The 61,169-nt window shown below is 46.2% G+C and overlaps 2 protein-coding genes across 7 annotated transcripts in view; one reads left to right on the forward strand and one right to left on the reverse strand.

The window, feature by feature from the left end:
- Nucleotides 1-22,724, reverse strand: part of capn3a (calpain 3a, (p94)) — a 45,835-nt gene extending 23,111 nt beyond the window's left edge. For 2 of the 6 annotated variants that reach the window (XM_031787653.1, XM_031787648.1), the window contains exons 1-8: nucleotides 22,269-22,722; nucleotides 18,600-18,669; nucleotides 9,460-9,578; nucleotides 8,821-8,954; nucleotides 5,796-5,964; nucleotides 5,178-5,261; nucleotides 4,601-4,686; nucleotides 2,231-2,308 (exon numbers count right to left, since the gene is read on the reverse strand). In XM_031787653.1, the coding sequence (XP_031643513.1) occupies nucleotides 2,231-2,308; nucleotides 4,601-4,686; nucleotides 5,178-5,261; nucleotides 5,796-5,964; nucleotides 8,821-8,954; nucleotides 9,460-9,578; nucleotides 18,600-18,669; nucleotides 22,269-22,520 (992 nt within the window). In that variant the 5' untranslated portion in view covers nucleotides 22,521-22,722. Of the gene's footprint in view, nucleotides 1-2,230; nucleotides 2,309-4,600; nucleotides 4,687-5,177; nucleotides 5,262-5,795; nucleotides 5,965-8,820; nucleotides 8,955-9,459; nucleotides 9,579-18,599; nucleotides 18,670-22,268 lie in introns of all 6 variants that reach the window. The other 4 variants (XM_031787652.1, XM_031787651.1, XM_031787650.1 and 1 more) reach the window with 4 other exon arrangements.
- A 15,794-nt stretch (nucleotides 22,725-38,518) lies between these two features.
- On the forward strand, nucleotides 38,519-60,609 carry LOC109883636 (transmembrane protein 87A). Its single transcript, XM_031787654.1, has 19 exons — nucleotides 38,519-38,738; nucleotides 39,459-39,516; nucleotides 39,956-40,053; nucleotides 40,315-40,431; nucleotides 41,067-41,114; nucleotides 42,557-42,613; nucleotides 43,897-44,047; nucleotides 44,502-44,563; nucleotides 48,389-48,572; nucleotides 48,754-48,853; nucleotides 50,786-50,879; nucleotides 51,404-51,584; nucleotides 51,776-51,834; nucleotides 53,124-53,227; nucleotides 54,157-54,233; nucleotides 55,190-55,260; nucleotides 56,486-56,538; nucleotides 60,129-60,159; nucleotides 60,295-60,609. Exons 1-19 carry the CDS (start codon nucleotides 38,634-38,636, stop codon nucleotides 60,334-60,336), a joined length of 1,692 nt encoding a protein of 563 aa, XP_031643514.1. The 5' UTR covers nucleotides 38,519-38,633; the 3' UTR covers nucleotides 60,337-60,609.
- Nucleotides 60,610-61,169: the final 560 nt, after the last annotated feature.

The raw sequence follows: 61,169 nt of genomic DNA on the forward strand, positions 1-61,169 counted from the left end.
CTTCACCGTAGGGAAGGTGCCAGGTTTCATCCAGACATGACGCTTGGCATTCAAACCTGAGTTCAATCTTGGTTTCATCAGACCAGAAAATCATGTTTCTCATGGTCTGAGAGGACTTTAGGTGCCTTTTGGCAAAGCGGGCTGTCATTTGCCTTTCACTGAGGAGTGGCTTCTGTCTGGCCACTCTACCATAAAGGCCTGATTGTTGGAGTGCTGCAGAGATGGTTGTCCTTCTGGAAGGTTCTTTCATCTCCACAGAGGAACTTTGGTGCTCTGTCAGAGCGACCATCAGGTTCTTGGTCACCTCACTTACCAAGGCCCTTCTCCCCCGATTACTCTGTTTGGCCGGGCAGCCAGCTCCGGGAAGAGTCTTGGTGGTTCCAAACTTCTTCCATTTAAGAATGATGGAGGCCACTGTGTTATTGGGACCTTCAATGCTGCAGACATTTTTTGTTACCCTTCCTCAGATCTGTGCCTCGACACAATCCTGTCTCTGAGCTCTACGAACAATTCCTTCAACCTCATGGCTTGGTTTTTGCTCTGAAATACACTGTCAACTGTGGGATCTTATGTAGACAGGTGTGTGCCTTTCCAAATCACGTTCAATCAATTGAATGTACCACAGGTGGACTCCAATCAAGTTGTAGAAACATCTCAAGGATGACCAATGGACACACGATGCACCTGAGCTCAATTTCCAGTCTCATAGCAAGGGGTCTGAATACTAAATAAATAAGATATTTCTTATTTTAAAATTTGTAATACATTCTTTAAATAAACTGTTTCTGCTTCGTCATTATTTTATTATTTATGGGGTTTTGTATAAAGACGAGGAAAACAATTCACGGGATCTGAATACTTGCATATACAATTTTAAATATTACATGACATTACACTTCATAACACTTTTCACAACACACAGGCCACTACTCTACTACCACATATCTACAATACAGCATCCATGTGTAGAGTGCATGTCTTATTATGTGCATCGTGTGTATGTTATCATGTGTGGGTATGTACAAGGTAGAAGGTAGAAACTAGGGCCTGTAGGACCTGCCTTGTTGATAGTGTTAAGAAGGCAGAGCAGCGCTTTATTATGGACAGACTTCTCCCCATCTTAGCTACTGTTGTATCAACATGTTTTGACCATTATAGTTTACAATCCAGGGTTACTCCAAGCACTTCAGTCACCTTAACTTCCTCAATTTCCACATTATTTAGTACAAGATTTAGTTGAGGTTTAGGGTTTAGTGAATGAAATATTTAGGAGTAACTTGTTCCTTTTTTAAACTAACTGCAGCTCTTTGTTAAGTGTTGCAGTCATTTCAGTCGCTGTAGTAGCTAACGTGTATCATGTTGAATCATCGGCATACATAGATACACTGGCTTTACTCGTTAGTAAAGATTTTAAAAAGTAAGGGCCTTAGACAGCTGCCCTGGGGAATTCCTGAAAAAGTAAGGGACCTAGACAGCTGCCCTGGGGAATTCCTGATTCTACCAGGATTTTGTTGGAGTTCTGTCCTTGAGCTATCCTTGTCTATTGATATTCTGTATTATGTCATTCTGTATTATGTTTCATGTTTTGTGTTGACCCCAGAAAGAGTAGCTGCTGCTTTCGCAACAGCTAATTGGGATCCTAATCAAATACCAAATACCATTAAATACCTCTGTGTTCTGATAGACAGGTAACGCTTTATCAACAATATAGAAGGGGGTGTAAAGCCAAAGCACATACGTTCAGAAGACTATGATTGACAGAGGAGAGGGAGACAGAGGAGAGGGAGACAGAGGAGAGGGAGACAGAGGAGTGGGAGACAGAGGAGTGGGAGACAAAGGAGTGGGAGACAAAGGAGTGGGAGAGGGAGACAGAGGAGAGGGAGACAGTAGGATGGGGACAGAGGAGTGGGAGAGGGAGACAGAAGAGAGAGAGAGACAGGGGAGAGAGAGACATAGGGAGAGGGAGACAGAGGAGTAGGAGACAGAGGAGAGGGAGAGTCAAGAATTGGCATGCTCTACTCAATCATTTGTCATCAAACAGTCTGTACATTTAGCTGTTCTTCAGCAGCAGAAGAACTGTAAAACTGAAACACATTTTCAGTGAGTGTGGGCTTTCCTTTTCCAGTCGAGACAGACGAGAGGACACAAAACGTCGTTAGAGACAACAACAAGTGTACATTTTCAAGAAGCAAACTAGAAGAACATTGTTGAAGAGAGGTACAATACTCACCAGAACTCCCCGTCCTCAGCACTCTGATGCTGGAGCTGGTCCTTCTCTCCCTTAGACAGAGACACCCACTCCTTAGAGCTGTGGACGGGGAGGCAACAACATCAACAACAACAGACAAACTCAATAGTATGATACATGGACCTGGGAATATACAGCTGTAGGATCTTAATTTGATCACTCCGTTGTCGCAGAGATTTTTCCTGGGCTGCAGGAAATTCAAAAGGAGCCTTAAGATTGCCATAAATTCACAGAAAAGCCGCAGGTCTCTTTATCAGTCATGTAATCCTTTGGATTACTCAAAACGAGTACTGTAATCTGAATACTTGTCACGCCCTGACCTTAGAGAGCCTGTTTATTTCTCTATTTGGTTAGGTCAGGCTGTGATTTGGGTGGGCATTCTAGTTTTTCTATTTCTTTGTTGGCCGGGTATGGTTCCCAATCAGAGGCAGCTGTCTATCGTTGTCTCTGATTGGGAATCATACTTAGGCAGCCCTTTTTCCCACCTGAGTTTGTGGGATCTTGTTTTTGCACAGTAGCTGTAGAGCCATGCAGAACTTTACGTTTGTTTATCATTGGTTGTTTTTTGGGGGGTGTTCATTCTAAATAAAGAAGATGTACACTGTGGTCTCATTCCGACGACGGGCGTAACAATACTTTGGGATTATTGTCCCTTCTAACAACCAGACATAGTTTTAAAAATGTTTTAAAAATGTGCACCTGATAAAGCATTATTTAATTTAGCAACATTACTACTTTCAAATTAGGGACTATTGTGAGAGCATATGTCACGTTCTGACCTTAGAGAGAGAGAGAGAGACATGCTCAACATGAGTGTCACGTCCTGACCTTAGTTCCTTTTCTATGTCTCTATTTTAGTCTGGTCAGGGTGTGAGTTGGGGTGGGCACTCTATGTTTATGTTCTATGTTTTCTATTTCTATGTGTTTGGCCTGGTATGGTTCCCAATCAGAGGCAGCTGGCAATCGTTGTCTCTGATTGAGAACCATACTTAGGTAGCCTGTGTTCCCACTATGAGTTGTGGGTAGTTGTTTTCTGTTTGGTATCTGTGCCAGACAGAACTGTTTCGGTTTCGTTCGTTCACGTTGTTGGTTTTTGTATTTTTCAGAGTTCTATTAAAATATTATGAACACGTACCACGCTGCACCTTGGTCCTCACCTTCTTCCACCTACGACAACCGTTACAGCATAAATACTCTATCATTCATCCTATAGTTCTAATTTTATCGTGTATGTGTGAGAGCATAAATACTCTTATCATTCACCCCACCCACCCACTCTGCTCACAACGTTGACATCAGCAAACCGCTTACCCACACAATGCCACATGCTGTCTGCCATCTGCCCGGTACAGTTGAAACCGCGATTGCTCCGTGAAGAGCACACTTCTCAAGCGTGCCAGTGGCCATCGAAGGTTGAGCATTTGCCCACTCACCCGGGTGAGGATGACGAGCACTCAGATGAGCTTCCCTGAGACGGTTTCTGACAGTTTGTGCAAACCACTGCACAAGTGAAGAAGCCGGATGTGGAGGTCCTGAGCTGGCGTGGTTAAACGTGATCTGCGTTTGTGAGGCCAAATTTTCTAAAACGATGTTGGAGGCGGCTTATGGTAGAGTCATTCCTACAGTCAACATGCCAATTGCACGCTCCCTCAAAATTTGAGACATGTGTGGCATGGTGTTGTGTTGACAAAACTGCACATTTTAGAGTGGCCTTTTATTGTCCCCAGCACAAGGTGCACCTGTGTAATGATCATGCTGTTTAATCAGCTTCTTGATATGCCACACCTGTCAGGTGGATGGATTATCTTGGCGAAGGAGAAATGCTCACTAAAAGGGATGTAAACAAATTTGTGCCCAAAAATTGAGATTAATAAGCTTTTGGTGTGTATGGAACATTTCTGGGATCTTTTATTTCAGCTCATGAAACACGGGACCAACACTTCGTTGCGTTTTATATTTTTGTTCAGTGTAAATCCTCCTGTTGCAGTCAAATTAAGATCCTACACATGTACAATAATTGAGCAGTATTGTATAAATTACATTCCAATACCTACTCTAGACTGATTGGCTGGCTGATTGGTTGCCTGATTGGCTGATTGGTTGACTAGGTACTTAGAAGGATGAGGCAATGTATTGGGAATGTTAGCATGTACATCGGAACACAAGCTGTGTCTATCACTGGTGCCAGTTCAACCAATCAGTCAACCAACCAAACAGTCAACCAACCAATCAGTCAACCAATCAATCAACCAACCAATCAGCCAATCAGTCCAACCAATCAGTCCAACCAATCAGCCAATCAGTCCAACCAACCAATCAGCCAATCAGTCCAACCAATCAGGTTTGTCTTACTTGTCACTCCAGGGCCCGTTCCACTCCACCTGACCCCAGGGGTTCCTGAGGCGCACCAGACGCACCTTAGACGCTTTGTGCTGGGACTGCTTACACAGAGGAGAAACACACACCCCGGTCCATGTAACAATGGCAACAACCACTGGCCCAGTCAGTCAGCTTCCAAAAGGCCTACAGTCATCTAACCACAGCTCTGTATCTCATGGTCTATCTATCTAATGTAGTGTATCTCATGGTCTATCTAATAATGTAGTGTATCTCATGGTCTATCTAATAATGTAGTGTATCTCATGGTCTATCTATCTAATAATGTAGTATCTCATGGTCTATCTATCTAATGTAGTGTATCTCATGATCTATCTATCTATCTATCTATCTATCTATCTATCTATCTATCTATCTATCTATCTATCTATCTATCTATCTATCTATCTATCTATCTATCTATCTATCTATCTATCTATCTATCTATCTATCTAATAATGTGTGTATCTCATGGCCTATCTAATAATGTCATCCAATAACTCACGATACTTGGCGTAAAGTGAATCTATATGTTTCTATAGTTGTATCTCACCTCCTCAACGGCAGTCACAGAGTAGGCGTGGCCCTTCACAAGGCCAGTCACAGTGCGCGTCTCAAATCGAGCAGGAACCAGGGACTGGAGAATGGAATGAACAACAAGACAGGATCACAATTCCGGATCGTCAACGGCGACATGAGGAACAGCACTGATTGGATACAGTTGGTTAAACCAATGGAAGGGGACAGTTTTGAAATTGCACGTGATCATCGACGAGTTCCAACACTCAGTACATTTAGTTAAACCTATGGAATAGCTATTATTTTCTTGGCGGGGGGGGGGGGGGGGGGGGTGTTTCCAATCCTCTTGTAATTCTACATGATTTAATGGACAGGACAATGAGTAGAGGAAGCAGGAAAGACAGAAGAAGATATTGTGTTAAAAACAGGTAAAGGGATGGATTTGTACCCACACCGATACTGAGGGTGGCGGCACTAATTGCGGGCAAGACCTCCACAGACAGTCCATATAGCTTTTTTATTTACTGAAATGGCTACTAGGTCTGTTCTGAATCGTAACTAAAGAGCGAGGCTTCCTGACGAGCTGCTGTATTTACTCTTCCATTACGGGTTCATGAGGTCAGGGGTCACGCTACTAAGGTCAGAGACTCACGTCGATAGAGCAACCCATCATAGAGCCTCTCTCCAGGGCCTTCTTCATGATCTTGTACAGCTCCTTGGGCGCCTCCTTCATCTCATAGAACTCTGTCACGCCCCCGGTGAAGTCTTCCATGGCCTCCGTAGTGTTACCGCCCTTCAGGGCCTCGTAGGAACCGTGAAGCCTGGGGAGGAGGGGGGATGGGAGAGTGAGGGTTAGGGTCGTAGTGTTACCGCCCTTCAGGGCCTCGTAGGAACCGTGAAGCCTGGGGAGGAGGGGGGATGGGAGAGTGAGGGTTAGGGTCATAGTGTTACCGCCCTTCAGCCTGGGGAGGAGGGGGGATGGGAGAGTGAGGGTTAGGGTCATAGTGTTACCGCCCTTCAGCCTGGGGAGGAGGGGGGATGGGAGAGTGAGGGTTAGGGTCATAGTGTTACCGCCCTTCAGCCTGGGGAGGAGGGGGGATGGGAGAGTGAGGGTTAGGGTCATAGTGTTACCGCCCTTCAGCCTGGGGAGGAGGGGGGATGGGAGAGTGAGGGTTAGGGTCATAGTGTTACCGCCCTTCAGCCTGGGGAGGGGGATGGGAGAGTGAGGGTTAGGGTCATAGTGTTACCGCCCTTCAGCCTGGGGAGGAGGGGGGATGGGAGAGTGAGGGTTAGGGTCATAGTGTTACCGCCCTTCAGCCTGGGGAGGAGGGGGGATGGGAGAGTGAGGGTTAGGGTCATAGTGTTACCGCCCTTCAGCCTGGGGAGGAGGGGGGATGGGAGAGTGAGGGTTAGGGTCATAGTGTTACCGCCCTTCAGCCTGGGGAGGGGGATGGGAGAGTGAGGGTTAGGGTCGTAGTGTTGCCGCCCTTCAGGGCCTCGTAGGAACCGTGAAGCCTGGGGAGGAGGGGGGATGGGAGAGTGAGGATTAGGGTCGTAGTGTTACCGCCCTTCAGGGCCTCATAGGAACCGTGCAGCCTGGGGAGGGGGGTGGGAGAGTGAGGGTTAGGGTCGTAGTGTTACCGCCCTTCAGGGCCTCATAGGAACCGTGCAGCCTGGGGGATGGGAGGGTGAGACAGGGTGAGGGTTAGAGGTAGGTCAGGGGGTGAGAGGGTGGGGAGAGGGTCAGGGGGGAGACAGAGTGAAGGAGTGGGGAGAGGGTCATGGGGTGTTGATGATATGTTACCAACATTTAGAACAGGCATATAGCCTAGTGAAAATTGCATTCATTGACTTCAGTAGCACTTCAGTAGCACGAAAACTGGTGAATGTGGGTGTCACCTCTCTACTGGCGGTAAACTGGTGAATGTGAGTGTTATCTCACTACTGGCGACAAACTGGTGAATGTGGGTGTCACCTCTCTACTGGCGATAAACTGGTGAATGTGGGTGTCACCTCTCTACTGGCGATAAACTGGTGAATGTGGGTGTCACCTCTCTACTGGCGATAAACTGGTGAATTTGGGTGTGAAGTTCAACTCCGCCATCTCTATATCTAGAACAGTTGATACGGGAGGCCCTCAAGGTTGCGTACTTTCACCGATACTGTACACAAACGATTATCAAGCCTCTGACGCAGCCCACAAGTTTTTAACAAAATATACAGATGACACCGCTGTTGTGGGTTTCCTCCACCCAGACCAAGCCTCTCCAAGGTTTCAGGGCCTCATAGGAACCGTAACCAAGCCTCTCCAAGGTTTCAGGGCCTCATAGGAACCGTGACCAAGCCTCTCCAAGGTTTCAGGACTTCATAGGAACCATAACCAAGCCTCTCCAAGGTTTCAGGGCCTCATAGGAACCGTGACCAAGCCTCTCCAAGGTTTCAGGGCCTCATAGGAACCGTGACCAAGCCTCTCCAAGATTTCAGGACCTCATAGGAACCGTGACCAAGCCTCTCCAAGGTTTCAGGGCCTTATAGGAACCGTAACCAAGCCTCTCCAAGGTTTCAGGGCCTCATAGGAACCGTGACCAAGCCTGATGGGAGGGTGAGGGTTAGGGTCGTAGTGTTACCGCCCTTCAGGGCCTCATAGGAACCGTGACCAAGCCTCTCCAAGGTTCCAGGGCCTCATAGGAACCGTGACCAAGCCTCTCCAAGGTTTCAGGGCCTCATAGGAACCGTGACCAAGCCTCTCCAAGGTTTCAGGGCCTCATAGGAACCGTGACCAAGCCTCTCCAAGATTTCAGGGCCTCATAGGAACCGTAACCAAGCCTCTCCAAGGTTTCAGGGCCTCATAGGAACTGTGACCAAGCCTCTCCAAGGTTTCAGGACCTCATAGGAACCGTGACCAAGCCTCTCCAAGGTTTCAGGGCCTCATAGGAACCGTGACCAAGCCTCTCCAAGGTTTCAGGGCCTCATAGGAAACGTGACCAAGCCTCTCCAAAGTAGCCATCGCCTCCAGTGGAGGTCATGGGATAGAGGATTGTGCCCTTTCTGTGGATAAAGTTGTGTGAGTCAACTGTAGGGGTGCCCGCGTTGCTGGGCATTGGAAGTGTCTGGTGGGAGAGAGGCAGGTTGAGGTGGCTAGAATCAGAGTAGTGCAGAAGGTGTCATGCTGAGGCAGTGAAGAAAGTAGTCTATATCTAGCGTATAGACTTCTATAGTATATAGATTTAATTTCCCTTATACATAGGGGTATATAGGGGTACATTTTGTCAAATATTTTTTTAACCTTTATTTTACTAGGCAAGTCAGTTAAGAACAAATTCTTATTTTCAATGACGGCCTAGAAACAGTGGGTTAACTGCCTGTTCAGGGGCAGAACGACAGATTTGTACCTTGTCAGCTCGGGGATTTTAACTTGCAACCTTCCGGTCACTAGTCCAACGCTCTAACCACTAAGCTACCCTGCCGCCCCACATACTTGGCATAGAGTTAGGGGTACGTATTTGGCATAGAGTTAGGGGTACGTATTTGGCATAGAGTTAGGGGTACGTACTTGGCATAGAGTTAGGGGTACGTACTTGGCATAGGGTTAGGGGTACGTACTTGGCATAGAGTTAGGGGTACGTACTTGGCATAGAGTTAGGGGTCGTATTTGACATAGAGCTAGGGGTACATACTTGGCGTAGGCCTTCTCCAGCAGGGCGCTCCAGAACTCGTTCCTCTCAGCAGACTTGGTGAACACCAGCTGGTTGTTGAAGGTGGGGATGCGGTCGTCAATGACAACGTCAACCCAGTCGCCATAGCGCCAGAACTTGGTGGAGGAAAAGATGTGCCATGCAGGAAAAGACACGGTTGAAGACATTTGACAGGAGTTGATAATGTATAATGGGATAATGTATAATGGGATAATGTATAATGTGATAATGTATAATGTGATAATGTATAATGCGATAATGTATAATGGGATAATGTATAATGTGATAATGTATCATGTGATAATGTATAATGTGATAATGTGATAATGTGATAATGTATAATGTGATAATGTGATAATGTGATAATGTATAATGTGATAATGTATTGCAATCAGGGTCTGTTGATTTCAGTTCAATTCAGTCAAGCAAACCCGGAATGCCTATCCCACTTTTGAGGAAATTCAATTTCAGTGTACTTCCTGAACTCACTGACTTGAAATGGAATTGAGCCCTTCCCTGATTACAATACAACATAGAAATAGACAGTCTACGGTATGTAAAATGTGTTATTGTTTCTAGTTATCTAATAATGAGGGTTGTTTTGATTGGTGAGTTTCTGACCTGGAAGTGGAAGATTCCTCCATATCCCTCGGAGTAGCTCTGATCCTGAGGAACGACCCGGTAGAGAAGCTTCTCATTCAGAGTCAGACAGGCTATAGCAGCCAGCAGCCAGCAGTCACCTTTGGAAACACGCAGGGAGACACACACCAATAACATAGTTGTGCATTTGTACAACAACAACACTGTGATGTGAATCTAAAAATACCGATACAATATTTTCAGCCAGCAGTCACACACACACACACACAACAAAATACAAAAATACACACACATCATCATCATCACGCACTTACACACAATGATCACAGTCAATGAACACAGTCAAGAACACAGTCAATGATTCTTGTAAAATGTACACAACGTGTAAAATCATTGTTCTCTGAAGCCATTACAATTGATTGGAGTTAAGGGACGAGAGCTGTCATTTTTTCCCCTTATTGTTTGACTACTGAGTAGTGGCCATCATCCCATTGGTTGTCAGCAGCCATCATCCCATTGGTTGTCAGTGGCCATCATCCCATTGGTTGTCAGCGGCCATCATCCCATTGGTTGTCAGTGGCCATCATCATCCCATTGGTTGTCAGTGGCCATCATCATCCCATTGGTTGTCAGCGGCCATCATCCCATTGGTTGTCAGTGGCCATCATCCCATTTGTTGTCAGTGGCCATCATCTCATTGGTTGTCAGTGGCCATCATCCCATTGGTTGTCAGTGGCCATCATCCCATTTGTTGTCAGTGGCCACATCCCATTGGTTGTCAGTGGCCACATCCCATTGGTTGTCAGTGGCCATCATCCCATTGGTTGTCAGTGGCCATCATCCCATTGGTTGTCAGTGGCCATCATCCCATTTGTTGTCAGTGGCCACATCCCATTGGTTGTCAGTGGCCAAAATCCCATTGGTTGTCAGCGGCCATCATCCCATTGGTTGTCAGTGGCCATCATCCCATCGGTTGTCAGTGGCCATCATCATCCCATTGGTTGGCAGTGGCCATCATCCCATTGGTTGTCAGTGGCCAAAATCCCATTGGTTGCCAGTGGCCATCATCCCATTGGTTGTCAGTGGCCATCATCCCATTGGTTGTCAGTGGCCATCATCCCATTGGTTGTCAGTGGCCATCATCCCATTTGTTGTCAGTGGCCACATCCCATTGGTTGTCAGTGGCCAAAATCCCATTGGTTGTCAGCGGCCATCATCCCATTGGTTGTCAGTGGCCATCATCCCATCGGTTGTCAGTGGCCATCATCATCCCATTGGTTGGCAGTGGCCACATCCCATTGGTTGTCAGTGGCCAAAATCCAATTGGTTGCCAGTGGCCATTATCCCATTGGTTGTCAGTGGCCATCATCCCATTGGTTGTCAGTGGCCATCATCATCCCATTGGTTGTCAGTGGCCATCATCATCCCACTGGTTGTCAGTGGCCATCATCCCATTGGTTGTCAGCGGCCATCATCCCATTGGTTGTCAGTGGCCATCATCCCATTTGTTGTCAGTGGCCATCATCCCATTGGTTGTCAGTGGCCATCATCCCATTGGTTGTCAGTGGCCATCATCCCATTGGTTGTCAGTGGCCATCATCCCATTGGTTGTCAGTGGCCATCATCCCATTTGTTGTCAGTGGCCACATCCCATTGGTTGTCAGTGGCCATCATCCCATTGGTTGTCAGTGGCCATCATCCCATTGGTTGTCAGTGGCCATCATCCCATTGGTTGTCAGTGGCCATCATCCCATTTGTTGTCAGTGGCCACATCCCATTGGTTGTCAGTGGCCAAAATCCCATTGGTTGTCAGCGGCCATCATCCCATTGGTTGTCAGTGGCCATCATCCCATCGGTTGTCAGTGGCCATCATCATCCCATTGGTTGTCAGTGGCCAAAATCCCATTGGTTGCCAGTGGCCATCATCCCATTGGTTGTCAGCGGCCATCATCCCATTGGTTGTCAGTGGCCATCATCCCATTTGTTGTCAGTGGCCATCATCTCATTGGTTGTCAGTGGCCATCATCCCATTGGTTGTCAGTGGCCATCATCCCATTTGTTGTCAGTGGCCACATCCCATTGGTTGTCAGTGGCCATCATCCCATTGGTTGTCAGTGGCCATCATCCCATTGGTTGTCAGTGGCCATCATCCCATTGGTTGTCAGTGGCCATCATCCCATTTGTTGTCAGTGGCCACATCCCATTGGTTGTCAGTGGCCAAAATCCCATTGGTTGTCAGCGGCCATCATCCCATTGGTTGTCAGTGGCCATCATCCCATCGGTTGTCAGTGGCCATCATCATCCCATTGGTTGGCAGTGGCCATCATCCCATTGGTTGTCAGTGGCCAAAATCCCATTGGTTGCCAGTGGCCATCATCCCATTGGTTGTCAGTGGCCATCATCCCATTGGTTGTCAGTGGCCATCATCCCATTGGTTGTCAGTGGCCATCATCCCATTTGTTGTCAGTGGCCACATCCCATTGGTTGTCAGTGGCCAAAATCCCATTGGTTGTCAGCGGCCATCATCCCATTGGTTGTCAGTGGCCATCATCCCATCGGTTGTCAGTGGCCATCATCATCCCATTGGTTGGCAGTGGCCATCATCCCATTGGTTGTCAGTGGCCATCATCCCATTGGTTGTCAGTGGCCATCATCCCATTTGTTGTCAGTGGCCACATCCCATTGGTTGTCAGTGGCCATCATCCCATTGGTTGTCAGTGGCCATCATCCCATTGGTTGTCAGTGGCCATCATCCCATTGGTTGTCAGTGGCCATCATCCCATTTGTTGTCAGTGGCCACATCCCATTGGTTGTCAGTGGCCAAAATCCCATTGGTTGTCAGCGGCCATCATCCCATTGGTTGTCAGTGGCCATCATCCCATTGGTTGTCAGTGGCCACATCCCATTGGTTGTCAGCGGCCAAAATCCCATTGGTTGTCAGCGGCCATCATCCCATTGGTTGTCAGTGGCCATCATCCCATTGGTTGTCAGTGGCCATCATCCCATTGGTTGTCAGTGGCCATCATCCCATTGGTTGTCAGTGGCCATTATCCCATTGGTTGTCAGTGGCCATCATCCCATTGGTTGTCAGTGGCCAAAATCCCATTGGTTGTCAGTGGCCATCATCCCATTGGTTGTCAGTGGCCATCATTCCATTGGTTGTCAGTGGCCATCATCCCATTGGTTGTCAGTGGCCATCATCCCATTGGTTGTCAGTGGCCATTATCCCATTGGTTGTCAGTGGCCATCATCCCATTGGTTGTCAGTGGCCAAAATCCCATTGGTTGTCAGCGGCCATCATCCCATTGGTTGTCAGTGGCCATCATCCCATTGGTTGTCAGTGGCCATCATCCCATTGGTTGTCAGTGGCCATCATCCCATTGGTTGTCAGTGGCCATCATCCCATCGGTTGTCAGTGGCCATCATCCCATTGGTTGTCTCCAGATGTGACTTGATATCTGAATAATACTAATGCAATATTTCCTCTGATATCTTTGTGTTGTTGAGGAAAAGTCTCCCTCCTGACCTCAGTGTTTGCTGGTTGTCCCTCAGTGTTTGCTGGTTGTCCCTCAGTGTTTGCTGGCTGTCCCTCAGTGTTAGCTGGCTGTCCCTCAGTGTTTGCTGGTTGTCCCTCAGTGTTTTCTGGTTGTCCCTCAGTGTTTGCTGGTTGTCCCTCAGTGTTTGCTGGTTGTCCCTCAGTGTTTGCTGGTTGTCCCTCAGTGTTTGCTGGTTGTCCCTCAGTGTTTTCTGGTTGTCCCTCCGTGTTTTCTGGTTGTCCCTCAGTGTTTTCTGGTTGTCCCTCAGTGTTTTCTGGTTGTCCCTCAGTGTTTTCTGGTTGTCCCTCAGTGTTTTCTGGTTGTCCCTCAGTGGTTGTCCCTCAGTGTTTTCTGGTTGTCCCTCAGTGTTTTCTGGTTGTCCCTCAGTGTTTGCTGGCTGTCCCTCAGTGTTTTCTGGCTGTCCCTCAGTGGCTGTCCCTCAGTGTTTTCTGGCTGTCCCTCCACCCCGGTGTGGAGGATGTGCCCAGTCAGGGAGTTAACTGTTGAACAATGTCAGTTTTGAGCATTTAGAATATTTTGGTCCCAGCCTGCATAGATCTTTGTTCCCCAGGATGGACGAACAGCTCAACAATGAGAAGTGCTGCTAGCTGGAATCTCTTCCATAGAGCCAGTACAATATAGAGAGGCCACTGGTAGAGAGGTGGAGAGGCCCCTGGTAGAGAGGTGGAGAGGCCCCTGGTAGAGAGGTGGAGAGGCCCCTGGTAGAGAGGTGGAGAGGCCCCTGGTAGAGAGGTGGAGAAGCCCCTGGTAGAGAGGTGGAGAGGCCACTGGTAGAGAGGTGGAGAGGCCCCTGGTAGAGAGGTGGAGAGGCCCCTGGTAGAGAGGTGGAGAGGCCCCTGGTAGAGAGGTGGAGAGGCCACTGGTAGAGAGGTGGAGAGGCCACTGGTAGAGAGTTGGAGAGGCCGGTTATGAGGCTCGCAGGGGGAGAGATTAGATGTTTTCTCCCTTGAAGGGACAGGTTACCAGGGCTATAGTTGGACAGGTTACCAGGGCTATAATGGGACAGGTTACCAGGGCTATAATGGGACGGGTTACCAGGGCTATAATGGGACAGGTTACCAGGGCTATAATGGGACAGGTTACCAGGGCTATAATGGGACGGGTTACCAGGGCTATAATGGGACAGGTCACCAGGGCTATAATGGGACAGGTCACCAGGGCTATAACGGGACAGGTTACAGGGCCTATAATGGGACAGGTTACCGGGCCTATAATGGGACAGGTTACCGGGGCAGGTTACCAGGGCTATAATGGGACAGGTTACCAGGGCTATAGTGGGACGGGTTACCGGGGCCTATAATGGGACAGGTTACCAGGGCTATAATACATCACACACCTGACCTCTCCTCAGTACCAGTCAATACATCACACACCTGACCTCTCCTCAGTACCAGTCAATACATCACACACCTGACCTCTCCTCAGTACCAGTCAATACATCACACACCTGACCTCTCCTCAGTACCAGTCAATACATCACACACCTGACCTCTCCTCAGTACCAGTCAATACATTACACACCTGACCTCTCCTCACCATAAGCATCCACAGGCGTAGCAACAACAGAGGATAAGGGGGACCTGTCCCCCACAAATATTCAAAACACTCAACTCAACTGTCCAAAGTTAACAGCAAACTAGCAAGAGAAGAGACAACCGTGTTGGGGTCAGTGTAGTGATGGGGGTCAGTGTAGTGATGGGGGTCAGCGTAGTGATGGGGGTCAGTGTAGTGATGGGGGTCAGTGTAGTGATGGGGGTCAGTGTAGTGATGGGGGTCAGTGTAGTGATGGGGGTCAGTGTAGTGATGGGGGTCAGTGTAGTGATGGGGGTCAGTGTAGTGATGTGGGTCAGTGTAGTGATGTGTTGGGGTCAGTGTAGTGTAGTGTTGGGGTCAGTATAATGTAGTGTTGGGGTCAGTGTAGTGATGTGTTGGGGTCAGTGTAGTGATGGGGGTCAGTGTAGTGATGGGGGTCAGTGTAGGGATGTGGGTCAGTGTAGTGATGTGTTGGGGTCAGTGTAGTGTAGTGTTGGGGTCAGTATAATGTAGTGTTGGGGTCAGTGTAGTGTAGTGTTGGGGTCAGTGTAGTGATGTGTTGGGGTCAGTGTAGTGTAGTGTTGGGGTCAGTATAATGTAGTGTTGGGGTCAGTGTTGTGTTGGGGTCAGTGTAGTGTTGGGGTCAGTGTAGTGATGTGTTGGGGTCAGTGTAGTGTTGGGGTCAGTAAAGTGTTGGGGCCAGTGTCGTGTAGTGTTGGGGTTATTGTAGTGTTGTGTTGGGGTCAGTGTAGTGTTGGGGTCAGTGTAGTGTTGGGGTCAGTGTAGTGTTGGGGTCAGTGTGGTGTTAGGGTCAGTGTAGTGTAGTGTTGGGGTCAGTGTAGTGTAGTGTTGGGGTCAGTATAATGTAGTGTTGGGGTCAGTGTAGTGTTGGGGTCAGTGTAGTGTAGTGTTGGGGTCAGTGAGGTGTAGTGTTGGGGTAAGTGTAATGTAGTGTTGGGGTCAGTATAGTGTAGTGTTGGGGTCAGTGTAGTGTTGGGGTCAGTGTAGTGTTGGGGTCAGTGTAGTGTAGTGTTGGGGTCAGTGTAGTGTAGTGTTGGGGTCAGTGTAGTGTTGGGGTCAGTGTAGTGTTGTGTTGGGGATAGTGTAGTGTTGTGTTGGGGATAGTGTAGTGTTGGGGTCATTGTAGTGTAGTGTTGGGGTCAGTGTAGTGTAGTGTTGGGGTCAGTATAATGTAGTGTTGGGGTCAGTGTGGTGTTGGGGTCAGTGTAGTGTAGTGTTGGGGTCAGTAAGGTGTAGTGTTGGGGTCAGTGTAGTGTAGTGTTGGTCATTGTAGTGTTGTGTTGGGGTCAGTGTAGTATTGGGGTCAATGTAGTGTTGGGGTCAGTGTAGTGTTGTGTTGGGGTCAGTGTAGTGTAGTGTTGGGGTCAGTGTAGTGTAGTGTTGGGGTCAGTGTAGTGTAGTGTTGGGGTCAGTGTAGTGTAGTGTTGGGGTCAGTGTAGTGTAGTGTTGGGGTCAGTGTAGTGTAGTATTGGGGTCAGTGTAGTGTAGTGTTGGGGTCAGTGTAGTGTAGTGTTGGGGTCAGTGTAGTATTGGGGTCAGTGTAGTGTTGGGGTCAGTGTAGTATTGGGGTCAGTGTAGTGTTGGGGTCAGTGTAGTATTGGGGTCAGTGTAGTGTTGGGGTCAGTGTAGTGTTGGGGTCAGTGTAGTGTAGTGTTGGGGTCAGTGTAGTGTTGGGGTCAGTGTAGTGTAGTGTTGGGGTCAGTAGAGTATTGGGGTCAGTGTAGTGTAGTGTTGGGGTCAGTGTAGTGTTGGGGTCAGTGTAGTGTTGGGGTCAGTGTAGTGTAGTGTTGGGGTCAGTAGAGTATTGGGGCCAGTGTAGTGTTTGGGTCAGTGTAGTATTGGGGTCAGTGTAGTGTTGGGGTCAGTGTAGTGTTGGGGTCAGTGTAGTGTTGTGTTGGGGTCAGTGTAGTGTTGGGGTCAGTGTAGTGTAGTGTTGGGGTCAGTAGAGTATTGGGGCCAGTGTAGTGTTGGGGTCAGTGTAGTATTGGGGTCAGTGTAGTGTTGGGGTCAGTGTAGTGTTGGGGTCAGTGTAGTGTTGTGTTGGGGTCAGTGTAGTGTTGTGTTGGGGTCAGTGTAGTATTGAGGTCAGTGTAGTGTTGGGGTCAGTGTAGTGTTGGGGTCAGGTAAGTGTTGTGTTGGGGTCAGTGTAGTATTGGGGTCAGTGTAGTGTAGTGTTGGGGTCAGTGTAGTGTAGTGTTGGGGTCAGTGTAGTATTGAGGTCAGTGTAGTGTTGGGTTCAGTGTAGTGTTGGGGTCAGTGTAGTGTTGGGGTCAGTGTAGTGTAGTGTTGGGGTCAGTGTAGTGTAGTGTTGGGGTCAGTATAGTGTAGTGTTGGGGTCAGTGTAGTGTTGGGTCAGTGTAGTGTTGGGGTCAGTGTAGTGTAGTGTTGGGGTCAGTGTAGTGTAGTGTTGGGGTCAGTGTAGTGTTGGGGTCAGTGTAGTGTTGTGTTGGGGATAGTGTAGTGTTGTGTTGGGGATAGTGTAGTGTTGGGGTCATTGTAGTGTAGTGTTGGGGTCAGTGTAGTGTAGTGTTGGGGTCAGTATAATGTAGTGTTGGGGTCAGTGTGGTGTTGGGGTCAGTGTAGTGTAGTGTTGGGGTCAGTAAGGTGTAGTGTTGGGGTCAGTGTAGTGTAGTGTTGGTCATTGTAGTGTTGTGTTGGGGTCAGTGTAGTATTGGGGTCAATGTAGTGTTGGGGTCAGTGTAGTGTTGTGTTGGGGTCAGTGTAGTGTAGTGTTGGGGTCAGTGTAGTGTAGTGTTGGGGTCAGTGTAGTGTAGTGTTGGGGTCAGTGTAGTGTAGTGTTGGGGTCAGTGTAGTGTAGTGTTGGGGTCAGTGTAGTGTAGTATTGGGGTCAGTGTAGTGTAGTGTTGGGGTCAGTGTAGTGTAGTGTTGGGGTCAGTGTAGTATTGGGGTCAGTGTAGTGTTGGGGTCAGTGTAGTATTGGGGTCAGTGTAGTGTTGGGGTCAGTGTAGTATTGGGGTCAGTGTAGTGTTGGGGTCAGTGTAGTGTTGGGGTCAGTGTAGTGTAGTGTTGGGGTCAGTGTAGTGTTGGGGTCAGTGTAGTGTAGTGTTGGGGTCAGTAGAGTATTGGGGTCAGTGTAGTGTAGTGTTGGGGTCAGTGTAGTGTTGGGGTCAGTGTAGTGTTGGGGTCAGTGTAGTGTAGTGTTGGGGTCAGTAGAGTATTGGGGCCAGTGTAGTGTTGGGGTCAGTGTAGTATTGGGGTCAGTGTAGTGTTGGGGTCAGTGTAGTGTTGGGGTCAGTGTAGTGTTGTGTTGGGGTCAGTGTAGTGTTGTGTTGGGGTCAGTGTAGTATTGAGGTCAGTGTAGTGTTGGGGTCAGTGTAGTGTTGGGGTCAGGTAAGTGTTGTGTTGGGGTCAGTGTAGTATTGGGGTCAGTGTAGTGTAGTGTTGGGGTCAGTGTAGTGTAGTGTTGGGGTCAGTGTAGTATTGAGGTCAGTGTAGTGTTGGGTTCAGTGTAGTGTTGGGGTCAGTGTGGTGTTGGGGTCAGTGTAGTGTAGTGTTGGGGTCAGGGAAGTGTAGTGTTGGGGTCAGGTAAGTGTAGTGTAGTGTTGGGGTCAGTGTGGTGTTGGGGTCAGTGTAGTGTTGGGGTCAGGGAAGTGTAGTGTTGGGGTCAGTGTGGTGTTGGGGTCAGTGTAGTGTAGTGTTGGGGTCAGGTAAGTGTAGTGTTGGGGTCAGTGTAGTGTTGGGGTCAGGGAAGTGTAGTGTTGGGGTCAGTGTGGTGTTGGGGTCAGTGTAGTGTTGGGGTCAGTGTAGTGTTGGGGTCAGTGTGGTGTTGGGGTCAGGTAAGTGTAGTGTTGGGGTCTGTGTAGTGTTGGGGTCAGTGTAGTGTTGGGGTCAGTGTGGTGTTGGGGTCAGGTAAGTGTAGTGTTGGGGTCAGTGTAGTGTAGTGTTGGGGTCAGTGTAGTGTAGTGTTGGGGTCAGGTAAGTGTAGTGTTGGGGTCAGTGTAGTGTAGTGTTGGGGTCAGTGTAGTGTAGTGTTGGGGTCAGGTAAGTGTAGTGTTGGGGTCTGTGTAGTGGAGTGTAGTTATTATTTACCAAGGTCTCCCTGGCAAATGTCTGTCCTGCTGGCTCCGCCCACAATGAACTGAGGGTTCTCACAGATCTCCTGAAGACACACAGAAACAGATAGACATGTGGATTAGCTGACTGGAAGGATATATATTGAAGACACACAGACACAAACAGACATGTGGATTAGCTGACTAGGGGGATATATATTGAAGACACACAGACACAAACAGACATGTGGATTAGCTGACTGGGAGGATACCGTTGAAGTCGGAAGTTTACATACCCTTAGGTTGGAGTCATTAAAACTCATTATTCAACCACTCCACAAAATTCTTGTTAACAAACTATAGTTTTGTCAAGTCGGTTAGGACATCTACTTTGTGCATGGCACAAGTAATTTTTCCAACAATTGTTGACAGACAGATTATTCCACTTATAATTCACTATATCACAATTCCAGTGGGTCAGAAGTTTACATACACTAAGTTGACTCTGCCTTTAAACAGCCTGGAAAATTCCAGAAAATGATGTTTCTGATAGGCTAATTGACATCATTTGAGTCAATAGGAGGTGTACCTGTGGATATATTTCAAGGCCTACCTTCAAACTCAGTGCCTCTTTGCTTGACAAAATGGGAAAATCAAAAGAAATAAGCCAAGACCCCAGAAAAACAATTGTAGATCTCCACAGGTCTGGTTCATCCTTGGGTGAAATTTCCAATCGCCTAAAGGTACCACGTTCATCTGTACAAACAATAGTACGCAAGTATAAACACCATGGGACCACGCAGCCGTCATACAGCTCAGGAAGGAGAAGCGTTCTGTCTCCTAGAGATGAATGTACTTTGGTGAGAAAAGTGCAAATCAATCCCAGAACAGCAGTAAAGGACCTTGTGAAGATGCTGGAGGAAACAGGTACAAAAGTATCTATATCCACAGAAAAACGAGTCCTATATCGACATAACCTGAAAGGCCGCTCGGCAAGGAAGAAGACACTGCTCCAAAACCGCCATAAAAAAGCTAGACTACGGTTTGCAACTGCACAGGGGGACAAAGATCATACTTTTTGGAGAAATGTCCTCTGGTCTGATGAAACAATAATAGAACTGTTTGGCCATAATGACCATAGTTATGTTTGGAGGAAAAAGGGGGATGCTTGCAAGCCGAAGAACACCATCCCAACCTTGAAGCACGGGGGTGGCAGCATCATGTTGTGGGGGTGCTTTGCTGCAGGAGGGTCTGGTGCACTTCACAAAATAGATGGCATCATGAGGGAAGAAAATTATGTGGATATATTGAAGCAACATCAGTCAGTTAAAGCTTGGTCGCAAATGTCTTCCAAATGGACAATGACCCCAAGTATACTTCCAAAGTTGTGGCAAAATGGCTTAAGGACAACAAAGTCAAGGTATTGGAGTGGCCATCACAAAGCCCTGACCTCAAACCTATAGAAAATTTGTGGGCAGAACTGAAAAAGCGTGTGTGAGCAAGGAGGCCTACAAACCTGACTCAGTCACACCAGCTCTGTCAGGAGGAATGGGCCAAAATTCACCCAACCTATTGTGGGAAGCTTGTGGAAGGCTACCCAAAACATTTGACCCAAGTTAAACAATTTAAAGGCAATGCTACTAAATACTAATACTAATGAGTGTATGTAAACTTCTGACCCACTGGGAATGTGATGAAATAAATAAAAGCTGAAATAAATCATTCTCTCTACTATTATTCTGACATTTCACATTCTTAACATAAAGTGGTGATACTAACTGACCTAAAACAGGGAATTATTTCTAGGATTAAACGTCAGAAATTGTGAAAAACTGAGTTTAAATGTATTTGGCTATTGTATGTAACCTTTCTGTCTTCAATTGTATATCTGTCACTTTAGGTTTGCATGTATTCTAAACTAGTTCACTGCTGTGAAATAGTGGCCCATTACAGTGAATAACAACAGTATGGAGCTGATGAAGCACTTTCATTGTTTGGAACTAGAAGGAAAGTACCGGCAAACACTATGCCAATACTCACATAGAAACACAGACACGTGGATTAGTTAACATGTGATCTAGCTGGGTGGTTCCAGCTCTGAATGCTGATTGGGCTGAAAGCTGTGGTATATCGGAGTGTATACCACGGGTACGACAAAATATTAGATTTTTGCTGATCTAATTATGTTGATAACTAGTTTATAGTAGCAATGAGGCGCCTCGGGGGTTGTGGTATACGGCAAATATACCACGGCTAAGGGCTGTGTCCAGGTGTTGCGTCGTGCATAAGAACAACCCTTAGCCTTATTGCTTAAATATTCTATACTGAACAAAAAATAAAACCGCAACATACAACAATTTAAATTATTTTACTGAGTTACAGTTCTTATGAAGAAATAAGTCAATTGAAATAAATTCATTAGGCCCTAATCTATGGATTTCACATGACTTGGCAGGGGCGCAGCCATAGGTGGGCCTGGGCGGGCATAGGCCCACCCACTTGGTCCCTGGTTCGAGCCCAGGTTGGGTCGAGGAGAGAGACGAAAGCTATACTGTTACACATGCAGACTCATTTAGTCAACTAGCTTCTCTCGGTTTGATGCAGTCAAGACAGGTACTAGTAATCCTAAACTCAGCAAAAAAAGAAACGTCCTCTCCCTGTCAACTGCGTTTATTTTCAGCAAACTTAACATGTGTAAATATTTGTATGAACATAACAAGATTCAACAACTGAGACATAAACTGAACAAGTACCACAGGCATTTCTAACCATATGATTCAGAACCATTTCTAACCAAATGATTCAGAACCATTTCTAACCATTCTATAACCAAATGATTCAGAACCATTTCTAACCATATGATTCAGAACCATTTCTAACCATTCTATAACCATATTTTTCACAACCATTTCTAACCATTCTACAACCATATGATTCAGAACCATTTCTAACCATTCTATAACCATATGATTCAGAACCATTTCTAATCATTCTATAACCATATGATTCAGAACCATTTCTAACAATTTCTAACCATATGATTCAGAACCATTTCTAACCATTCTATAACCATATTTTTCACAACCATTTCTAACCATTCTACAACCATATGATTCAGAACCATTTCTAACCATTCTATAACGATATGATTCAGAACCATTTCTAACCATTCTATAACCATATGATTCAGAACCATTTCTAACCATATGATTCAGAACCATTTCTAACCATTCTGATACATCCATATTTTAAGCAGCCATAACAACAGTTATTCTAGCCCATAATGCTAAACACTTAGATCCAGATAAGATTATACAAAATCTGTGAGAATATTCGTTTTGCCTTTCAAAAGCATCCGGAAACGTCCTTGTTGTTGACTTGGTATTGTAGGATATAATCCATTCCTGCGTGTCCATTCCTTCCCCCTCTTTATTGAATCATCTTCCTCTCCTGTATACCCCCCCCCCCTTCTCTTCTCCTACCTTGGGTATCCTCCAGATCCACCCCACTCCCCCACCCCTCCTCTCCTACCTTGGGTCTCCTCCAGATCCACCCCCCCCCTACCTTGGGTCTCCTCCAGATCCACCCCACTCCCCCACCCCTCCTCTCCTACCTTGGGTCTCCTCCAGATCCACCCCACTCCCCCCCCCCCTCTCCTACCTTGGGTATCCTCCAGATCCACCCCCCCCCCCCCCTCCTCTCCTACCTTGGGTCTCTTCCAGACGATGTTCTTGACCTTGTTGGACTTGTGTCCCAGCTCCTTGTACCCCAGAGACTCCACGGAGGCTGGGAAGGTGTCATCCTCAAACAGGCACTTCTTGGTGAGGCACTCTTGTTTGAGTGCGGTAAAGTCCTGTCCGCTGAAGCGCAGGGGCTTGCTGAGGGATCCTTCTCCATCTCTTCTCTCTCTCTCCCGGATCAGCCGGTCACAGAAGAAGCCGGACGGTGTATAGGGCATTCTGGGTTATTATTTTTTTAACTGCTGGCTTTTGCCACTTCCACTAAAGTCTTTACAAGCCTAAAAAGCTAACCTCTGATTGGCTGTGTCGTTGTATGACGTCCCCCTCTCTCTTGGTCATAGAGTAGACTCTAAAAGGCATGCCGGGGCGAACAAGACTCCACATGCATTCACATTCACCTGCATTAACACACACACACACATACTGACACACACACACACTGACACACATACTGACACACACACACACACTGACACACATACTGACACACACACACACACACTGACACACATACTGACACACACACACACTGACACACATACTGACACACACACACACTAACACACATACTGACACACATGCGCTCACATGCACACACACACACACACACACACTCAAGCTCTCTCACACACACACACTGACACACATGCGCTCACATGCAGACACACACACACACACTGACACACATACTGACACACATGCGCTCACATGCACACACACACACACACACTCAAGCTCTCTCACACACACACACTGACACACATGCGGTCACATGCAGACACACACACACACACTGACGCATGCACACACACACACACACACTGACGCACGCACGCACACACACAAAAATGTTGTCTATTTGTTGCATTCCCATTGGTCCCCGAACAATGCCGCCCAACGTTCCTTAGCAGTGGTCATTTCAGTGGTGTTATTGTGTTGCCACACAAAGGGGGGGGGTACCGGGCCGCGCCACCGCCCATGTAAACAGTGGTCAGTAGATGGTCTGCCTCTGCAGAAGGCATTCAGTCCGTTTAGCCCTATTCCATTCTCTCCATGGAGCTCAGTATACAGCGATCTCAGCACATCTCCACTACAGCAGCAGGCCGAGTTCTCTCTGTGGTAAACTAGCTAACGCTGTGAGGGGGAACTCCCACCACCCCTTTAATCAGTCAGGTATATTTTAATCAAGGGGACACACCCTAATGATATACACAGAGACCTTAGGTTCTACATGCGCAAAGCATAGTTCTGGAGATATTGGTTTTCACATCCCAGATTTCAGAATTATTTTTGAAGTGAATTCTTCTTTCATAACTCATTAAGGAACGTCACCTCAAAGGTACTTAAATGTACAGACTATCAAAATCCTGAGACATTTTGTATTGTAGTTTTATTAGTATTCACAGATAGATGGAACCCTATGGCTCTGAAATGTCAATTTGTGTTCAGCCATTAAGGTTCAACCTGGAACAGAACGGTGATTTGGATAGAAAAGGACATTTAATGATTTAAATAAAGAGAATTACGCTTCCTTTCTAATCACATCATCAAATATATTAATTAAATTAATTAAATGTTCGTCACACATTTGTTAAAGCGATAGTTCCCTAAAAATTACAAATACACTATATCCTATGGATAACTAGCATCTGTCATGACTTCCACCGGAGTCGGCTCCTCTCCTTGTTCGGGCGTCACCGGCTTTCTTGCCGCTCCATTTTTCATGTATCCATTTGTTTTGTCTTGTTCATTCCCCTAAATAAAGTGTATGTTCACAAATCTATATCACCTGACTTCGATACCAGTACGCACACAGCTGACAGCATCATTGCTAAAGCTTTGTTCTGGATGAGTAAACTAATATATATATTTTTTCCTGGTCTCTGATACCCAAAGTAACTAAACTACTTGCTAGTTATCAATAAAATGTGTTAAGTTTTTTTTTAAATTGCTAAATACCCCTCCCGGGGAGGTTTTCGTATTGATATGGAACAAGACAAACATGCCTCTCCTAAGGATCTTAAACACACTTTAATATATATTTATTTATTCATCTGTATGTATTTGTTTTTTAAACCATAAAGAACTTGCCATTCTTCTGAAAAAAAATAAAAACGGTGAAAAAATATGAAAGTAATTGAAAAAGAGGACCAGGACCTAATGATAGGAATAATCAAGGACTTGAGGTTCATTGTATAGTTTTGAGATAATTCGTATTTTACAAGTCCCAGATGTCAGAATTGTTTTGTGATGTCTTCCTCTTTTCATGACTCAATAAGTAAATCCTTACATACAGTTATTTTTGATTGTGTCACGGATTCCTCCGGAACTTTCATTGCGCACACGTGGCGCCTATTCCCAGTGATTGGTAATTGTATAAGTGTGCAACTTGGTTCACCGTTGATGCGTTCGATTATTATGCGTTCGATTATTGTTACACTGCCATTTGTGGATTATGCTTACATGTTTCCGTGTAATGAGATTCGTCTTCCTCTGACGAGGAGTATGAAGCACCAATATGCAGCGTGGTACATGTCCATGTTGAACACAAAAAAACTAAATAACAAGGAGAACGAACGAAAACGAAACATTTCTGTCTGGTAAAGACACAGAGACAGAAAAACAATCACCCACAACTAAAATGGGGAAAACAGGCTACCTAAATATGATTCTCAATCAGAGACAACGACGAATGACACCTGCCTCCGATTGAGAACCATACCAGGCCAAACACATAAATACAACATAGACTACCCTCCCCAACTCACGCCCTGACCAAACGAACACAAAGACATAATAAAGGAACTAAGGTCAGAACGTGTTTGCATGTTTCCGTCCCCTTGGAATATCATTGGGCGATTGTGTTTATATTTATAATTTATTCGAGGTACTCCTCGCTCTTTTGTTTTGGGTTTCGGATCTCTTCATAGCAACGTGACAGATTGACAACCCAGAATTGTCGGATTGGATTGCAGATAGAGCCTTATAGCACCAAGTTAAAAGGTGTTTGCACATATTTGTTTTTGTTTTTAGCGTAAATGGACATTAATAAATGTCACATGTAAAGAAGTAACTAGATTTGAACAACTCATTTTTGACCAAAATCTTGGGACTATAAGGTGCTGACATAGTCAAAACTGAACACAACAGTAATTCTCACTCATCACCACACTGGATGTCCCACCAGTCTATAACAGTATGGTCATTAAAGTAAAGTACATCATTAAATTGTATATTGTGGATGACGTTGCTATGACTTCGTCCGTTTATCATAAGCAGTGATAGATGGAGTAATAACAGGTTATCAGTACCCTGATCCTGACCTCCGATGACAAAAACAGCTGACCACATCCATCTCCTGTTCTTCAATGACCCCTGACCTTAGAGATCAGGTCAGCACTCATAACCTGGTCTCATAGACTAGACGTAACATATTAAACGTATATCCGGGCCATTCGAATTGGTATCATATGTTACGTTTGGTATGGTTACATAAGACATTATGGTTACTTAAGGCAAAAGTAGAGTGGTTGGTCGGGGTGGATGTTTCAGAAGAACGTCTAGCAACCCAAAGGATACAAGTTCGAATCTCATCACAGACAACTTTAGCTAATTAGCAAATTTTCAATAATTTACTACTTTTAGTTAACCCTTTAATCTAACTCCGAAACGTAACCTTAACCTCTAACTCTAACTCCTAGCCTTGGCAACGTTAGCGAGCTAATGTTAGCCATCTAACTAGAATTCATAACATATCATACGTTTTTGCAAATTCGTAACATATTGTAAATGTTGCAGATTTGTAACAATTAATACAAATTGTAATTCGTAGTAACATATCACACAAAATGGGTGTTGGAGAACCAGAAATGAATATGTACCATACGAAACTTAACATATCATACTAAATGGTGAGTCCGGATTTACATAAAGAATAATACGAAATGCTCTGAGACCAGGTTGCACATCCTCATCATCAACTACGGTCTTCAGCTGCAGCATGGCCTGTGATTAAAACTGGCCTTTCACTACAACCAATTTTTATTTATTTTATTTTTATTTCACCTTTATTTAACCAGGTAGGCAAGTTGAGAACAAGTTCTCATTTACAATTGCGACCTGGCCAAGATAAAGCAAAGCAGTTCGACACATACAACGACACAGAGTTACACATGGAGTAAAACAAACATACAGTCAATAATACAGTATAAACAAGTCTATATACGATCTGAGCAAATGAGGTGAGATAAGGGAGGTAAAGGCAAAAAAAAGGCCATGGTGGCAAAGTAAATACAATATAGCAAGAAAAACACTGGAATGGTAGATTTGCAGTGGGAGAATGTGCAGAGTAGAAATAAAAATAATGGGGTGCAAAGGAGCAAAATAAATAAATAAATAAATTAAATACAGTAGGGAAAGAGGTAGTTGTTTGGGCTAAATTATAGGTGGGCTATGTACAGGTGCAGTAATCTGTGAGCTGCTCTGACAGCTGGTGCTTAAAGCTAGTGAGGGAGATAAGTGTTTCCAGTTTCAGAGATTTTTGTTGTTCGTTCCAGTCATTGGCAGCAGAGAACTGGAAGGAGAGGCGGCCAAAGGAAGAACTGGTTTTGGGGGTGACCATAGAGATATACCTGCTGGAGCGCGTGCTACAGGTGGGTGCTGCTATGGTGACCAGCGAGCTGAGATAACGGGGGACTTCACCTAGCAGGGTGTTGTAGATGACCTGGAGCCAGTGGGTTTGGCGACGAGTATGAAGCGAGGGCCAGGCAACGAGAGCGTACAGGTCGCAGTGGTGGGTAGTATATGGGACTTTGGTGACAAAACGGATGGCACTGTGATAGACTACATCCAATTTATTGAGTAGGGTATTGGAGGCTATTTTGTAAATGACATCACCGGAGTCGAGGTTCGGTAGGATGGTCAGTTTTACGAGGGTATGTTTGGCAGCATGAGTGAAGGATGCTTTGTTGCGAAATAGGAAGCCAATTCTAGATTTAACTTTGGATTAGAGATGTTTGATGTGAGTCTAGAAGGAGAGTTTACAGTCTAACCAGACACCTAAGTCAGAACCGTCCAGAGTAGTGATGTTGAACGGGCGAGCAGATGCAGGCAGCAATTGGTTGAAGAGCATGCATTTAGTTTTACTTGTATTTAAGAGAAGTTGGAGGCCACGGAAGGAGAGTTGTACGGCATTGAAGCTCGTCTGGAGGGTTGTTAACACAGTGTCGAAAGAAGGGCCAGAAGTATAGAGAATGGTGTCGTCTGCGTAGAGGTGGATCAGAGACTCACCAGCAGCAAGATCGACATTATTGATGTATACAGAGAAGAGAGTCGGCCCAAGAATTGAACCCTGTGGCACCCCCATAGAGACTGCCAGAGGACCGGACACTTTACCCCTACCTACATGTACAAATTAGCTTGACCACTGCACATTGACTCGGTACCGGTACCCCCTGTATATAGCCTCATTATTGTAACTTTTTATTTAAAAAATTACTTTAGTTTATTTGGTCAATCTTTTATAAAAAAAATGTAATTGTCTGCATTATTTACATATATTTTTTGTGTATATATATCCATATACACAACCGGTCAAAAGTTTTAGAACACCCACAATTCCCCGATCTCAACCAAATTGAGATGGTTTGGGATGAGTCAGACCGCAGAGTGAAGAAAAAGCAGCCAACAGGTGCTCAACATATGTGGGAACTCCTTCAAGACTGTTGAAAAAGCATTCCAGGTGAAGCTGGTTAAGAGAATGCCAAGAGTGTGCAAAGTTGTTATCAAGGCAAAGGGTGGCTATTTGAAGAATCTCAAATATATTTGGATTTGTTTAAAACTTTTTTGGTTACTACATGATTCCATATGTTTTATTTCATTGTTTTGATGTCTTCACTATTATTCTACAATGTAGAAAATAGTAAAATTTAGAAAAACCCTTGAGTGAGTAGGTGTTCTAAAACCTTTGACCGGTGTACATACAGTTGAAGTCGGAGTTTACATACACTTAGGTTGGAGACGTTTAAAATTGTTTTTCAACCACTCCACAAATGTCTTGTTAACAAACTATAGTTTTGCTACTTTTTCCAACAATTGTTTACAGACAGATTATTTCACTTATAATTCACTGTATCACAATTCTAGTGGGTCAGAAGTTTACATACACTAAGTTGACTGTGCCTTTAAACAGCCTGGAAAATTCCAGAAAATTATGTTTCTGATAGGCTAATTGACATCATTTGAGTCAATTGGAGGTGTACCTGTAGATATATTTCAAGGTCTACCTTCAAACTCAGTGCCTCTTTGCTTGAAATCATGGGAAAATCAAAAGAAATCAGCCAAGACCTCAGAAAAACAATTGTAGACCTCCACAAGTCTGGTTCATCCTTGGGAGCAATTTCCAAATGCCTGAAGGTACCATGTTCATCTGTACAAACAATAGTATGCAATTATAAACATCATGGGACCACGCAGCCGTCATACAGCTCAGGAAGGAGAAGCGTTCTGTCTCCTAGAGATGAATGTACTTTGGTGAGAAAAGTGCAAATCAATCCCAGAACAACAGCAAAGGACCTTGTGAAGATGCTGGAGGAAACAGGTACAAAAGTATCTACATCCACAGTAAAACGAGTCCTATATCGACATAACCTGAAAGGCCGCTCAGCAAGGAAGAAGCCACTGCTCAAAAACAGCCATAAAAAAGCCAAACTACGGTTTGCAACTGGACATGGGGACAAAGATCATACTTTTTGGAGAAATGTCCTCTGGTCTGATGAAACAAAAATAGAACTGTTTGGCCATAATGACCATAGTTATGTGGAAAAAGGGGGATTCTTGCAAGCTGAAGAACACCATCCCAGCCGTGAAGCATGGGGGTGGCAGCATCATGTTGTGGGGGTGCTTTGCTGCAGGAGGGACTGGTGCATTTCACAAAATAGATGGCATCATGAGGTAGGAAAATTATGCGGATATATTGAAGCAACATCTCAAGACATCAGTCAGGAAGTTAAAGCTTGGTTGCAAATGGGTCTTCCAAATGGACAATGACCCCAAGCATACTTCCAAAGTTGTGGCAAAATGGCTTAAGGACAATAAAGTCAAGGTATTGGAGCGGCCATCACAAAGCCCTAACCTCAATTCCATAGCAAATTTGTGGGCAGAACTGAAAAAGCATGTGCAGGCACGGAGGCCTACAAACCTGATTCAGTTACACCAGCTCTGTCAGGAGGAATGAGGCCTACAAACCTGATTCAGTTACACCAGCTCTGTCAGGAGGAAGGAGGCCTACAAACCTGACTCAGTTACACCAGCTCTGTCAGGAGGAAGGAGGCCTACAAACCTGACTCAGTTACACCAGCTCTGTCAGGAGGAAGGAGGCCTACAAACCTGATTCAGTTACACCAGCTCTGTCAGGAGGAAGGAGGCCTACAAACCTGACTCAGTTACACCAGCGCTGTCAGGAGGAATGGGCGAACATCCACCCAACTTATTGTGGGAAACTTGTGGCACAGTGGCACAGTTTTAATAATAAAACTCCCTGTGAACAAAAACAATATATACAAGGGGACAAAACCCCTTCGCACGCCAGACATAACGTGCACAAGCACTTACAATAAGCAATTCTGGACACGGTCATGGGGGAAACAGAGGGTTAAATACACAACATGTAATTATGGAATTGAAACCAGGTGTGTGGGAAGACAAGACAAATGAAAAATGAAAGGGTGGATCGGCGATGGCTAGAAGACTGGTGCGACGCCAACCGCCGCCCCCTTGACGCGCGTCTCCAGCAGTGTGAGAACACCAGCATCGGGGATGACCCGGAGGGCGAGGCGCAGGGCGATCCGGGCGACGACGTTGACTCTCGATCGAAACCTACCCCTTTGCCTGCCCTGCCGGAAGCTGGGTGCGCTGTTTGTGGGGCCATTTAAAGTCCTGAGGAGACTGAACGAGGTTAGTTATAGGTTACAACTCCTTCCTGATTACCATATTAACTCCTCGTTTCATGTGTCTCTCCTCAGGCCCGTGGTGACTGGTAGTCTGAGGTGCGGGAGGTTCCTCTGCCCCCCCTGGACATCTGTTCGCGCCATCATGGACTCAAGGCGTCGGGCGAGGGGCCTTCAGTACCTCGTGGATTGGGAGGGTACGGTCCGGAGGAGAGATACTGGGTGCCGGTGGAGGACATCCTGGACCCGTCGTTACTGCTGGAATTTCACCGTCTCCCTCCGGATCGTCCTGCGCCTCGTCCTGTGGGTCGTCACTGCGCTGCTGGGGCCACACGTCAAGGGGGGGGGGTTACTGTCACGACTTCCGCCGAAGTTGGTCCCTCTCCTTGTTCGGGCGGCGTTCGGCGGTCAACATCACCGGTTTTCTAGCCGCCAGCGATCCACTTTTCATTTGTTTTGTCTTCATTGTTCACACCTGGTTTCCATTCCCATAATTATGTTCCTTATTTTTACCCTCTGGTTCCCCCCATGGTTTTGTGCAAATTTCCTCACTAGGTCAGGGTATTAAATCTCCTCCATGTATATCTCACTAGGTCAGGATATTAAACCTCCTCCATGTATCTCTCACTAGGTCAGAATATTAAACCTCCTCCATGTATATCTCACTAGGTCAGGATATTAAACCTCCTCCATGTATATCTCACTAGGTCAGGATATTAAACCTCCTCCATGTATATCTCACTAGGTCAGGATATTAAACCTCCATGTATATCTCACTAGGTCAGGATATTAAACCTCCATGTATATCTCACTAGGTCAGGATATTAAACCTCCATGCATATCTCATTAGGTCAGGATATTAAACCTCCATGTATATCTCACTAGGTCAGGATATTAAACCTCCATGTATATCTCACTAGGTCAGGATATTAAACCTCCATGTATATCTCACTAGGTCAGGATATTAAACCTCCATGTATATCTCACTAGGTCAGGATATTAAACCTCCATGTATATCTCACTAGGTCAGGATATTAAACCTCCATGTATATCTCATTAGGTCAGGATATTGAACCTCCATGTACAGTGCCTTGCGAAAGTATTCGGCCCCCTTGAACTTTGCGACCTTTTGCCACATTTCAGGCTTCAAACATAAAGATATAAAACTGTATTTTTTTGTGAAGAATCAACAACAAGTGGGACACAATCATGAAGTGGAACGACATTTATTGGATATTTCAAACTTTTTAACAAATCAAAAACTGAAATATTGGGCGTGCAAAATTATTCAGCCCCCTTAAGTTAATACTTTGTAGCGCCACCTTTTGCTGCGATTACAGCTGTAAGTCGCTTGGGGTATGTCTCTATCAGTTTTGCACATCGAGAGAGCAGCAGACTGGGGAGAGAGCAGCAGACTGAGGGTCAGTCTCAGCAGAGGGAGAGAGCAGCAGACTGAGGGTCAGTCTCAGCGAAGGGAGAGAGCAGCAGACTGAGTGTCAGTCTCAGCGAAGGGAGAGAGCAGCAGACTGAGGGTCAGTCTCAGCAGAGGGAGAGAGCAGCAGGCTGAGGGTCAGTCTCAGCAGACTGAGGGTCAGTCTCAGCAGGGGGAGAGAGCAGCAGACTGAGGGTCAGTCTCAGTGGAGGGAGAGAGGAGCAGACTGAGGGTCAGTCTCAGCAGAGGGAGAGAGCAGCAGACTGAGGGTCAGTCTCAGTGGAGGGAGAGAGCAGCAGACTGAGGGTCAGTCTCAGCGGAGGGAGAGAGCAGCAGACTGAGGGTCAGTCTCAGCAGGGGGAGAGAGCAGCAGACTGAGGGTCAGTCTCAGCAGAGGGAGAGAGCAGCAGACTGAGGGTCAGTCTCAGTGGAGGGAGAGAGGAGCAGACTGAGGGTCAGTCTCAGCAGAGAGAGAGAGCAGCAGACTGAGGGTCAGTCTCAGCAGAGGGAGAGAGCAGCAGACTGAGGGTCCGTCTCAGCAGAGGGATAGAGCAGCAGACTGAGGGTCAGTCTCAGCGGAGGGAGAGAGCAGCAGACTGAGGGTCAGTCTCAGCAGACGGAGAGAGCAGCAGAGGGAGAGAGCAGCAGACTGAGGGTCAGTCTCAGCAGAGGGAGAGAGCAGCAGACTGAGGGTCAGTCTCAGTGGAGGGAGAGAGCAGCAGACTGAGGGTCAGTCTCAGCGGAGGGAGAGAGCAGCAGACTGAGGGTCAGTCTCAGCAGGGGGAGAGAGCAGCAGACTGAGGGTCAGTCTCAGCAGAGGGAGAGAGCAGCAGACTGAGGGTCAGTCTCAGTGGAGGGAGAGAGCAGCAGACTGATGGTCCGTCTCAGCAGGGGGAGAGAGCAGCAGACTGAGGGTCAGTCTCAGCAGAGGGAGAGAGCAGCAGACTGAGGGTCAGTCTCAGCAGAGGGAGAGCAGCAGACTGATGGTCAGTCTCAGAGGAGGGAGAGAGCAGCAGACTGAGGGTCAGTCTCAGCAGAGAGAGAGAGCAGCAGACTGAGGGTCAGTCTCAGCAGAGGGAGAGAGCAGCAGACTGAGGGTCAGTCTCAGCAGAGGGAGAGCAGCAGACTGATGGTCAGTCTCAGAGGAGGGAGAGAGCAGCAGACTGAGGGTCAGTCTCAGAGGAGGGAGAGAGCAGCAGACTGAGGGTCCGTCTCAGAGGAGGGAGAGAGCAGCAGACTGAGGGTCCGTCTCAGCAGAGGGAGAGCAGCAGACTGAGGGTCAGTCTCAGCAGAGGGAGAGAGCAGCAGACTGAGGGTCCGTCTCTCAACATCCCTGGCAAAACTCAAGTCGCAACGCATTATTTCTGCCTCATGCACAAATTCATGTTGTTACTCTTATGAACAGAGAAAGTGAAATATTCCTTATATTAAAAACGACCAAGCCGCTAATAATAACATCAACGCAAGCCAATAGATACACTTACTTACTCATTCACTACTGATGCACTGCTTGTTGTAACGCTGAGTGGAAATAGGAAGAACGCGCATTTGGTGGTTTATAAAAGTGTTGAATGCTAAGTGTTGACAGTGCTGAGTAAGAACTTAAACATGAACTCACTCATAAAAACAGCAGCTCTATGCTGTATTCGTTGACAGACTCTCTCTAGTCATGATTTTAAACGTTGAAATCTCACAGTATCAATTTTGCCGAAGCTTTCTTTAATGCCTGCTACGTTACTGCAGTCTCGGTCATCTGAGCAATCTGATTGGCCAGCGGTCAACATAGAGTGCACTTGATTTCCTCTCCAGGCCCACCGGGAAGGCAGAGTTTGTACATTCAGACACATGAAATGGCAACAGTTTGCCTACCCGGCGGGCAGAGCAGCGGAGTTGGCTGCACCTACCAACAAACAGCCCAATACGGGAAAAAAAAGAAAAACAAATATGAATAGGTTTTTAACAGAAATGTTTGGCGATCGACTAGAAATGACAAGTCGATCGCCATCGACCGGTTGGTGACCACTGACTTAGATGATCAGGACAGTATTTGTCTGAAGAGGTGAAGTATGGCGATGAGCTATACGACTGTACTTCTGATTCTAATTCTCAAGAGGAAAGCTAAAACCCTCAGCCGTGAGGTTACTGAGGAGGACCAAAAGTGACAGGGGGAGAGGGGGGGGGGGGTTCGTCTGAAAGGGACTGGCATGCAGGGATGGAACATAAGGTTTTTGGGCAATGCCCAGCAGACCACGGTTTCTACATTCCGGTCCTAAATCTGTGGCCTGCAATGTTTGAAAAGGCAACATTTCACTGCTGTGTCAGACTAGTTTGGCACATTGAGGCATGACAAAAAATTACCTTGGTGTACATTTATACTTTTTTTAATTTTTATCCAAGAATATAATCAGTGGCTCAATAATGTAAATTACCATTATTCCGAGATCCCAGACTGTAATTTTAAACTGCTGTCCTACTGTAGGTCTACCCATCAATAAAAATAAAAAAATCACCTGAGCTCCTGCCTACATGGGCGGAGAATCACGTGGCAGTTAACTTAAATATGAAATTAACTTCAATATGATTAGACTGTAGTTTACTACAGTGTCTGTAAATACATATTGATCATGGTAAGAAGTGGAGGGCGCTCAACCAACATGCACATAGGTTATGTTACTATGGTGACCATAGGTTAGGCTGCTATGGTGACCATAGGTTAGGCTGCTATGGTGACCATAGGTTAAGTTACTATGGTGACCATAGGGAAGGTTACTATGGTGACCATAGGTTAGGTTACTATGGTGACCATAGGTTAGGTTACTATGGTGACCATAGGTAAGGTTACTATGGTGACCATAGGTAAGGTTACTATGGTGAGCGAGCGTTGCACCTTTTCATTATTACCCATTTATTTGACTCTGCCGGCAAATCGTCCTCTAAAAGGTGGGTTATATCCTATAGGCCTGAGCAGAACGTACATTCTCTCTGCTTCCAGTTCAGTAGCTGTATGACCAGGTGCTCGTGTTCTCTATTAAATACAGTGGGCTATAGCCTATGCATGGATGGAGAAGCACGGGACTGTTATCTTTACAAACAACTGTACTTCCTAAATAGGCCTGTGATTAGGTTATAGTTTACTACATTGCTTAGAAAGGCCTATCCAGACCATTCACCCAGTCCAGTCACTCAGCCCTATCCAGTCCAGTCACTCAGCCCTATCCAGTCCAGTCACTCAGTCCTATCCAGTCCAGTCACTCAGCCCTATCCAGTCCAGTCACTCAGCCCTATCCAGTCCAGTCACTCAGCCCTATCCAGACCATTCACCCAGTCCAGTCACTCAGCCCTTTCCAGACCATTCACCCAGTCCAGTCACTCAGCCCTATCCAGTCCAATCACTCAGCCCTATCCAGACCATTCACACAGTCCAGTCACTCAGCCCTATCCAGTCCATTCACCCAGTCCAGTCACTCATCCCTATCCAGACCATTCACCCAGTCCAGTCACTCAGCCCTATCCAGTCCAGTCACGCAGCCCTATCCAGACCATTCACCCAGTCCAGTCACTCAGCCCTTTCCAGACCATTCACCCAGTCCAGTCACTCAGCCCTATCCAGTCCAGTCACTCAGCCCTATCCAGACCATTCACCCAGTCCAGTCACTCAGCCCTATCCAGTCCAGTCACTCAGCTCTATCCAGACCATTCACCCAGTCCAGTCACTCAGCCCTATCCAGTCCAATCACTCAGCCCTATCCAGACCATTCACCCAGTCCAGTCACTCAGCCCTATCCAGTCCATTCACCCAGTCCAGTCACTCAGCCCTATCCAGACCATTCACCCAGTCCAGTCACTCAGCCCTATCCAGTCCAGTCACTCACACTCAGCCCTATCCAGTCCAGTCACTCAGCCCTATCCAGTCCAGTCACTCAGCCCTTTCCAGACCATTCACCCAGTCCAGTCACTCAGTCCTATCCAGTCCAGTCACCCAGTCCAGTCACTCAGCCCTATCCAGTCCAGTCACTCAGCCCTATCCAGACCATTCACCCAGTCCAGCCACTCAGTCTCTCTGTGTCTCTCTCTCTCTCTCTATGTCTCTCTCTCTCTCTATGTCTCTCTCTCTCTCTCTCTATGTCTCTCTCTCTCTCTGTCTGTCTGTCTGTCTGTCTGTCTGTCTGTCTGTCTGTCTGTCTGTCTGTCTGTCTGTCTGTCTGTCTGTCTGTCTGTCTGTCTGTCTGTCTGTCTGTCTGTCTGTCTCTCTCTCTCTCTGTCTCTCTCTCTCTCTCTGTGTCTCTCTGTCTCTCTCTCTCTATGTCTCTCTCTCTCTGTCTCTCTCTCTCTCTCTGTGTCTCTCTGTCTCTCTCTCTCTCTCTGTCTCTCTCTCTCTCTATGTCTCTGTCTCTCTCTCTCTATGTCTCTCTGTGTCTCTCTCTCTGTGTCTCTCTCTCTCTCTCTCTCTGTCTCTCTCTCTCTCTCTCTACAGAATACATTAGGGGAAGTTCCTTTGCTGTAGGCACCAATCCAGCGCTGCCAGGCTGCCAGGTATCGGCTTTATCCCCCTCATCCTAAACGAACTCCTGTTCAACTACTCTTTAAATCGGTTTAATTAAATGTTTACATTTGCTTCAAGTGTGTTTTTTTTCTTCTTTTTCTCAAAGTTGACACTTGTATGGAGTTCGACATTTCAAAAGGTAACTTGAAGCATAAAGCCCACTGCCCAGTTGGTTTTGACTCAGTAAAACAAAGTTAAACACCAATCCCTATCCTGATTTCAACAATGTGTGGTATGTCTGGTATTGTTTGTAGTAAATCTCGCTAATTTCCCTGGTCTGGAAACTCAGTTATATTTTCAGTATCCAAAATGTTCTGGCTGCTCCCATCGGATATAGTAATTACGAAAGTGTACAACGTGAAAAGTAGGGCTTAGGTATGGTGTTTTGGTATGGTGTTTTGGTATGGTGTTTTGGCATGGTGTTTTGGCATGGTGTTTTGGTATGGTGTTTTGGTATGGTGTTTTGGCATGGTGTTTTGGTATGGTGTTTTGGTATGGTGTTTTGGTATGGTGTTTTGGTATGGTGTTTTGGTATGGTGTTTTGTCATGGTGTTTTGTCATGGTGTTTTGGTATGGTGTTTTGTCATGGTGTTTTGGTATGGTGTTTTGTCATGGTGTTTTGTCATTTGTCATTTGAATTTTGCTGGGCGCTATGCTGGCCCAAAGGTTCCATAGCCACAATGAAGCTAGATTATGAATCAGAATGTCATGGGAATGTTCTACCACAATTACATTGACCAGGATAACAGAGGACCTACTGCCTGATGCCTGTGGATCCGCAGATAAGATACAGAGGAGAGAACACTCACCTTCCAGTCGATGTTGGCATCTTGATAGCATTGGAAATGACACCCTTCAAGTATTGAGCAAATGTCCAAATGAATGAAATGCCCTTCATTTGCATTACGAACGTTGCTGTGATGGTTGTGATCAACAAGTACAAATGTAAGCGTGGTAATGAAATTAATTACAATAGCAGTATTTTTTATGATCCAGCAGATGGCAGTAATGTACCTTCGATAACTGAGCAGCACAAACGATTAAGGGTCGATCAGGTTTAGGCTTGAGATCCAAAGGCCTTGATTACAGACGGGCGACAGGTAGTCTAGTCTGGTTAGGACGTTGGGCCAGTAAACTCAACGGTTGCTGGTTCGAGTCCCCACGCGGACAAGGCGCTGTCAATATCCCCTTGAGCAAGTCCCCTTAACAAATTGCTCTTGCAGATTGAGTGCAATTACTCAGTGTTGAAGCCATTACAACCTCTTTACTGAAATGTGTTACTTCCTGTACTCTGCTCACTATACTATCAACACAAAGTGCTAAACTACATGTAAAATATATCGCCAGATTTGGATTACGTTGCCTTGGATATAAATCAACACAAAAAAACACTATAGATCTGGAGAACAAGAGGTCTATCTCTGAACCTGTTAGAAACACAAATTACATATGTATTAGCAGATAATGGCAATTCACCATTCTACACATATTTACCAGTGATATCAATGCTGTGACAATGCACCATTCCACACATGCCGTAGCTCTATCAGTGTTGACATTTCAAACTGAAACCTGTGCAAGAGGATGCTGTCGCAAATGTCAAATGGCATTCCAAGTCACTTTGCACATTATAAAGCGAACATTTATTTTACCTCACGATCGTTTCCTTGGCCATTTCGATAATAATTCGCTAGTAGTGCTGTTGTTGCTATCATATTATTTTATTTATTATTTGACCTTTATTTAACTAGGCAAGAACTTGCATCATTCCGGTTAGTCCAACGCTCTAACCACTAGGCTACCCTGCCGCCCCCACAGACTAGATGGGAAAGGGTTTATAAGGACGACTGACTCAACCGACTGTCTTTCATTTGTATTATTATTATTATTATTATTGCAGAAAACGTCAGTATAAAACAGACAAGGACAACATATGCTAGGGGGGTACAACAAATGACAGATTATACAAAGACCTTAAAAGACATACACGTATTGATTGTTTCAACAGTTTTTTGTTATTGGTAGAATGTAGAATGGTCATAATAATGTACCGCTCGAACTCCTTATAGAAAACAAGGAAGTGTTTTTAAAAAATATATTCGTTTATTATTTTGTATTAATTTTGTATTCGTAAAAAAAAAAGTATTATTATTTAAAAAAAAAACATTTATTGATTACATTTTTCCCATGAACACAATTAGTATTAAGGGTTCAAATGGATTTTCATTTATCCTTTATTATACGGTATCTATTCGTCTCCACAGCCGACTCTCAATTGCGCGACGTCATCCATCCGGGTACCAAGCGCGCGTCCGTGAAGCCTCTCCTTCACCCAACAGAGACTCCGGGCCCCGGAACTGACTGCGGAACTGCTTCGTACACAAATTAAATTGAAAAAAAAAAAAAAAAAATGCCAGATGTCACGGTGTTTTTGTCATGTTTGTTGTTTTTTATTTCAATTTTGCGTCCAGGGATCGGGGCAGAAGTGTCCTTGTGGAATGTCGACATCAACTCAGTGAGTTACATGCGCCGTGACTGTCCTGTGTGTGTGTGTGTGTTTGGTTGTGTGTGGTGTGTGTGTGTGGTGTGGTGTGTGTGTGTGTGTGTGGTGTGGTGTGTGTTGTAGCATGACAGTATTTCAATAGCAGCTGCAGTGGGTAGCCTAGCCTAGCCTAGCCAGCAGGCTTTTTGAAGTACAACAGTCAAGCCCAGGGAAGTAAATAAAATCCTGGGTTGACAGATGTAATATGAAGGTTCGACGATTCAGACACCAGTGTATGTACTTAAGCTAACGTTACACTGGTCTGATTTGTTTTCATGATCAATATTACATCACATGATCTGGGAAGATAGGCTACTAACTTAGCTACCACAGATGATTTGCTACTAACGTTACTCCTTGAGCCGAGAAGACTCAGTTGTGTCCTCAATAACCTGACAATACTATATATATATATATATATATCTACAGTGTACACGTTCCAACTCATGACCACTCATCTAAGGTCTGATAGTGAATGGAATATGTGTATAAAGCTAGTTTCCTTTATTTCTTAAAGTTGAGATAATACTGCTAGCAAGACTAAGGCTAGATAACTTTCCAACTAGCTAGTTGTCTGATGTTGTATTGCACAACCATGACAAGTGTTTACATAAAACCTTAGTGGCACATAGTTGGTAAGAGGTTGTCCAAGGTGCTTGCTGCCATGGTAACTTGATCTATTCGTTTCTTTAGTCGCAAAATGCCGTCTTCAGGAAGACATTGTACGCCAACACAACCATCTTCATGACATGTAAGTAATGAACCTTGGACGACGACAAAACAAAGATAATTTGCTTAAAAGACCAAAAAGATTTGATTTGACGGCAGGTAGTTAAACAGGTTATTCCTGTTACTCCTGTCGTGCAACTGACTTTACTCATGGGCTTCGTCTGAAATGGCACCCTGTTCCTTATCCGCTCCCTAGTCAAAAATAGTGCACTATTACTGTGTAGGGAATATAGTTCCATTTTGAACACAACCTGACCACGCGGCTGTGTTTCTCCCAGTATCCTTCATTTCACTACAAACACTTGGTACGGGGCCTTACTCTTTTCCCATCATTACAGATCATTCCACTTTATATAACCTTCATAAGAATGTAGTACAAGTAGCCGTGCACCCCCCCCCCCCCCCCCCCCACACCTCTCTTTCCCTGTGTTTCTGCCATTGACTCTCCTCTCCTCCTCCAGTCCATGGCGACTTGGCTCTATGTGATTCCACCCTGGCCTTCAACATCAGTTGGTACCTCCGTTCCTCGATCTGCTACAATGAGGTCTTTAATACTCCAGTGAGTACAATCCCTTCTTCTTCTCTCACAGGCAGACTCGTCATAAACCCTGCACACGAACCACAAATAGCACACAGAGAAACAGACATATCCAACTGTGCCATCACATTAATGTTGTAATAACGGAACCACAAAATAGTGTGTTGCCTGTAATGTATTACACACCATCCTTTCTACATTAGAAGAGACATACTCCTGTTTTGTCCTTTTCATTTTTTTTGTGCCCAGTCAGTGAGTTGTTTCTATTTCTACTTCCTGTAGGACAACAAGGCACTGACTATGTTTGGTCTGGATCACATGCTGAAGAAGGACTGGAGTGGCTTCTACAGCCAGGGATACATGTACTTCGACAACTGCTCAACTCTTTTACTACCCAAGGTTTGGTCGGCTCTTCTGTTGTTGTTGTTGGGGTTGTTGTTGTTGTTGTTGGGGGGGTTGGGCTTGTTGTTGTTGGGGTTGTTGTTGGGAGGTGGGGTGGTTGTTGTTGTTGGGGTGGTTGTTGTTGTTGGGGTGGTTGTTGTTGTTGGGGTGGTTGTTGTTGTTGGGGTGGTTGTTGTTGTTGGGGTTGTTGGGGGGGTTGGGGTTGTTGGAGGGGTTGTTGTTGTTGGAGGGGTTGTTGTTGTTGGAGGGGTTGTTGTTGTTGGAGGGGTTGTTGGGGTTGTTGGAGGGGTTGTTGTTGGAGGGGTTGTTGTTGTTGGGGGGGTTGTTGTTGTTGGAGGGGTTGTTGGGGTTGTTGGAGGGGTTGTTGTTGGAGGGGTTGTTGTTGTTGGAGGGGTTGTTGTTGTTGGGGGGGTTGTTGTTGTTGGAGGGGTTGTTGTTGTTGGGGTTGTTGTTGTTGGGGTTGTTGTTGTTGGGGTTGTTGTTGTTGGGGTTGGGGTTGTTGTTGTTGTGGTTGTGGTTGTTGTTGTTGGGGTGTGAGGGGAGGGGGCGGGGTTGCCATACACTGACTTATAATTCTTGGTTGATGTATTATATCTCTGTCCCCTCCCCCCCGCCTCCATTCCTCCTTCCAGGTGTACTACACAGACTTCAGCCCCTATCAACCCCTCATCAGCCCACAGGTATTATACAGTTCAGTATTATTATATATAATTATATTCAGACGCCTTGATATTTTAAAAAAAAGTAATTGAGACTCTTTACTCATTACTTTGTTGAAGCACCTTTTGGCAGTGATTACAGCCTCGAGTCGTCTTGGGTATGATGCTACAAGCTTGGCACACCTGTATTTGGGGAGTTTCTCCCATTCTTCTCTGCAGATCCTGTCAAGCTCTGTCAGGTTGGATTGGGGGGTGTTGCTGCACAGCTATTTTCAGGTCTCTTCCGAGATGTTTGATCGGTTTCAAGTCCGGGCTCTGGCTGGGCCACTCAAGCACATTCAGAGACTTGTCCTGAAGCCACTCCTGTGGTGTCTTGGTTGTGTGCTTAGGGTTATTGTCCTGTTGGAAGGTGAACCTTCAACCCAGTCTGAGGTCCTGAGCGCTCTGGAGCAGGTTTTCATCAAGGATCTCTCTGTACTTTGCTTCGTTCATCTTTCCCTTGATCCTCACTAGTCTCCCAGTCCCTGCCTCTGAAAAACATCCCCACAGCATGATGCTGCCACCACCAAGCTTCACAGTAGGGATGGTGCCTGGCTTCCTCAAGACGTAACTATTTGGCCTGAATGCCAAGCGTCACATCTTGGTACCTCCGTTCCTTTATCTGCTACAATGAAGTCTTTAAAAAAATGTAATCTTATGGTCTGAGAGTACTTTAGGTGCCTTTTGGAAAACTCCAAGCAGGCTGTCATGTGCCTTTTACTGAGGAGTGGCTTCCGTCTGGCCACTCTACCATAAAGACCTGATTGGTGGAGTGCTGCAGAGATGGTTGTCCTTCTGGAAGGTTCTCCCATCTCCACAGAGGAACTCTGGAGCTCTGTCAGCGTGATCATCAGGTTCTTGGTCAAGGCCCTTCTCCCTCGATTGCTCAGTTTGGCCATGCGGCCAGCTCTAGGAAGAGTCTTGGTGGTTCCAAACTTCTTCCACTTAAGAATGGAGGCCACTGTGTTCTTGGGGACCTTCAATGCTGCAGAAATGTTTTGGTACCCTTCCCCAGATCTGTGCCTCGACACAATCCTGCCTCAGAGCTCTACGGACATTTCCTTTGACCTCATGGCTTGGTTGTTGCTCTGAAATGCACTGTCAACTGTGGGACCTTTATATAGACAGGTGTGTTGCCTTTCCAAATCATGTCCAATCAATTGAATTTACCACAGGTGGACTCCAATCAAGTTGTAGAAACATCTCAAGGATGATAAATGGAAACAGGATGCAGCTGAGCTGAATGTCGAGTCTCACAGCAAAGGGTCTGAATACTTATGTAAATAAGGTGTTTCTGTTTTTTTTGCTACCGTGGGCAAATATGTAGAGAATGTTTTGTTCAGATCAAGAGGTGTGGTCAAAAAGTGATTGAAATCAAATGGATAACCCATCTGTATACTCGCTGTTACTCTGTTGTTGTTTAGAGCGAGGAAGGCAGGCCTTCCAATCAGAGTGCTCCACAGGGGTGGCTGGAAAAGCCGGTAAGCCAATCAGAACTCTCTGTTTTATAAGATTTCTGTAAACAGGTTGTACATAGTCATGCCTGTTTCTAAATGTGTTTTGCATTGAAAGTGTGTTTCTGAAATAGCAGCATATGGACCCTGGTCAAACGTAGTTAGACTAAGTACACTGGTGTAAAGTAGTTAGACTAAGTACACTGGTGTAAAGTAGTTAGACTAAGTACACTGGTGTAAAGTAGTTAGACTAAGTACACTGGTGTAAAGTAGTTAGACTAAGTACACTGGTGTAAAGTAGTTAGACTAAGTACACTGGTGTAAAGTAGTTAGACTAAGTACACTGGTGTAAAGTAGTTAGACTAAGTACACTGGTGTAAAGTAGTTAGACTAAGTACACTGGTGTAAAGTAGTTAGACTAAGTACACTGGTGTAAAGTAGTTAGACTAAGTACACTGGTGTAAAGTAGTTAGACTAAGTACACTGGTGTAAAGTAGTTAGACTAAGTACACTGGTGTAAAGTAGTTAGACTAAGTACACTGGTGTAAAGTAGTTAGACTAAGTACACTGGTGTAAAGTAGTTAGACTAAGTACACTGGTGTAAAGTAGTTAGACTAAGTACACTGGTGTAAAGTAGTTAGACTAAGTACACTGGTGTAAAGTAGTTAAGTAATAAATACTTAAAAGTCCTACGTAAGTAGTTTTTTTGAGGTATTTGTACTTTATCATTTATATTTTTGACAACTTATTTTTATGTCACTTACATTCCTAAAGAAAATAATAATGTACATTTTCCGTAACATTTTGCATGCTTAGTAGGACAGGAAAATGGTCTAATTCACACTCTTATCAAGAGAACATCTCTGGTCCTACTGCATCTAATCTGGTAGACTCACTAAACACACATGTCTGAGTGTTGGCGCATGCCCCTTCTTATCCTTATATTAAACAAAACAAGGACATGGTGCCATCTGGTGTGCTTAATATAAGGAATTTTGAAATGATTTATACTTTTGATACTTCAGTATATTTGAGCAATTACATTTTCTTTTGCTACATAAATATATTTAAAACGAAATACTTTTAACTCCACACTCGACTCTCAATTGCGCAACGTCATCCATTTCGGTTCTAGGCGTGTCCGTATGGTGACTCACTTTGACTTGAGTCATTCTATATTAAGGTGTCTTTTACTTTTACTCAAGTATGACAATCGGGTACTTTCCCCCCCCCCCCACCACTGTCTAAAATAGGGAATAGGGTGCTATTTGGGATGCGTTCGAAGTGTCTTGTCATGTGACCCCTTGAAGGATATAGGTGCGGTGGCCAAGGCTTGGTCCGACAGCCCCTACCTGTTTATAGTGAAGGTACAGCCGCAGCAGCGTGGAGATGCCAGCGGTGGGCGCCCTGGAGCAGAGGAGGAGGAGCCTAATGATGTCCAGGGGAACTTGGCCTTTATCAGTCAGTATTACCGTAACTGACACTCTCTAATATGAACATAGGCCCTTTTGACTTAGTGCTTCGTCATTGAAGATCCCTTCTATCTGCAGAGCGATGAGAAATTGCCGGTGTCTGACTGCCTGTCTCTGACTGCCTGTGTCTGTCTCTGACTGCCCTGCCTGTGTCTGACTGCCTGTCTCTGACTGCCTGTGTCTGTCTCTGACTGCCCTGCCGGTGTCTGACTGCCTGTCTCTGACTGCCTGTGTCTGTCTCTGACTGCCTGTGCCTGTCTCTGACTGCCTGTCTCTGACTGCCTGTGCCTGTCTCTGACTGCCTGTCTCTGACTGCCTGTGTCTGACTGCCTGTGTCTGACTGCCTGTGTCTGACTGCCTGTGTCTGTCTCTGACTGCCCTGCCTGTCTCTGACTGCCTGTCTCTGACTGCCTGTGTCTGACTGCCTGTCTGTGTATTTACAGTGACCGTGGCGATGAAGGGGCCTCGTGAATACTCCTCCCCTGCAGACTGGCCTCTAATGATGGTGTGTTTCAGCCCGACACAACAGTGCAGCATTCAATATCAAAATAGTGTAACTGGGAAAAAAAGTACACAAGAAATAAGAGAAACAGGAACAGTCTAGGGTCAGGTCTAGGGTCAGGGTCAGGTCTAGGGTCAGGTCTAGGGTCAGTGTCAGGTCTAGGGCCAGTGTCAGGTCTAGGGTCAGGTCTAGGGTCAGGGTCAGGTCTAGGTCTAGGGCCAGTGTCAGGTCTAGGGCCAGTGTCAGGTCTAGGGCCAGTGTCAGGTCTAGGGCCAGGTCTAGGGCCAGGTCTAGGGTCAGGGTCAGGTCTAGGGTCAGGTCTAGGGTCCGGTCTAGGGCCAGTGTCAGGTCTAGGGCCAGTGTCAGGTCTAGGGCCAGTGTCAGGTCTAGGGCCAGTGTCAGGTCTAGGGCCAGTGTCAGGTCTAGGGTCAGGTCTAGGGTCAGGGTCAGGTCTAGGGTCAGGTCTAGGGTCAGGTCTAGGGTCAGTGTCAGGTCTAGGGTCAGGTCTAGGGTCAGGTCTAGGGTCAGGTCTAGGGTCAGTGTCAGGTCTAGTGTCAGGTCTAGGGTCAGGTCTAGGGTCAGGGTCAGGTCTAGGGCCAGGGTCAGGTCTAGGGCCAGGGTCAGGTCTAGGGGCAGTGTCAGGTCTAGGGCCAGTGTCAGGTCTAGGGTCAGGTCTAGGGTCAGGTCTAGGGTCAGGTCTAGGGTCAGTGTCAGGTCTAGGGTCAGGTCTAGGGTCAGTGTCAGGTCTAGGGTCTAGGGTCAGGTCTAGGGTCAGGTCTAGGGTCAGTGTCAGGTCTAGGGCCAGGTCTAGGGTCAGTGTCAGGTCTAGGGCCAGGTCTAGGGTCAGTGTCAGGTCTAGGGCCAGGTCTAGGGTCAGTGTCAGGTCTAGGGTCAGTGTCAGGTCTAGGGTCAGTGTCAGGTCTAGGGCCAGGTCTAGGGTCAGTGTCAGGTCTAGGGTCAGGTCTAGGGTCAGTCAGGTCTAGGGTCAGTCAGGTCTAGGGTCAGTCAGGTCTAGGGTCAGTCAGGTCTAGGGTCAGTCAGGTCTAGGGTCAGTGTCAGGTCTAGGGCCAGGTCTAGGGTCAGGTCTAGGGCCAGGTCTAGGGTCAGTGTCAGGTCTAGGGTCAGTGTCAGGTCTAGGGCCAGGTCTAGGGCCAGGTCTAGGGTCAGGGTCAGGTCTAGGGTCAGGTCTAGGGCCAGTGTCAGGTCTAGGGCCAGTGTCAGGTCTAGGGCCAGTGTCAGGTCTAGGGCCAGTGTCAGGTCTAGGGTCAGGTCTAGGGTCAGGGTCAGGTCTAGGGTCAGTGTCAGGTCTAGGGTCAGGTCTAGGGTCAGGTCTAGGGTCAGTGTCAGGTCTAGGGTCAGGTCTAGGGTCAGTGTCAGGTCTAGGGTCAGGTCTAGGGTCAGGTCTAGGGCCAGGGTCAGGTCTAGGGTCAGGTCTAGGGTCAGGTCTAGGGTCAGTGTCAGGTCTAGGGTCAGGTCAGTCTAGGGTCAGGTCTAGGGTCAGGTCTAGGGTCAGGTCTAGGGTCAGGGTCAGGTCTAGGGTCAGGTCTAGGGTCAGTGTCAGGTCTAGGGCCAGTGTCAGGTCTAGGGTCAGGGTCAGGTCTAGGTCTAGGGCCAGTGTCAGGTCTAGGGCCAGTGTCAGGTCTAGGGCCAGTGTCAGGTCTAGGGCCAGGTCTAGGGCCAGGTCTAGGGTCAGGGTCAGGTCTAGGGTCAGGTCTAGGGTCAGGTCTAGGGTCCGGTCTAGGGCCAGTGTCAGGTCTAGGGCCAGTGTCAGGTCTAGGGTCAGGTCTAGGGTCAGGGTCAGGTCTAGGGTCAGGTCTAGGGTCAGGTCTAGGGTCAGTGTCAGGTCAGGTCTAGGGTCAGGTCTAGGGTCAGGTCTAGGGTCAGGTCTAGGGTCAGTGTCAGGTCTAGTGTCAGGTCTAGGGTCAGGTCTAGGGTCAGGGTCAGGTCTAGGGCCAGGGTCAGGTCTAGGGCCAGGGTCAGGTCTAGGGGCAGTGTCAGGTCTAGGGCCAGTGTCAGGTCTAGGGTCAGGTCTAGGGTCAGGTCTAGGGTCAGGTCTAGGGTCAGTGTCAGGTCTAGGGTCAGGTCTAGGGTCAGTGTCAGGTCTAGGGTCTAGGGTCAGGTCTAGGGTCAGGTCTAGGGTCAGTGTCAGGTCTAGGGCCAGGTCTAGGGTCAGTGTCAGGTCTAGGGCCAGGTCTAGGGTCAGTGTCAGGTCTAGGGCCAGGTCTAGGGTCAGTGTCAGGTCTAGGGTCAGTGTCAGGTCTAGGGTCAGTGTCAGGTCTAGGGCCAGGTCTAGGGTCAGTGTCAGGTCTAGGGTCAGGTCTAGGGTCAGTCAGGTCTAGGGTCAGTCAGGTCTAGGGTCAGTCAGGTCTAGGGTCAGTCAGGTCTAGGGTCAGTCAGGTCTAGGGTCAGTGTCAGGTCTAGGGCCAGGTCTAGGGTCAGGTCTAGGGCCAGGTCTAGGGTCAGTGTCAGGTCTAGGGTCAGTGTCAGGTCTAGGGCCAGGTCTAGGGCCAGGTCTAGGGTCAGGGTCAGGTCTAGGGTCAGGTCTAGGGCCAGTGTCAGGTCTAGGGCCAGTGTCAGGTCTAGGGCCAGTGTCAGGTCTAGGGCCAGTGTCAGGTCTAGGGTCAGGTCTAGGGTCAGGGTCAGGTCTAGGGTCAGTGTCAGGTCTAGGGTCAGGTCTAGGGTCAGGTCTAGGGTCAGTGTCAGGTCTAGGGTCAGGTCTAGGGTCAGTGTCAGGTCTAGGGTCAGGTCTAGGGTCAGGTCTAGGGCCAGGGTCAGGTCTAGGGCCAGGGTCAGGTCTAGGGTCAGGTCTAGGGTCAGTGTCAGGTCTAGGGTCAGGTCTAGGGTCAGTGTCAGGTCTAGGGTCAGGTCTAGGGTCTAGGGTCAGGTCTAGGGTCAGGTCTAGGGTCAGTGTCAGGTCTAGGGCCAGGTCTAGGGTCAGTGTCAGGTCTAGGGCCAGGTCTAGGGTCAGTGTCAGGTCTAGGGCCAGGTCTAGGGTCAGTGTCAGGTCTAGGGTCAGTGTCAGGTCTAGGGTCAGTGTCAGGTCTAGGGTCAGGTCTAGGGTCAGGTCTAGGGTCAGGTAGGTCTAGGGTCAGTCAGGTCTAGGGTCAGTCAGGTCTAGGGTCAGTGTCAGGTCTAGGGTCAGGTCTAGGGCCAGGTCTAGGGTCAGTGTCAGGTCTAGGGTCAGTGTCAGGTCTAGGGTCAGTGTCAGGTCTAGGGTCAGGTCTAGGGTCAGTGTCAGGTCTAGGGTCAGTCAGGTCTAGGGTCAGTCAGGTCTAGGGTCAGTCAGGTCTAGGGCCAGGTCTAGGGCCAGGTCTAGGGTCAGGTCTAGGGTCAGTCAGGTCTAGGGTCGGGTCAGTGTCAGGTCTAGGGTCAGTGTCAGGTCTAGGGCCAAGTCTAGGGTCAGTGTCAGGTCTAGTGTCAGTGTCAGGTCTAGTGTCAGTTCTAGGGTCAGTGTCAGGTCTAGCGTCAGTGTCAGGTCTAGGGTCAGTGTCAGGTCTAGTGTCAGTGTCAGGTCTAGCGTCAGTGTCAGGTCTAGCGTCAGTGTCAGGTCTAGCGTCAGTGTCAGGTCTAGCGTCAGTGTCAGGTCTAGTGTCAGTGTCAGGTCTAGTGTCAGTGTCAGGTCTAGTGTCAGTGTCAGGTCTAGTGTCAGTGTCAGGTCTAGTGTCAGTGTCAGGTCTAGCGTCAGTGTCAGGTCTAGCGTCAGTGTCAGGTCTAGTGTCAGTGTCAGGTCTAGCGTCAGTGTCAGGTCTAGGGTCAGTGTCAGGTCTAGGGTCAGTGTCAGGTCTAGGATCCCCAGTTCCACATGGTGATGTGTATATTCTTCCCTAGTTCTACATGGTGATGTGTATAGTGTATGTGTTCTTCGGGGCGCTCTGGCTCTTCTGGTCGGCCTGTTACTGGAAAGATCTGTTGAGGATCCAGTTCTGGATCGGAGGAGTGATCATCCTGGGCATGCTGGAGAAGGCCGTCTTCTACTCTGAGTACCAGAGCATCCGCTACAGAGGAGACTATGGTCGGTTAAATTCACGCTCTTATTTTGAAATGAACTGTCATTTTCTTTTTTTTGGTATGTTGATTTGATGGAGAGTTGCATCATGGTCATTCTCTTTTTGTAAATCTGTAAATTTACTTCCAACTCACATCTACTTTAAAACAAAAATAATTATGTTTTTTAAAATGTTCTCCCTCCACAGTCCAAGGTGCTGTAATCTTTGCCGAGTTGCTGTCTGCTCTGAAGAGATCTCTGGCTCGCATCCTGGTGCTCATAGTCAGTCTGGGCTACGGCATCGTCAAGTGAGTTCATCCCGTACCTGTCATACATCCCAAATGCCTCCCTTATTTCCCCCTAGGGTCCACGGTCAAAAGTAGTGCACTATGTTTAAAGGAATAGAGTGCCATTTGGAAAGCGTACAATATGAATTACACTATTCTATGGGTTCAGAACTGAACTGTTGTCATTGTCCATCACCTACTGACTGTATGGTGTGAGGATTCACCTGGCGCTCATGATTTGAGGCTGTACAGATGTTTGATGTATTTGAATAATTGATTATGTTTATGTTATATTTATAGAAGGAGAGGTTATAAGACATTTATAGGGTCCTAGACTATAGATTAACTATATATATATATATATATAGTTTTGGAATTGGGCCACAGTTTCTCTCTCTCTCTGTGTGACTGAGACAGAACTCTGCAGGGGAGTGTGGGAGATAAGACCAGTTAGACATTCAAGAATAAATCAACGTTCTGAGGAGGGGGAACATTGTATTGCCTTTTAAATAAACACTGAAACTCTATGTTTGTATCGCCATGGATACCGGGTTTTGGTCTCAGGAGTAAAAAGGTAACGGCGTGGTCAGTGACATCACGAAGGCGGGACTTTTGAGTTTATGAAAAATAACTTGAGACTTTTTTCTTTTTTTTGACGCAGAACTTACTCGGAAATATACGTGCTCTGTTCCTGTTCCTGTTGTCAACTTCTGTCTGCAATTGCATTAATAAAGGGTTTTGAATGATTTAATGAAATATATTGTCATAATGCTAATTTCACCAATGAGCCAATGATGGTACGAAAGAAACGAACCTTTACCAATGGTATTAGTAGAGGATTCCCTCACACTACAATCTTACACACACACACACACACACACACACACACACACACACACACACACACACACACACACACACACACACACACACACACACACACACACAGCGTAGGTTTTACTATCCTTGTGGGGACTTCTGGGGATTTCCGGTACCCACGAGGATACTAATCACACACACACACACACAAACACACAGCGTAGGTTTTACTATCCTTGTGGGGACTTCTGGGGATTTCCGGTACCCACGAGGATACTAATCACACACACACACACACACACACAGCGTAGGTTTTACTATCCTTGTGGGGACTTCTGGGGATTTCCGGTACCCACGAGGATACTAATCACACACACACACACACAGCGTAGGTTTTACTATCCTTGTGGGGACTTCTGGGGATTTCCGGTACCCACGAGGATACCAATCACACACACACACACACACACACACACACACACACACACACACACACACACACACACACACACACAGCGTAGGTTTTACTATCCTTGTGGGGACTTCTGGGGATTTCCGGTACCCACGAGGATACTAATCACACACACACACACACACACACACACACACAAACACACAGCGTAGGTTTTACTATCCTTGTGGGGACTTCTGGGGATTTCCGGTACCCACGAGGATACTAATCACACACACACACACACACACACACACACACACAGCGTAGGTTTTACTATCCTTGTGGGGACTTCTGGGGATTTCCGGTACCCACGAGGATACTAATCACACACACACACACAGCGTAGGTTTTACTATCCTTGTGGGGACTTCTGGGGATTTCCGGTACCCACGAGGATACCAATCACACACACACACACACACACACACACACACACACACCAACGCCCTGGTTTTATGGCCTAGCTTTGACCACACATCTGGGCCCATATTCACGAAGCGTCTCCGAGTAAAAGCGCTGATCGAGGATCAGACCCCCATTTTTTTTTTTTTCAGTGTGATCTTTTTTTTTTTTAAGGGGGGGGGGGGGGGGGGGGCTGATCCTAGATCTGTACTCTGAGACTGTTTTGTGAGTACAGGCCCTGATTTTTTCCCCCTGTTTTCCTGCTCTGTCTCTCGCAGACCCAGGCTGGGCACCACAGTCCACCGGCTAGCAGCAGTAGGCCTGCTCTACCTGCTCTTCTCCTCCGTGGAGGGAGTGCTGCGCGTCACAGGAGTGAGTAGCTACAGTTTGGATTAATCACTACACTTCTCATCTAGTGCAATCACTACACTTCTCATCTAGTGCAATCACTACACTTCTCATCTAGTGTAATCACTACACTTCTCATCTAGTGCAATCACTACACTTCTCATCTAGTGCAATCACTACACTTCTCATCTAGTGCAATCACTACACTTCTCATCGAGTGCAATCACTACACTTCTCATCGAGTGCAATCACTACACTTCTCATCGAGTGCAATCACTACACTTCTCATCGAGTGCAATCACTACACTTCTCATCTAGATCACTTTGAGACACCTTGTGAAGTTTGGATGCACCTCTCTCGTTCTTTGAACTGTCCCTCTGTCCTCAATATTTTTCTTTCTTTCTCTCTTTCTCTCTCTTTCTCTCTCTCTCCCTCTCTCTCTCTCTTTCTGTCTCTCTCTTTCTGTCTCTCTCTTTCTGTCTCTGTCTCTTTCTCTCGCTCTCTTTCTCTGTCCTGTTAATCACTCTCTCTCTCTCTGTCTCTTCAGGGTTTCTATGGGACCGTAGCCCTGGTGGCCAACCTGAGTCTCTCTCTCATTGACTCCTGTGTGATGTGGTGGATCTTCATAAGCTTGTCCCAGACCACTCGTCTTCTGAAGTTGCGTAGGAACGTGGTGAAGCTGTCTCTGTATCAGCATTTCACCAACACACTCATCTTCTCTGTTCTGGGTGAGTTGAAAGGAATTATTGATGGATGCTTTTAATGTCACAGTGGTATGAAAGGCACAGCTTTTAAATTTGATATGAATTTTGTTGTACTCAGGTACTTACTTGAAAAAAAAAATAGTTTCTGTAATCTCAATATAGATTTATTGAATAAATGATAAGTTATTTATTTTCACTTTGTTTTGTTCCTGTAGCTTCTATTATCTTCATCATCTGGACGACCAAAGTGTTTAAGCTGGTTGACTGCCAGACGGTGAGTTGGTAGATTTTACACTGAACAAAAAAACTAAGTGTTGGTCCCATGTTTCCCAGGAACAGGAAATAGAAGATCCCAGAAAATGTTCCATACGTTCCAAAATTTCTCTAAAACAAATGTTTGTCTACAAATTAGTTTTTACATCCCTGTTAGTGTTATATCCTCCTTTACCAAGATAATACGTCCGTCCACCTGACAGGTGTAGAATGTCAAGAAGCTGATTAAACAACATTATCATTACATAGGTGCACCTTGTGCTGGGGGACAATAAAAAGTCACTCTAAAATGTGAAGTTTTGTCACACAACACAATGCCACACATATCTCAATATTTGAGGGAGCATGAGATAGCGTGCAATTGGCATGTTGACTACAGGAATGTCCACCAGAGCTGTTGCCAGAATGTACATTTTTCTAACATAAGCCGCCTCCCAACATATTTTTTGAGAATTTGGCAGTATGTCCAACTGGCCTGTGTATGGCGTTGTGTGGGCGAGCGGTTTGCTGATGTCAATGTTGTGAACAGAGTGCCACGTGGTGGCTGTGGGGTTATGGTATGGGCAGGCGTAAGCTACGGACAACGAACACAATTGCATTTTATCGATGGCAATTTGAATGAACAGATATACCGTGACGAGATCCTGAGGCCCATTGTCGTGCCATTCATCCACCACCATCACCTCATGTTTCAGCATGATAATGCACAGCCCCATGTCACAAGGATCTGGACACAATTCCTGGAAGCTGAAAATGTCCCAGTTCTTCCATGACCTGCATACTCAACAGACATGTCACCTATTGAGCATGTTTGGGATGCTCTGGATTGACGTGTACGATAGTATGTTGCAGTTCCCACCAATATCCAGCAACTTCCCACAGCCATTGAAGAGGAGTGGGACAACATTTCACAGGCCACAATCAACAGCCTGACCAACTCTATGTGAAGGAGATGTGTCGCGCTGCATGAGGCAAATGGTGGTCACACCAGATACTGACTGGTTTTCTGATCCACACCCCTACTTTTTAAAATTATTTGTTGTTTTTTTAAAAAGTTTTTGATACCAACAGATGCACATCTGTATTCCCAGTCATGTGAAATCCATAAATTTTTTAAGATGTACTGATTTTCCTTATGAACTTCAAATCTTTTGAAATTGTTGCAGTTTGTTTGTTTAAAAAAAAATATTTTTGCTCAGTGTATAGCTACATATTCTAAACAAATGATACTTGATTATGTCTTGTGTTTTTAATACACTGTGTCTCTGTATCTGCCACTGTGTGTCTCAGGGTTGGAGGGATTTGTGGGTAGACGATGCCTTCTGGCGCCTCCTCTTTTCCACCATCCTCCTGGTCATCATGGTGTTGCTACGACCCTCCGCCAACAGCCAGAGGTCAGAGGTCATTTGTAATAACACTTCTAATATATACATATCTAATAGTAAGTGTATACATTACAATAGTAACAGTGTAGTAATATATATATATATATATATATATACACAATAGTATATATACAATAGTAACAGTGTAGTAATATATATATATATATATATACAATAGTAACAGTGTAGTAATATATATATATATACACAATAGTAACAGTGTAGTAATATATATATATATATACAATAGTAACAGTGTAGTAATATATATATATATATACACAATAGTAACAGTGTAGTAATATATATATATATATATACAATAGTAACAGTGTAGTAATATATATATATATATACAATAGTAACAGTGTAGTAATATATATATATATACAATAGTAACAGTGTAGTAATATATATATATATATACAATAGTAACAGTGTAGTAATATATATATATATATACAATAGTAACAGTGTAGTAATATATATATATATATATACAATAGTAACAGTGTAGTAATATATATATATATATATATATACAATAGTAACAGTGTAGTAATATATATATATATATACATAGTAACAGTGTAGTAATATATATATATATATACAATAGTAACAGTGTAGTAATATATATATATATATATACAATAGTAACAGTGTAGTAATATATATATATATATATACAATAGTAACAGTGTAGTAATATATATATATATATATACAATAGTAACAGTGTAGTAATATATATATATATATATATACAATAGTAACAGTGTAGTAATATATATATATATATATACAATAGTAACAGTGTAGTAATATATATATATACAATAGTAACAGTGTAGTAATATATATATATATATACAATAGTAACAGTGTAGTAATATATATATATAGCACCTGTCTGAGGCTGTGTTGTGTTCTCGCAGGTTCTCCCATTCCCCTCTGATCGATGAAGACGATGAGGAGGATGAAGCCAAGGAACCCATGCTGAATGAAGCCTTTGGTGAAAGACTAACCAGTTTAACTTTAGGATTTAGGATTTCCTGCTGTATTGATATAATATATGACAATAGGGATCTTTAGCGGGGTTGGGGTCAACTCCAGTCTGGCGGGGTTGGGGGTCAACTCCAGTCTGGCGGGGTTGGGGGTCAACTCCAGTCTGGCGGGGTTGGGGGTCAACTCCAGTCTGGCGGGGTTGGGGGTCAACTCCAGTCTGGCGGGGTTGGGGGTCAACTCCAGTCTGGCGGGGTTGGGGGTCAACTCCAGTCTGGCGGGGTTGGGGGTCAACTCCAGTCTGGCGGGGTTGGGGGTCAACTCCAGTCTGGCGGGGTTGGGGGTCAACTCCAGTCTGGCGGGGTTGGGGGTCAACTCCAATCTGGCGGGGTTGGGGGTCAACTCCAATCTGGCGGGGTTGGGGGTCAACTCCAGTCTGGCGGGGTTGGGGGTCAACTCCAGTCTGGCGGGGTTGGGGGTCAACTCCAGTCTGGCGGGGTTGGGGGTCAACTCCAGTCTGGCGGGGTTGGGGGTCAACTCCAGTCTGGCGGGGTTGGGGGTCAACTCCAGTCTGGCGGGGTTGGGGGTCAACTCCAGTCTGGCGGGGTTGGGGGCAACTCCAGTCTGGCGGGGTTGGGGTCAACTCCAGTCTGGCGGGGTTGAGGTCAATTCCGAAAGAAAACCCAATTCCACATTTTCCTATTTGAGGAGAATTGGAATTTCCGTGTACTTCCTGAAATGACCCTGAATCTGGTCTCTCCGGTGCCTTCAAAAAGTGTTTACACCCCTTGACATTTGTTGTGTTACAGCCTGAATTCAAAATAAATTAAATATATATATTTTTTAATTACATTTGTGAGATTTTTTTTTATTTGAACCATTTGAATTCAAACACAACAAAATGTGGAATAAGTCAAAGGGGTATGAATACTTTCTGAAGTATCTAACTCCACATTTCTGTTCCAGAGGGGATGAAGATGAGAGGCACCAAGGCTGAGACTAATGGATCCCAGTCACAGAAACTACTCAGTAAAGAGGTCAGTCCATTCAATTCAATTCAAAACTACTGAGTGAGGTGGCGATTCAATTCAATTCAAAGCTACTGAGTGAAACTACTGAGTCAGTTCAATATAAACATATATCCCAGTGGGGTAATTACTTTGGGCATGTCTGCAGCAACAAAATCAACAGTGTCTAGGGCTCCAAGGGCTCAGGTCCTCCGAGAGAAAGAATTAGAGAGCGCATACTTAAATTCACACTGGACACCGGATAAGACAGGAGAAGTACTCCAGATATAACAAACTGACCCCAGCCCCCCGACACATAAACTACTGCAGCATAAATACTGGAGGCTGAGACAGGAGGGGTCAGGAGACACTGTGGCCCCATCTGATGATACAGCCGGACAGGGCCAACCAGGCAGGATATAACCCCACCCACTTTTTCAAGGCACAGCCCCCACACCACTAGAGGGATATCTTCAACCACCAACTTACAAGGCTGAGTAGCCCACAAAGATCTCTGCCATGGCACGAACCCGAGGGGGGCGCCAACCCGGACAGGAAGATCACATCAGTGACTCAACCCAATCAAGTGACGCACCCCTCCTAGGGACGGCAAGGAAGAGCACCAGTAAGCCAGTGACCCAGCCCCTGTAATAGGGTTAGAGGCAGAGAATCCCAGTGGAAAGAGGGGAACCGGCCAGGCAGAGACAGCAAGGGCGGTTCGTTGCTCCAGAGCCTTTCCGTTCACCTTCCCACTCCTGGGCCATTTTCCTCAATTAAGTTAGAAAAATAGGATGATCGAGCAGCAGTAAGGGCTCTACGGTACTGCACGGTACTGTCTTTCCAAGCTAGTCGGAAGACTTCCAGTTTGGTGTGGCGCCATTTCCGTTCCAATTTTTTGGAAGCTTGCTTCAGAGCTCGGGTATTTTCTGTGTACCAGGGAGCTAGTTTATGACAAATGTTTTTTGTTTTCAGGGGTGCGACTGCATCTAGGGTATGACGCAAAGTTCAATTGAGATCCTCAGTTAGGTGGTTAACCGATTCTTGTACTCGGACATCCTTGGGTAGGTGGAGGGAGTCTGGAAGGGCATCTAGTAATCTTCGGGTTGTCCGAGAATTTATAGCACGTTTTTTTGATGATCCTTGGTTGGGGTCTGATGACTTAACTTAAGTCATCTTTTCACAGTCCAATCTGATTCAAGACACTTGTTTTTGCGTATATCCAAATAAATGAATGTATCCTTTCTCTTGTTCTCAGGATGAAGACCTGAAATGGGTTGAGGAGAACATTCCCACGACTGTTGCTGATGTGTGAGTAGGAAAAAAATCAGCTTTTTGAAGTGTATTGGCTCAAGTTACTGCTATGTTCATTCTACTGTATAACTGGGTCACCTCTCTGCTCTCAACTCAAGAAATGCTTTATTGGCATGAATGGTGGTTGTCATTGTTTCTAAACCAATGTGTATGAATATATGCTAGAATGTTAATAATTATATACAGTACCAGTCAAATGTCTGGACACTTATTCAAGGGGTTTTTCTTTATTTTTACTATTTTCTACATTGTAGAATAATAGTGAAGACATCAAAACTATTAAATAACACATAAGGAATCATGTAGTAACCAAAAAAGTGTTCAACAAATCAACAATTTTTTTTATATTTGAGAAAATTTCAAAGTAGCCACCCTTTTGCCTTGATGACCGCTTTGCGCACTCTTGGCATTCTCTCAACCAGCTTCCTGAGGTAGTCACCTGGAATGCATTTAACTTAACAGGTGTTAATTGTGGAATTTCTTTCCTACATAGTAACCAAGAAAGTGTTCAATGTATTAAACACTACAACAAAGCTTTCTTAGTTGAACAAAACAAAGGTCATGTGGTTTGGTAAGAAGAATGCCCCTCTCCCCACCGGTGTGATTACTACCTCTGAGGGTTTAGAGCTTGAGGTAGTCACCTCATACAAGTACTTGGGAGTTTGGCTAGACGGTACACTGTCCTTCTCTCAGCACATATCCAAGCTGCAGGCTAAGGTTAAATCTAGACTTGGTTTCCTATATTGTTATCGCTCTTCTTTCACCCCGGCTGCCAACTAACCCTGATTCAGATGACCATCCTACCCATGATAGATTACAGAGACATAATTTATAGATCGGCAGGTAAGGGTGCTCTCGAGCGGCTAGATGTTCTTTACCCTTCGGCCACCAGATGTGTCACCAATGCTCCTTATAGGACCCATCACTGCACTCTATACTCCTCTGTAAACTGGTCATCTCTGTATACACGTCGCAAGACCCACTGGTTGATGCTTATTTATAAAAACCCTCTTAGGCCTCACTCCCCCCTATCTGAGATATCTACTGCAGCCCTCATCCTCCACATACAACACCCGTTCTGCCAGTCACATTCTGTTAAAGGTCCCCAAAGCACAAACATCCCTGGGTCGCTCCTCTCTTCAGCGACTGGAACGAGCTGCAACAAACACTCAAACTGGACAGTTTTATCTCCATCTCCTCATTCAAAGACTCAATCATGGACACTCTTACTGACAGTTGAGGCTGCTTTGTGATGTATTGTTGCCTCTACCTTCTTCCCTTTGTGCTGTTGTCTGGGCCCAATAATGTTTGGACCATGTTTTGTGCTGCTACCATGTTGTGTTGCTGTCTTAGGTCTCTCTTTATGTAGTGTCGTGATGTGTGTTTGGTCCTATATTTAAAATAAATAAAAGAATAATAATAATAAATTATCCCGTCCCTGCAAGGAGGCCTTTTGGTAGGCCGTCATTGTAAATAATAATTTTTTCTTAACTGACTTGCCCAGTTAAATAAAGGGTAAATAAATACAAATGATGGTCTTTTACCAAATAGGACCAAGTCCATATTATGACAAGAACAGCTCGAATAAGCAAAGAGAAATGACAGTCCATCATTACTTTAAGATATGAAGGTCAGTCAATCCAGAACAGTAAGAACTTTGAAAGTTTTTCTTCAAGTTCAGTCGCAAAAAAACCATCAATGCTGAATTTGGCTCTCATGAGGACCGCCACAGGAAAGGGAGACCCCGAGTTTTCATTTATTTAACTAGGCAAGTCCACGGACGACGCTGGTCCTATTATGTGCCGCTGTAGAATCAGTGTCTGTAGCTATGCAGTGCCTTAGACCGCTGCTCCACTCGGGAACCCTTACCTCTGCTGCAGAGGATACGTTCATTAGATAATCACCTCCAATGATTGCAGCCCAATAAATGCAGACACAGACACATCTCAACATCAACTGTGTGAATCAGGCCTTCATGCTCATTGCTGCACTACTAAAGGACACCAATAAGAAGACGATACTTGCTTGGGCCAAGAAACACGAGCAATGGACATTAGACCGGATGGAAATCTGTGCTTTGGTCTGATGAGTCCAAATTGGAGATTTTTGGTTCCAACCGCCGTGTCTTTGTGAGACGCAGAGTAGGTGAACGGATGATCTCCGCATGGTTCCCACCGTGAAGCATGGAGGAGGAGGTGTGATGATGTGGGGGTGCTTTGCTGGTGACACAGTCAGTGATTTATTTTGAATTCAAGGCACACTTAACCAGCATGCTCAGCATATGTGGAAACTCATTCAAGACTGTTGGAAAAGCATTCCAGGTGAAGCTAATTGAGAGAACACCAAGTGTGCAAAGATGTTATCAAGGCAAAGGGTGGCTACTTTGATGAATCTCAAATATAAAATATTTTGATTTGGTTTAAAACTTCTGGTTACTACATGATTCCATATGTGTCATATCATAGTTTTGATGACTTCACTATTATTGTGCAATGTAAAAAAATATATAAAAATAAAACCCTTGAATGAGGTAGGTGTTCTAAAACTTTTGACTGGTAGTGTACATTTAAAAGAATCATAGATGAACAAATAAGCAATTATCTCTGTCTCCCTCTGTCTCTCTCCCCCTCTCTCTCTCTCTCTCTCTCTCTCTCTCTCTCCCTCCCTCTCCCTCCCTCTCTCCCCCTCTCCCTCTCTCTCTGTCTCCCTCTGTCTCTCTCCCCCTCTCTCTCTCTCTCTCTCTCTCTCTCTCTCTCTCTCTGTCTCTCTCTTTCTCTGTCTCTCTCTCTCTCTCTCTCCCTCCCTCTCTCCCTCTCCCTCCCTCTCCCCCTCTCCCTCCCTCTCTCCCCCTCTCCCTCTCTCCTCCTCTCCTCTCTCTCTCTCTCTCTCTCTCTCCCTCTCCCTCTCTCTCTCTCCCTCTCTCTCTCTCTCTCCCTCTCTCTCTCTCCCTCTCTCTCTCTCTCTCTCCCTCTCTCTCTCTCCCTCCCTCTCTCCCCCTCTCCCTCTCTCTCTGTCTCCCTCTCTCCCCCTCTCCCTCTCTCTCTGTCTCCCTCTCTCCTCCTCTCCCTCTCTCTCTGTCTCCCTCCCTCTCTCTCCCTCCCTCTCTCTCTCTCTCTCCCTCCCTCTCTCTCTGTCTCCCTCTCTCTCTCTCCCTCCCTCTCTCCTCCTCTCCCTCTCTCTCTGTCTCTCCTCCTCTCTCTCTTTCTCTGTCTCTCTCTCTCTCTCCCTCCCTCTCTCCCCCTCTCCCCTCTCCCCCTCTCCCTCCCTCTCTCCCCCTCTCCCTCTCTCCTCCTCTCCCTCTCTCTGTCTCCCTCTCCCTCCCTCTCTCCCTCTCTCTCTCTCCCTCTCTCTCTCTCTCTCTCTCTCTCTCTCTCTCTCTCTCTCTCTCTCCGTCTCTCTCTCTCTCTCTCTCTCTCCCTCCCTCTCTCCCTCTCTCTCTGTCTCCCTCTCTCTCTGTCTCCCTCTCTCCTCCTCTCCCTCTCTCTCTCTCTCTCTCCCTCTCTCTCTCTGTCTCTCCCTCTCTCCCCCTCTCCCTCCCTCTCTCTCTCCCTTTCTCCCTCTCTCTCTCCCTTTCTCCCTCTCTACAGAGCCCTCCCAGTAATGCTTGATGAAGAGGAGGTAAATAAGGAACTTCTCTAATGACTGCCGGTCACATATTTTTGGTCTATTTAAAAAAGAAAAGAAAAAAAGCTCAGTCAAAAGTTATATTTTGTGTCCATCATTCAACAGAGACACATGTTTCTCTCACCCCAGGAAATTCTGAAAACCAAGATGGAGAGATCCAAAATGGAATGACCGAGTGGAGGGGTTTCACCGAGTGGAGGGGTTTCACCGAGTGGAGGGGTTTCACCGAGGCAGCCATTGATGTAGTCAAATGAAGTGACCCATCAGATCCTATATTTATAACACTTTTATGTTCCTTCATTTTGAGCACCGCCATGCAGCCGCTAATAAACTCTACGGCCCTGGTCAACAGTAGTGTACTACCCTATGGGCCCTGGTCAACAGTAGTACACTACCCTATGGGCCCTGGTCAACACTACCCTATGGGCCCTGGTCAACACTACCCTATGGGCCCTGGTCAACACTACCCTATGGGCCCTGGTCAACAGTAGTACACTACCCTATGGGCCCTGGTCAACAGTAGTACACTACCCTATGGGCCCTGGTCAACAGTAGTACACTACCCTATGGGCCCTGGTCAACAGTAGTACACTACCCTATGGGCCCTGGTCAACACTACCCTATGGGCCCTGGTCAACACTACCCTATGGGCCCTGGTCAACACTACCCTATGGGCCCTGGTCAACACTACCCTATGGGCCCTGGTCAACAGTAGTACACTACCCTATGGGCCCTGGTCAACAGTAGTACACTACACTATGGGCCCTGGTCAACAGTAGTACACTACCCTATGGGCCCTGGTCAACACTAGTACACTACCCTATGGGCCCTGGTCAACACTACCCTATGGGCCCTGGTCAACACTACCCTATGGGCCCTGGTCAACAGTAGTGTTCTACCCTATGGGCCCTGGTCAACAGTAGTACACTACCCTATGGGCCCTGGTCAACAGTAGTGTTCTACCCTATGGGCCCTGGTCAACAGTAGTACACTACCCTATGGGC

Source organism: Oncorhynchus kisutch, linkage group LG14 (genome assembly GCF_002021735.2).
Source record: "Oncorhynchus kisutch isolate 150728-3 linkage group LG14, Okis_V2, whole genome shotgun sequence".
NCBI lineage: Eukaryota > Metazoa > Chordata > Actinopteri > Salmoniformes > Salmonidae > Oncorhynchus > Oncorhynchus kisutch.

What these genes read in the sequence shown, in the direction of transcription:
- LOC109883636 (XM_031787654.1), top strand. Translation starts at nt 38,634, where the DNA reads ATGCCAGATGTCACGGTGTTTTTGTCATGTTTGTTGTTTTTTATTTCA. An exon ending in CACAACCATCTTCATGACAT is followed by an intron (nt 39,517 to 39,955) that starts GTAAGTAATGAA and finishes CTCCTCCTCCAG; the next exon opens with TCCATGGCGACTTGGCTCTA. An exon ending in GGGGAACTTGGCCTTTATCA is followed by an intron (nt 44,048 to 44,501) that starts GTCAGTATTACC and finishes GTGTATTTACAG; the next exon opens with TGACCGTGGCGATGAAGGGG.